We start from the raw sequence: 60,948 nt of genomic DNA on the forward strand, positions 1-60,948 counted from the left end.
CAGTGATGTCGTGTCCGTGTGTGTGTGTGTGTGTGTGATCGAAGAACGTATTCGGCATGCCTATAAACAGAAAAACAGTAAATTACGATACGAGAATAAGATGTGTTAAAAAATGAAACGAAAGAGTTCTTACCATCGAAGATTTCGGAAAATATTCATATGTCCACTTGGTCCTCTTCGTGGTAAAGTTGGGAAGGGAGAAGAATCTCCCTCCCAAATGTTCCTACAAAACACAAAGACAGTGAGAAAAGCAGAAGTTGATTCATTCATTACCTAAAGTGAAGATGATTACCTTTATCAGACAGTCTTTCTTCCCGAACAGTGTTATGAGAAGAGCGAAGGACCTGACCTAGCCTAGCCTAACCTAACCTACCCTAACCGGAAGCTCAATCCTCATAACAGCTGTTTGGGAAGAAAGGTAAGCCGAATGTCGATTCCGGTGAAGAAACGTGTCACGTCCCGGTGGTCACAATCGGGAGTCAAATCCGTTGTCGTCGACCGAGTGTCACGTTCGGGAGACAAGTCCGTGGGTCACGTCCGGGAAAAGGTGTCGAGTCCGGGTGAAAAGTGTCTAATCCGGTAAAGATTAAATAGAAAAAAAAATTAATTAAATTTAAGGTTTTAGTTTAAATGTTAGTACGACAAGAGGAAAAAAAAATTAAAAAACCTCTTGCCTTCTTATCCTACGTTAGTAAATTGAAACCGAAATCTTAAATTTAATGTTAGTACGACAAGAGGAAAAAAAATTAAAAAACCTCTTGCCTTCTTATACTACGTTAGTAAATTGAAACTAAAACCTTAAATTTAAATGATACTTCAGAAATAGCAGAGGAAAAAGTCGTTCACATCTCTTGCGAAGCGACGCTTTTTCCTTTGCATCCTTGCCCACACCGAACGAGAGGATCCCACTCGTTGGAAAAGGGAGGAATGATCGAGACATTCCTCCCCTCCCAGTGCGGCAAAGATGATGTCGTCAACATGGAGAATTTTCACTTTTCGGAACAAGTCCGAACAGCGAAATGCCTCCTCTCCGTTCAACGCGGAACAGAGAATGCTGTCGACATCTTCTATTCCTGAAGTCGTTCCGGTGAAGAAAGAACCCCTTCCGCAATTGATGGAAGAGAGTTCCTCTCCCCGCTCAAAGGGGGAAAAGTCCCTCTCTTCATCCATCGCGGAAGGAGAACGCCCTTCACACTTCTTCATCTTCTTCATCTTCTTAGGCCGCAGCCACCGCCAAAACCGCCAGTCCTTCATTCTGTAAAGAAAGAAACAAATATATATATATTAATGGGATTCGGATATACTTAACGCAGAAAAAGTTCACGACGAATCGGAATTCGGATAGCTCGCGTTAGATCCTAGCGGAAATTGCTAGAACGTTCCAACTGTATTTGCAGTAGAGACGACCGACCCGGAACGAAGAAACTCTCTTACATGTAATTTGTATTTGTACGACGGAAAATTAAAGACACGCCGCACGTAGCCATGCGGAAAAGGCACTCGAGCCCAAGTCGTAACAAGTGTTTCGTTATAGAGCAATTTACCCTAACGTGTATGTCGCATAAACGCAACGACGGCATTTAAAAGAGTTTCGTGCAAGAAATTGCCAACGAGTCGTCCAAAACACAAGACAAACGTACGAAGAAGCGAAACGTGCCCACAGCCGAACTCGCCATTCGGGACACGAACGTTTAAGTGGCACAAAGCATTGGCAGAGGGTTACGTAAGTGTGGAAGATCGACTGCACTCAGAAAAGACCACCTCGTGGAAAGACACAAAGAGCCTAAGGAAAAGAATTCTTTGTGTCCAGCCTGTATAGATAACTGTCAAGTGTATTAGTATTAGACGTGTTTGCAGACAATTTAATTCTGGCAAAATAAGCCATTGAAAAGCGTTGTAACTAATACATAAATTGCATGGAGAAGTCGGAGGTCAAAGGGCGAAATTTTTGACCTGTCGAAGGAACATCCCATGCTTCAGAATGCCGTCTCCGTCCATCAATGTTACCAGAGTATATTTCAGTTAAAATTACGACGGAATTCGTATTTAAAGTTAGTATTAAATAATTTTTAATTGAATTTCTATAAATAATCCTTATTCTTTGACAGTGTTTATAAAATATAAATGAATTAATTACGAAAATAAACCAATGAGCAAATACTTAATCCGTTTTCGGTGCTTCCGTCGCTTTCCAATGTGGCGGCTTGTTTAAAAGTCCTAATTCACAAGCGATGGCAGATTTAAACGCAAATACGCCGGCCGATGCCGTCTCCGTAAGTTGGATTAAACGAAACGAAAATAAAATCTTACAGCTAGCTAAATTCTAATTAAAATCTTACTTTGTGTACTGTCGGCGTCCAAAAGTCTTCTTAAAACCACTTCGGGTCGCAAAAAACACTGAGAAAAGGCAAAAAACACACCGAAAACAGGAGCAAAGAGCGCACACGTCCGTCCGGCAAGCGAAAAACGTGCAAAGTGACGCAAAATCGTGTTGCAACAATACGCGTTTCCATAGAAACATAGAAACGGCAATTGTTGCCGTTTCTATGGAGATTAGAAAGCGCTTAACGAATTCGAATGCGATTGACGTAATGGATTCTTTTTGAATTTTAAGGCTAAATATCTGCATTTTTTACGTTTCTATCCCCCGAATGACGACGGATTGAGATCGAGAGACTCCCTACCGCCCTCCGCTTTCCGTTTCCATTCTCCACAAGGGGTTAGAAGCAAGATTTTCTATAATCGAACGTCATCTTTACCTCGCCACCCCCCAAAACTAGAACAAATATCATTCCTCTCGTTCGTCCAGTATTCTCCGATTGACCGACAGCGCAATTTTTGCTAAATTTCGTAATATTTCGTTTATCCGACGCCATTTTAAAAGCGGTTACCTGACGTCATCGAACGTTGGTTATATGAAATATGCGTGTTATAGTTTAGTTACGTAAACGTTAATTAAAGTGACTTATATATTAAATAAGCGAATTTTATGAATTTATCTGCCCCAAAGAAAATATCGTGTACGTATTCTACACCAAGGAATCAAAATATTATAGTTGTTCTTGTACGGAAATGGGGTAAAGTGCCTACTGCTCGAAACGAACGATTTAATTTTCTTTTTATAGTCAAAAAACCCGGCAACGAGCTGCGCAACTTCCTCGGCTGTTGTGAGATATTATTTAGAAAATAACTTTTGTGTTTTAACCACGATATAATAAATAGAATCGTGTGTGGCGCCATCTGTTATGTGATTTTGTTATAAAAACAATTTCTGATCTTATTAATATTTTATAAAGTCCAGGAAATTTCTTAAGAGATAAATTCAATAAATATATACTTTTTACATGGATCAATTAATAATGGCTTTTTATTTTTTTCAAAGCCACATAAATTTATGGTTGTGGATTAATTTAATAAAACATTTTATATTTCATTTTAATTATTCAGCAATTATATAAATTATGTAACTGTTAATTAGAAAAAATAACTGACTGAAAGGTCAAAGAAGCAATAGCATATTTGCATAGTAAATGGTATGCTGTTTTATTTTGTCAATGTGCCGTATTGTTGGAGAATTTGCACAAAGTTGGTCAGGGAATCAGTATTGTAGCGTGGGTGTCAGCCGCCCGGGGCGGAGGAAAATTCGCCGCCCCCTTATTTAGGTATCTCAATTTAAAAGACTAAAACATACAGTAATTCTAAACAACTTTTCGGCAAAAACAATCATCAGTATTGTGTGTTGTACAGGTGTATTGTATTATTACTATATATTGTGAAATTTTGCCGTCCCTTAAAAGTGCCGCCCGGGGCGGGCCGTTCCTGCCGCCCCCACTACGCTACGCCACTGCAGGGAATGTCATGGAATTTAATACAAAAATTTGAGTAGGAACCCTGTATAAAGTTAATCCTGCTCATTTGATAAGGAGTTTAAGTTGGGAGGGAAAGACTGGGCTTTAAAATTCATGCGAAATCATAGTTTGTGTTTGAGAATTTCTCAGCAAACAAGTCTTGTAAGAATCATGGGTTTTAATATAGTGTGACTGGACGTATTTTCCGGTAATTTATCTGAGCTAATGGTGCTACAAATTTCCATCTGGCAGAATTTATAAAATATACGAGAATGGAATGTCAATTGTTCCGAATAAAGTTCTAAAAGTAATTCCTGTCACTGGCCGAAAAACCGTAGGAGAAACTTGGCCCGTTTCTGGTAAAACGGCTTTAGTACAGCTAGATAAGTTAACCAATGATGTAATCTGTCTCATTTAAAACGGATTATAATTGGCTTGCTTATCAAGCTATATTAAAGCAGCTTTATTATGCCACGCGCCCATTAGTTTAGCTGAAAGAAAGAAATTAGTTACGATTATCTGTTCCATAAGTGCCACATTACGGTACATATTTCAGGCATTTATTTTCAAAAGAAAAAGATAGAAACTAGAGCTGAAGAATGGCATTCCATCAGATTCTGTGCTTATTTCAGAAAGTAGATATGTTAACTCAGAACTTTTTCTTTGGAACGACACTTGCAGAACATGTCAGGGTGCCTATAAGCAGTCAAATTTTGTTGAAACTTGACAACCACAGTTCTCATTTGTCCTGGGATGCCGTTTTATTTGGTCGAGTAATGGCTTTCATATGTTATCAATTCCTCCTTATAGCAAACACAAAATTCAATCACTGGACCGTTGCTTTTTTAATGTGCTCAAGACTTACTATGCAAAAGTATGCAACTACTAGTAAGTAAGTATCACACAATTGCAGGTAGCAGAATTATTTTACACCACATACTGTAGGTGTGCTTCAGTGGACAAAGCTGCCAAGGCTTTTAAGATGTGTGGATGACTGTGGACACTGGAGTATTTACAGATGAGGATTTTGCACCTAGAGCAGTAACAGATAAGCACGTTGATAAAGGAACACAAACAATTGCAGTAGCAGATAGAGAGATCAATAAACAAAACTCATCATCTGGAGGAATAGATGCAGTTTCATCTATTTCTGGCATCCAATGATTTCAACCAGTATCCCTTGCGAAAATCAGGCCACTCCCAAGAAGGAATATGATGGATAGTGGTTAATGATAAATGAGAACGAGGGAATTATTCTCTAGAAAGTTGTGTAGAGTCAAGTGATATACATTCTTATTCTTCGTCTAAGTCAGAAGTACTCGATGATAATTCTGTTTTTCTTTATACTTTTACAGTAAAAATTCCTAATATGAAATGCTTTAATATGTCCATAGAGTTGGAAATATTGCTGGGTTAAAGAAATTCAAGATGAAACGTTGTTTTCTTTCTCGTTGTTTACGTTCGTGCATTTTTAATTTTTTTTTAAATTCTTTTCCACTGAGGAACTAAGCCCTATCATAGATTCGGCCAGGCCCACAATGAGGCGGTCAGGTGTTAAAGGATAGGATTCGGAACATCTGAAACAATCCACCCCAAAAAATTCCTGGTTTTTTGATCTACCGGATTTGTTCACGGGTCACCCAAATCAACAGGCTTACTCCTTAATCGCTAAGTGCCCACCAGTGTCCGAGTGGTGCCGAAAACTACTGAACACTGATAATGGTCGTGGGTTCGGTCTTACCAACGGGCTTGCCACGTGGAGTTTTCCGGGTTTTCTTCATGTTAATTCACAGTAATACCTAAATAGGGAACCAGTTTCCCATAAAAGAGTTCCCGGAAGGCATTCTCCCCGGCAGATCGCCCATGTGTGGCGTTTCCGTATAAGAATAAAACCAATCCTTAATCGTTCACCAATCCGCATGTTCGTACGTTTTTTGAAAGGTACTACCAAAGTTTATATGATAGCATTTTTAAAATTATAATTAGCAATAAAAAATTATGGACAATGCTTTCTTGTCTACATTGTCCATAATTTATTTTTTATTTTAGTAGTGTTCAAAGTTTTCTTTATCTTTTCTTCTTCTTCTTCTTCTTCTTCTTCTTCTCGCCTTTATCAGACAATCTATTTCATGTTTGTATACCAGTTAACCTAATATGAGTTCTTTCTCATGGAAATACAAAAATTCATTGACATAATCTGCATCGAGTTTCTGGAAGTCAGCGTCTTTTTCAAGATAATCTTTGCTCTTACAAAATCTTTGCTTTTGCATCAATCACTTCATTGAATTTTCAAACGTCTCTGACGAATTGAAGACAGACGTTTTCTTATAAAATTTGTTGTTCGTGGAGTGATTATTCCTTTTCAATCTTTTGTTCGATTGTTGCAACTTTTTCATTCTCTCTTCTTTCTCCATTAATTTCTTCTGTATATTTGTAACTTATTTTGAGCTCATTGCCATAACTTAAAATTCATTTTAAAAATTCTTTTATGGCAAAACCAGAATTAAATACGACACTTTAGAACGCAGAAATTACTTAGACGCATAACAGACCGAAGAGCCTCTCGTTGCTAGTTTTAGAATAAATTGGTGAATATGTACAGTACTTTTCATTAAAAGTATTTCTGGTTAAAAAAGTCGTTGTCCGAAAATTGGCATAACTTCAAAAGCAGTTATAGCAAAAAAAAAAAAAAAAAAACCATTAAATAAGCAGTTGTAAAGTGGGGGATAGGTGTACTATTTTAAACTATAATGCAGCAACGTGTAGCGATAGCTGCTCTTAACGTCATTTTCGCTACACTGTCACTACATAAACGCGGTCTATTATGTTACTCTACTGTTATATACCTATATTGTAAAAATTAATGAAAAATGTTATGAAAAATAATTATTTTTTTAAACTTTACCGTTTAAAAATCTAGCGCGTGAGTTTGCATACAAGAACTGAAGACAAGACAATTACAGAAGACAATATAACGAATTATTTAAAATTTTAATTTCTTAAACACTTTTATTCAAGAAAAAAGATGTAAATAATATATTTTAAATAATAAATTTTATTAAAGTATAATTTTAGTATATAAATTAAAATTATTTATGTATTTTTTAATATTCCATATTGTTGTAAATTTCGATCTGGCAACAGTTATCATCATTAAACTTGACATCCGTTTCTAGTCTCGTGCAATTTCGGAAATGGCTTCGATGGGAAAACAAGGTTCTGTTTGGCCAAAATGGCAAATAGCGTTAGCTGTCGGTACTCCTTTAGCTATTGGATTAGCGTATTGGTATTTAAGAAGTTGTAAATATTCTAAAAATGAAAAACCAAAAAATAAAGATAGTGAAAAGAAAAAGGAATCCAATGCTATTGGAGCAGAAGGGGACCAAGAGGGAACTGTCTCACAGGTTCACTTTGACTTTTATGCTAATAACGTTAATCAATTCTCTTCATATAATTTGAATTTATTCAAAATCGTTCGGCTGACGTCTTATAATTTCCATAATAATTTTAAAATAGTTTCTGATATAGAATTAATATTCACATCTTTGCACTTTGGTTCTATTGATTTTATGTAATGTGTATGTTTATGTACTGCATTATATATATATATAACAGTATACAATAATAGAATAGAATAATATATGATTCTATTGTATTTTGTTTATTTGATTCAAAACATCAATTAAAGATCTTCATATTACATAAAGTTTGGTTAGTCTATCTAGGTAGTCCCAATGTCCATGCTTCCAACTGTTCGTGCTCCTGACAGACTCCTCCCGGAGCCACTGAGTGTTTAATTTCACTAATTATTGATTCACGGTAATTCTTGAACAAAAGAAAAAAAAGGGAAACATCTACTAAAAATATAGTTAACCTAACCTAACCTAACCTAACCAAAGTGCCACCATTGGGACTACCTAGGTAGAATTTAACCGAAGTCTCAGTAATGTGTGAAATAATATAGAAGTAGCATCTTGTTATTTTATAAAAATGGTGGTGATTAAGGCTGTATATTTAAAAGTAACAGCTTGATTATAGTAGTACACAGATAGTACAAAGTGATAAACAGATAATAGTGAGGTTGCGTTGAAGTTTTCATCTCTAAAATGTGAATGTCGAGTGCTGATATTTTGTAAGCAATGTTTGACATTCACGTTTTAGAGATGAAAACTTTGGCCGCAACCTTGCTAATTGTAGTACAGTGAAGTGTTGAAATTCTGGACTAACTGGGAATGAATTTCATCCAGATTTCAATTTGTCTGGATTTTTAAATATATGTGTAAATTAGCATTTTATGTACTGTAATCTCTAAATACACTAATTCAAGTTTAAATGTTTTGAGTTCAAGCAAGTATTTTATAAGGAATCTAGGAATACTTAAGATTCAAAATGTAATTTACAGAATCATTATATTTAAAAAACAAAACACACTAATCATAATTTCAAAATTAAAAAATTTTGAATTTGAATGAATATTAGGACATCAACAGCATGAGACTGAAAGAACATCAACAACAAAGTTACCATTAAAAGGATTAATATCCATTTTTTTGACAGCCAAATCTGGATATTTGACATCTGGTTTTTCAGTGCTTCACTGTATTTGTCAAAGATCAAATGATGTGGCTTGAATTCAATAATCATCAACTTCTGAGAAAAAAATGAGTTATTTTTTCAATAAAAACAATAAATAGGATTTATTTTAATTGATTGTTTTATAATAAAATTAAATAAATACATTAATTTGTAACTTTTAAATATGAAAATGTAAGTAAAATTTATATTTATGGAGTGAGAAATATTAATTATATAACCTTTAATGAAAATTTCTTACTATAGGTTAAATTAAATATTTTCAAGTCTAAGGGACATTTCAGAGGTTTCAGATTGTTAAACTTAATATACTGAATCTTAGAAAATGAATCTTGAGGTTTTAAAACATTTAACTTATACAGTTGTAATTAATTTCCAGTAGAATATTCAATTGTTTTATTAAAGAAATGTTATATTTTATACAGTCTAATTTTAATTTGTTTTATTTTAATTTCCCACTGTTAAAGTTAGGGCAAAAATATTGTAATTGGTCAAAATTTGACCAATTACAATACTTCCCTTGGCATGTATGATGTATGTGCTGGCTTGTATTTTGCTTTATATGTCAGAATGCTATGGACTGAAAATTTTGAAATTTGGCAGGAATACTTCTATATATGGGTAGCTGAATTTCTTACTGCACTTTTAATGTAGGATTAAAAAAAAAGCATTGAAGTTTTTGACACATTTAATGGGGCATCAGGCATGAACAGTCAAAAGATGGGCCTTTTGATTGCCATGAAGATGGCTCATTAACCAGGTTGAAATCATTAGTGTTCCTTTTTAAAAATTCTGCAGTTAAAGGTGCATTAAGTAACTCAACTAAGTTACCACAGTGGCTAATATAGGGTTGAACTGAAAGTTCATTTGGTTTTTAGAGAGAAATAAAATACATTATTTTGGAATAAATAAAAAACTTTAATTCACAATGTATTCACCCATCTGTTTGATAATCTTATGCTATCTGATGGGCAGTTTTATAATTCCACCTGTGTAGAATTGGATGGGTTTCTGATTAAAGAAATTGTAAATGTGATTTTTGATACTTTCTAAATATTGAAAGTTTATACTATTTAAATTATTCTTCAATGAATGAAAAAGATGATAGTCTGAAGGAGCAATATCTGGAGAATATGCAGAGTGACTCAAAACATCCCAGTTAAAGTCTAGAAGTTTTTGGCATATGTTCAGTGATATGTGCAGCTTTATATTATCATGGCATACCACTTTTTGTTGATTTGCAAGTTCCAGACATTTTTGATGCACTGCAGCCTTCAGTTAATTTAGTTGGAGACAGTATTTATTGTGTTTTAAAAGTGAATCACAAACAGAAACATGCTCTATAAGGTTTTGTTCTCTTAACTGATGGGAACCCAAACATCATAATGGGAACTGTATTCAAGGTTAGCCAAATGTCTGACAACAGATTTTGGGATATTTTTAAGGTGTCGATTATCTCTCAATTTAGATTTTATCTATCATTTTAGATTAAAGCCACTGTGGCCTCTATCGTTGAGGGCTGTCCTGACCAAGGTGCATCTTCGAAAGAAAAATCTGTCCTAAATTTTGCATACCGTTTCTGGCATATTTAAGTAATTGCATTTTCCCCACATATCTTCTTTTGAGATTTTGTCATATTTTTCCATTTTTAGAAATAATAGAGCATGAGATGTGAAAAATGCACCATCTTATCCTCCATTTTAATGTTTTTTCCCCCCCTTTCTTTCTTAAAAGATAATGGAATTTTAAAAAATAACTGTAACTAGACATTAAATATACAAGTATATGTAATGTCCACCTAAACAAGTTAAAACTTGATAAGCACAACAGAGGCGACATAAATGAGCAATTATATAAATACCCAAACAAACTTTCATTTCAACTCTAATATATATGAAATATTGATGGCTAACAATCTTCAAAATATAATAGCAAGTGGAAAGATAGCAGAGTCAAACTTAATGAAAATTTATTTATTATATAATTTTTTTTAATAGCTTACCCATCCCCAAAAATAAGGCTTTTCTCTTTTTTTCTAACTTTTAGAAATTCTAATTTAAAATTATTGGACTTCCTTCCTAGTCTTAACCTCCTGTTTGAGTATTGGGAAAGTCATGCAAGAGCTTTTCTAGCTGTTTTTGTTGTTTAATTTGTTTTTAAGCAGTAAATAAATGGTTATTCATTCCTATAATATATCTATTTCTATTATCATTAATTCTAAAGTAAAATTTCCAAATGTATTTTTTAGAATTACATAATTTGTGTGTTAAACATAAACCAGCGTCTATAAACCCAATGTACAATACATATGTAGTACACCAACCACTACTGGATTATATCGGGCTATTATATTGCTATTATTTTTTAAATTAATTACTAAATAATTTATTACTCTAGGAAGGTGTTAGGTGCCATCTCTTATTAGATTTAATAATTTAATTATTTAGAAAATTCTGGAAGAAAAGAATCTGCCCAGAATGGGACTTGAACCTGCAACTGTTACTTACCACGTGGATGCGTTGCCAGTTATGCTACCCGAGCCTCCAGTTCGATCTTCTCTTCTAGATATATTTGAACATGAGATAACCATCTTGTGTTCAAATATATCTAGACAAATTTCTACAAATTTCAATTTTTATATTTGAGATTGAAAAATATAATTTTAATTGAAATTTTAAAAAATCTTTGCTTAGTTAAAATATTTTTAACTGGAGATAATTTATGATTTTTCAGTTATTATTATATGGTGAAGAATTGTGCAAATTTTAGATTTACATTTGGACATTTAAATTAGCTTAAATTTAAATTACATTTAAATTAAAGTACATGTAAATTAGCCATTATCCATTATGATATAAAATATATTATTTTTCATATGTAACAAAATAATCATTAAGTCTTTTTAGAAGTCTGAATATTATTTATTTAATATATTTTTATTTATTTATTTATTTAATATATTTCATCTTCAGACTATTTTCAATGTTTTAAAATTCCAGAAAGTTAAAAAGGAAATTTTTAGAATTTTTAATTTTTTAATAAAATTATTTTAATATCAGTAAAATAACAATATTAAATATTAATTGATTTTTCTTTTTTAAAATAATTTAATTTTGATAAGCTGCACAATTAGTGTTGTTAAAATATACAATATAACCATTATGAAGAGAACATTTGCATTTTTTGTTTATGCGGTATATTACAGTTAAATTAGAACAAAAGTTTCTAAATGCTTGAAACATTTGATTCATATTTATAATTCTAAATATATTAATTTAAGATTGTTATTTTTTTATTGTTTTATAGTTTTTTTGACAATGGCAAGATGCCAGAAAATGTTTGAATAAGCACATTGTTTACTTCTAAAAGTAAACAAAACAATGTTGTTTAAGACATTGGACCAGAGGTCCAGGTAGTGTAATTGGCAATGCATCAGCACAGTAAGTGGTGGGTTCTTGTCCCACTCTGGGCTGTTTTTCTTTTTTTTTTTTTTTTTTTTGTTCCAGTTTAATCTAAAATTATAGTTTTTTGTTTAAACAAAATGCTGATTCAAAACATTCTTAATTTTAATGAATGGTATGATTATCTTTTTAAGAATTATAAAGACATATTTTTTTATACATTATGCAGAATATAGTTTGAGCATAGTTTCCTATATTGGAATATTTACTATACAGAAACATTAAGTTGTTGTAATTAGCACAGTACTATATGTGACGTGTTTTCTGTTTGATATATTTACAGAAAATGTTTTATAATACCAAAATAAATTTTGGAACAGTTAATAAACCATTTCTAATATTAAAAATTTAATATTTATATATGATTTTAGTGCTACAATAATATTTAATAATATATTGCTTATAATTTGTTTATAATATATATTTTCTAAAAATATATTTTTGCTTGTTTGCTTCTTTACAAATTTTATCATTTATTATGGGCCATGACCTTTCCAGTTGTGTTTGACCTTGGAGGAAAAACTAGGTTTATAAATGTTTATAAGCTAATGCTTATGTTAAGTAAAATGAAATAACTAATAATATATTAATTATGGACTCTAGTTAAAATTTGATTCAGATTCATTCTTGATAAGAAGGTAATCCCAAAAGTAAGGTCTCCTATTTTTTTAAATACAAAGAAATATTTATACAAAAATAAAGTTCATATCATTTTAAAGTTTAGACATTTATCTATTTTTCTACATAATTACCAGTTTGATCGATGCATTTTTGTAGGTGCTGTAGCAGTTTTTGTATGCCCATTTTCACACTTCTCACTGCCACGTCGCGGGTCCCATCTTGTGCACACCTTCCAATATTGCAACTTTCCTGTTAAAATCCTATGAATTGTGCTTGGGAAAAGCCCATTAACCAAAATGCAGAGATCATCCAGAGTGATTCACTGATCTTCACGCATGGTTTGCTCAACTTTTGTGACTGTCTCATCTGAAATTGACGGTCTCCTGCTTCTTTCTTCATCGTGAATTTCAGTACGATCAGCTGCAAACTCTCTATGCCACTTGAAGATGTTTTTGGCATCTGTGCACGACTCGCCACACACTTCCATCAATTGGCAATGAATTTCAATTGGTTTAACACAACTTGGCGGTGAGCTGGTATGACATGGGCATAGAAAAATTGCCACAGCACATACAAAAATGCATCGACTGAAATGGCGATTATGTAGAAAAATAGATAAATGTTCAAGCTTTAAAATGATATGGACTTTATTTTTGTATAAATGTTTCTTTGTATCTAAAAAGTTAGGAGACCTTACTTTTGGGATTACCCTCGTATCTTTATCTCGTATTTATAATGAAATATTTGCATTTTTAGACATCTTGAAAAAATATTGTTTTTCCATAAATACATAAATAAATGTCATTCTCAAAATATCATATTCTAAATGTTTAAAGTACAAAGAAATATAATGAGGATATGAACATTATGGAGGAGATTCCTTAATTTTTTTTCTTTCGTTTCTTTATAAAATTTTAATAGCAATAATGTATTTTAAAGGCTGGATAAAATGTATGTGAAAACATTTGGGATGGGAGTTAATGAATGATGATATTTTTTATTTATAAAAGAAGTATGCACAGTAATCAATGAATTAAAGTAACAGTGACTGGTACTTGCAACTGGTCCAAAAAGTTTGTGGAAAAAAATAATGATAGAACAGTTATGATATAACAAGCATGGGAAAATGCTTAAATTGTAAATATTAATTGTCTGATATCTATGCTGTGTATGTAATTTATCTATACATTTCAGTATATGATAGTTTATATGATTTTCCCCCCTCCTGTTTATTGACCAATTAGTATTAATTTAAGGGTCTTCAAAAACTAATAATGACATTTTAACAGGTGTTGAAATTTTGCTCTGTTGTTTTGAACCAGAAATCAAGAGATACTCAGATTGACATTTCTGTCAAGCTGAAGATGCCATCATTTGTTGACTTAGAAAATAAACATTTGTTCTTCTATAAATTTCTCCTCAAAAAGATTACTATTACGGATGTGAGCTCTAACTTTATAATGATTTATTACTGAAAGTATTATTTAAATAATTAAAAATAGGGGAAAAAGTCTATTATCTGTTATAACTTGCTTACATAACTCAAACCATTTGTGTACTAAAGGGATGTAGTCTGCTTTTTCAAGCTCTCTCTCTTTTCATGCTTAGAGCATTATAATGTTAACACTTGGCCAATCTATAATTATATTGTGCTATGCTGAAATGTGTTCAAACAGCATAGCCAGTTTGGGTGATGCCCTTGATTTAATAGATTTTTTTTTTACAATAAAAAAATTATTGTGGTTATTTTTACCTGATCTGGATTTTAATGACTAGTTTTTGTTTTCCAAACTAAAAATTACTTTTACAGATAATGATTTGAATGTTCAGAACAAGTGGTCAATATCCAATAAGAAGCAGATTGGAAATATTTACTATCATAATTTTGTATAGATAAACCTTGGGTTATCTGTACAAAATTATGGTAGTAAATATTACCTTTTAAACACAGATAACCCATGTGGTGTGGGTTTTATGCTGATTTTAAATTTCAGTTATGAAATCAAACAACTTTACTTTTGTCTAAATGCATCTTTAGAAAATGTGAAAAATTCTTTATGCACTGCAGGCATATTCTGCTATTACAGTTTTTCTCAAAACTATTAAAGATATGTTAATTAATGTAAAATAAATTTCTACAGTACTAAATAATAATTATATAGTTTCCTGTGATGTTTTCTGAACAGTAATTGGGTGAATAAAATAATCCTGCACAGCTCTATTGAATAGTCTGATCATTACAATCCTTCAACTCGTTATCATATAAGGAAACGCATTTTTTGTATGAATTGGCTGCTGAAGGACAAAATATTTTTATCATATTGTTTCTGTTTTATTTATCAAATAATATAATTTAATAATAATTGTCAAAATAAACTCAAAAAAATTAATACAGGTTGATCGGATTTTTTTCAGCTTGCTTAGTTCCAAAGTTCTTCTGGATCAATAGTTTTGCTGGACCAGCCACAGCCATGTAACCATGATTGTTCAGTTATATATTCTGGATTACTGATTATGTGTTCTCTATGCTTCCAAAACACTGTAGGCTGAAAGAAAGATGAATTAAGAATACATTAAACACAGACTGATGTTTGTACTTAATATCACTGACATTTGGGGTTTTCTTTCATTTAATCCCAGCTTCTAAGTAAATTGAGCCAAAATCCACACAAAATAGATAGAAACTTCGCCAACAGCTGCAATATAGATGGTCTAAGTGAATACATGATGAGCACATTCATTGGATAATCTGGCTGTTGCGGAAATTTAAAATGAATGCCACCATGTAATTTCCAGATTAAAAGAGGTGCCAGACTGAAATTTAGTGGTCAGTCTGTAAATATTTATATTAATAGTTATGATCAAGTATTTTCATTTCTACTGTTTTTATGCTATATTATTATTTCTTACATCCTTTAATACATTTGAGTATATATTCTTTATTTAAATTTTTTATCAAGTCACATGTCTGAAGAACTTCAGACATGACTTGAGAAAAAATTTAATTAACAATATTTGCTCAAGTTTATTTTGTAGTCATGTCTGACATTTATTCAGATAAAATTTTCGGGTGTACTATAGATTACTCCCTATGGAATTTCAGGACTTTGATTATATATTTGAACTCAGGGGACTGAGACGAGTTCAACGGTACCCTATTTTTGGACCGGAGACGAAAAATAAAAAAGTTATCACACTTTTTAAGTTACCATACTTTTTTAATGCTCTCGTGCAGACGGCACCGTAGTTGCTAGTATTGCCATCTTGCGGTAAAGTCTGCAAACCGTGACGTCGGACTACGGTCATCTCCCGGAGCATTAAACATGCGATACGAGAGTGGAGAGAGCGACGCGACTTCCGATCATCGTGCGATCGCCACTTCGGTTAATGTTACTTATGGCAGCGAACATGGCGGCCCGACTGACCTCTCGTATGGGCGCCACCATGTGCTAAACTAGTGATCGATTCACGGTAGTTCTTGAACAAAGTAAAAAAAAGGGGGGAAACGTCTACTAAAGGCAATTTTAACGGCAAGCGACAGGACTCCCGATTGCGATAGCGAGGCCGACTTAGCGGAGAGCGACGCGACTCCCTATCATCGTGCGATCGCCGGAAAAAAGTATGATAACTTTTTTATTTTTAGTCTCCGGTCCAAAAGTAGAGTATCGTTGAACTCGTCTCGGTCCCCTGAGTTCAGATATATACCCAAACACACGAAATTCCATAGGGAGTAATCTATAGTATACCCAAAATTTCTGCTAAACAAATTATATATAAAATTTCTGATTTATTCTAAACATTACATTCTTCAAATATAGATTAGTTTTCATAAAATTTTAATTTATTTAAGTTTAGATTGTGAATGATTTTGATAATTTTATTCTATAATGACTCCTATATTTTTCTCATTGATCATTTATTTTGCATGATGATTTAAAAATGTAAGTACCTATTCTATTATATATATATATATATATATATAAAATAAATGTATTTAAAACTTATAATACATACCAGTAATCAAATAATGGATTTTTAGTCTAAAATTTAATTTAACATCCAGTTTGATTTAGCGATTTGAACTTAGTTTAGAAATGATTACTAAATTGCATATTGAATTTAATTAAATTTAATCAAAAAAAAATTCCTAAAGGATATTTTTTCAGTGATTTGTTTGATTCATGTATTCTCATATACTTGTTAATTCCAACTTGGGTAGTTTGAAGTCTCATCAGTTCCTAACTGTACTTTTGTCCCAGCCTGGGATATAGAGATTTATATGTTAAGGAATTCAGTTAGTTCAAAGTACAGCTACTTCATAATTTGAAGTTAGAATTCTGTCCAAACTGTGATGTGTGTTTGTTAACTCAGTCGTTTAGATCAGGTCACCAGACTATGGCCCACAAAGTTAGTTCATCTGGCCCGTTGCAGCACTGTGCCATAAATAAGATAAAATATAATTATTTATATGAAAATTTCAAGTTTGTAGATAAACTTACTATGCAGAAAAAATTAAAATAAGTGTAAGTAAAAATGCCAGAAGTGGTCCAATCTGAATTTTGCGTCTGACAGTAATATAATTTTTTAGGAAAATCAATGAAATAAAAAATTTGGCGACATTTTGCAACTTTGGATATCAGAGTGCTTTTTGTGTAAGTACCTACAATGAAGTTTCTAACAAAAGTGATTATGAGCTTTGTACTCTACACCACCACTTTTGGGCAACTTACTACTTTTTGGGCCACTTTAAAAATAATTTGGGCTACATTTCGAGGAATTCTGATTTACTTTTTAGAATATCTATCTGGCAGTCTGTGGGGTTCTTGCAGGATGTGTGCTGTTTACCTGCAGTTTATTTATATTATAATTATTAATAATTAATGAAAATATTATTCTATATAAGTAGCCATATTCTGTTTGCTTAATAAATTACATCAATTACCTGACAATTAGCATATTGTACAGAAATATGTAAATCTCGGATGATTCAAAATTCAATAACTTGAAGTTGTGAATATTTCATCCCTTGGATTTCGAACTAACAAGGATTTCCTGTAGTTGAGTAATTGAGCTTTCTTTTATGCTATTTCTAATTTCTTTATCGTATATATCTTTGAGGTGTTTTTTTCTAGTTTATTTTGACTGCTTTTTTTCTAACAATATCAATCAATAATCAAATATTTTAATACATTAGTAAATTGTTTATATTTGCTATGTAAATAAATAACCGCAAAAAGTGTTGTAAAAGACATTTTAAATTTTTCTTTAATTCTTTTGCAACACTAACATTTTTGAGATTGTTGTTCTCATCTTTAATTCTTTTAAACCTTCAGTTTTGTCAATCATTAATCAAACATCTTTCAAATCTGTTCTGTTTGAATGATGCTCAGTGGAATTTAAGATTTTTAAGATATCTGAAGATGAGAATAAATTTCAAGAATGTTATTGTTGCAGAAGACTTCTTAAAGTAATGAGTTCATTTATTTACTTTATTAAATTTAAAGAAAGAAGTTAGAGATTTGACGCATAAATTTTTTAACTTTTAGAAATAAATAATTTTATTTTTTATAATTAATAAAATGGAGTTAGTATTCACACAATCTGAGGTAAATTCTTTAGTTTTTTTTTTTTTTTTTTAATTTTCAATTGATAAATACATTTGGAATAAAAGAATTATCTTATACATATTAAAATATAGCATAATTAGTTAGTTTATTTTTGTAGACTTGTCCCTTACTACTTGATTATATGATTTATATTATATATTTTTTCTACTATTGTGAATGAAACAATAGTAGTAATTTTGATTTAATTTAATTCATTAATTTGTTTATAATTTAAAATATTTTATTACATTAAAATTTTAAAAGAATGCAAAAGAGTAAAAAATAACAGATGTTTGCTAATTGTTAATTATTTACAAGAATTGATGATGGCAAATTAATATAATAAACATTCCAAATTTTTGATAAGGGCTACATTTCAGTCAATGAAAGTTGGTGGAAACAGATGTGAAAATTAATGTCCAGGAGTATATTTTATTGAAATTAAAATACAGTAATTAAATAGGAATTTGAATATGTAAAACATAAAAAGATGCAATGAAAATCAATATTTAAGAATTTTATAATAATAATTTTTTAAAAATATATTTATTTTAAATTTATTTTGTGTACAAATTTATTATTTTAAAAGTTTGAATTACAGGTATTCTGTGCTTAATGCAGGATTTGATTAATACATGAAATTAATTGCGGCAATCCCTTTATATACATGGCAGAAGTTTTAATTAATGTGGCTTTACCAGCTGTATTTACTTAACATAGATACAGTATTTGATTAATTCAATCTTGATATACATGGTTACATCAAGGGATTAATTTAACCGCATTAAACAAGGGATACCTGTATTTCTGTTTGCAATTGAAAGTATTTGTGTTTATCTACAGCTGTGTTTATTTTTTTCTCATTTAGAAAATCAATATTGGACTTTGTATTAATTTGTTAATTATATATGATGCAAAATAAAATGAAATTTTATAATAATAATGTTTTAAAAAAATTAGCAATAATGTTTTCTCAATTTTAAGTACTTTAGCTGTATATCTAGTAAATTAACTTTTGAAAATAATAGTATGAGTACTTTTTAAATATAGGATCCATATGAAAAGGCTAAAAGTTACAAGAATAAAGGAAATAGATTTTTCAAGGATGGAAAATATGAAAAAGCAATAGAATGTTACACAGAAGCTATAGGGATTTGTCCTCCGTCAAAGATAAATGATATGGCAACTTTTTACCAAAATAGAGCAGCTGCTTCAGAAAATTTGGTAAGTTTTTCACTTGAATTATTTTAATTAATATTTTTCACTAATGAAAATGAAAGTTGTCTTTAAAACTCATTATTAATTAATAATGTGAGGACCAGAATCACTGATTTAATTCTTTTTAAACAAAACTCAATAACTAAGACTAAAAATTGAAAAGTTAAATCTTACAAAATGAAACTTTTACTCTAAAAAGAACTAATCACAGACAACCTCCAATCAAAAGGAAATATTGTCTTTAGAAATAGCTAATCAGAGTCTAATATGAAATCATCTGTGGATGACATATATCCTTAGCTAAGAACCATCAGATAACAGTTTGGAGCAAAAGAACACTTTAAGAGAAGCACAGAGGGCAATGATTAAGAGAAGTACAGAGGGAGTAAGAAGTAAAGAGCTTATAGAAGACTAGTGTAAATTGAGAAAAATGACACAGGATCCTACAAAAAGTGTAGATCTGAACTATTCTATTTACATGCCAAATGTAAATTTTGTAAACATACTCACATTGCATTGTAAGAAAATTCTGTTAATTCCAAATTTGTACAGTTGATTAAAAAGTATTAATATAACTAGCAATTATTTATTGTAACATTGTCACAATGTCAGGCCAAAATTTTTAATCATCTTCCAATTTAAAAAACTCGCATGATTTCTGGTCAAGACCAGAAGTTTCTATATAGTTTATTGAGGTCTCCAGCTCCTATCTGGTCTGCATTTTAGTGGTGCCCCTGTACATTACGCTTCTCCTGATAACAATGAAGTCATGCTTGTCATCTATCTAACTCCATATTAGAGATAATTTTGAATTGAAATTTACTTATTTTTACAAATAAGCAGAAAAGTCCTGAAGGACAATTGATATCTTTCCCAAGTTAACAAATATATAAACATCAATTTAAATATAACTAATAAAGGCAAAAGAATAACAATTTAATAAAATTAAAAATTGCATAATGCATTTTTACATTTTAATTAAAAAATAAGATAAATTTAGAAATAAAAATTATCAAAATTATTTAAATTTCAAGAAATATGGTAAAAAAAAAAGGACCTTTGAGATACATTCAAATGAAAAAATGGAATGAACTCACAAGATGAAGGTTTTAAGTTTTTTGAAGGAACATGTAAGAATAGCTGATCATAATAAATGAAACCATTAAAAATTTAAAGTAACTGATTGAATGGACCTAATCTAATCCTTGCAAAGATAGGATTCTGAGTGTATGGTAAATTGCATAATTTGTTAAAAGATAAATAAACATTTTCTAGAGCTCTAGCAATTTTATCCAAAAGAGAAGACATGACCGTAGATCAAATGGGTAATCCATAATCAATGCAACACTGAAAATTTGTAAAACAAAAATAGCTCTTAATGCACTTTTAGATAAGATAGGTTTATAAAATCTTCATAATATTTCATTTCTAATAGCCAAAGATTTAACTATTTTATCAATATGGTTTTTAAAAGTAAGTTTAGTATTAAAGGTTATTCCCAAATTGTGGAATGGCATAACATAATTAACAGGAGTGTATTCAATGTAAAAAAATTAGGTAAAGGAGGATTGCAAATTAAGGCAAAACACAACCACAGTTTTTTGTATATTAATCCTGAGATTAGTGGTATTAAATAGATTTTTTTAGTAAGCAAATATAAGACTATGGGCTTTTTAGATTGGAACATATCAATTAATGTTGTTGGCATAAGCTACAATGTGAAATTTAAGATGGCAAAGAAGATTGTTAATATATATTGAGAAAAAAGACCATTGAGAAAAGATCCTTGTTGAATACTACATAAAGGACTAAAATCAAGAAATTCAAAATTGCCTATTTTAATTTTACATTTTTTAACAAAAAGAACTTAAGTCATGAATGAATTGCTGAGTTGATATCATATTTGTGGAGCAAGTCAAAAAGAATATTTGGTAAAACAGAATCAAAGGCAATGCTAATGTCAATATATATAATATTGCTTACTCTCAAAGCTATTAATGATAAAAGACAGTCTGTATCAGATTTGTAGTTGTGGAATGCTGGCAAATACTAAAATGTTGAAAAGGCAAAAGTTTATTTTTCAACAAAAAATAAATTTTATGATATATATAGATTTCAAATATCTTTAACATGGCAGGAGAATGCTTAATAGGACAAAAAGTATTTTTACCTTTTTTAGGAATTGGACCAATTATCAAATAAGCCATTGATTTGAAACAAAGCTTGATTGAGCAAAATGAATAAAAAGTTTATAGAGAATTACTGCTGAAATAGATTTCAATGATCTGAAGAAAACTGTGGGAATTTAATCAAGACTAAATGTAGAAGTGTTAAGTAAATTAATAGCTTGAGAAACCACAGTAAACAAAAAGGATATTGAATATGAGTCCAAAATGATGGTAAGCAATTTAAAATCAGTGTTGGAAAGAGTTTTGACCAATTTTTGTTTAAAATCTAAATGTATATTGTATACCTGATTATCCTGGATAGATAAACTTGCAAGCATTTTTCTTTGAAAACTTAGGAATGAAACTCCAGAAAGTTTCAGGATTATATGCAAATGAATCAATTATTCTATTAAAGTAGTTTAAAAAAGACAAAGAATATTTTTTATAATAATGTTTTTGAACTCAATAAAAATTCCTTGCATTACTAGATTTCTTCCACTTACTCCATTATTTTCATTTTGGAGTAGATTTCATGACTTTTTAGATGACTAGAAAACCATTTATATGAGGAGACATCAATTTTATTGAAATTACATGACTTTCAGTAAAGAACAGAAGTTCATATATAGTTGGGGCCTCCAGCCCCAAGCTTTCCATATCTGGTCTCAGTTTTCATCTGTAACTTTGTTCTCAAGATTATTGGAAGACAGACACAACAGACGAAGAAGAAGAAGAAGAAGACACAACAGACGATGACAATAGGAATATATAGGTCTGCAATTTTTTTTTTTGGAATTATCATATATTATTATTTATGTAAATTATGAATCTGTTTTGAGATTGATTTTCAGAGAAACAATGTTCAGTTGCTTCCCTACTTTATGACCATTCAACTTATGAACATTCAAATTTATGAACAATTTGACCGTATGTCTAAAATTTAAATTTCACATGGATTATGAAGGTCTCTTGCTGTTCATGGGGGTGATATTGAAGTCTTTTTTTTGACCAGTAATAAATAAATAATGTGAACTTATTTCTATCATGTATTGTCACTTTTTTGTTTTTGCATGAATTCTGAGGTTCCATTACTCCTTGTGAGGTGTCATTGACTTTGGTAATATTGGAGTATGTGTTTTTTGCTATTGTTTGCAATTTTTATAAACTTTTATAATTAGTGCTTCAAAAATGAACTCAACATGTAATAATAAATTTAGCAGTGGAAATAAATGCAAGAAGAGTTGCTCTATTACCATGGAAACTAAACTGGACATTATAAAACTAAGAGCATTAGGTGAAAAAAACTGCATTTGAAACACCTGCTACTAAGCACTAGAGAGCAAGTAAATGAGCATAATGTATTCTATTAAGTACCTTGGAGGATCAAACATTAACAATAAGTTATTCTGTGTACAAATGATCTTTCTAAGTTAGTTTTTGACTTATGACAAAACCTCAGCTACATAACCTATTTGTAAGTAGGGGGAGTACTTCAATAACAAGAAATAAACATTAAAAGCAACAGTACTGTTTGTAATGACAGATGCATTTGATAGTCATTTTTAAATTTTCTGAGTATATCATCATAAACAATGATTTTAAAAAGTATTTTGAATGCATAATTTTATAAAATAATTTTTGAAAACTCTTCTAATATTTCAATATTCAAATTCTTATTTCTCAATTAAATAAGAAATGAATGAATTTTTATTAATTATTTCATAAGGATTTGGAAATTTGTTATTGAGAAATTTAACATTTGGAAATCGTTATATGCTTGAAATGTTTTCAAGCATATAACCGATTTCCAACTTTTTTTATTGCTTTGTTTCATGAAATATGAGCTGAATAAATAAAATTTTATTGAGTTATTACAACCAATAAAAATTATATAAACAAATGCTGGGATATAAACAAAAGAAGAATTTGTTATATGGTTAGGATTAGGCTAAAAACAAAGAAACTGTTTCATTGATTTAGTCAGTTTTTAAAAATTTTTAAAAAGTGGAAGAATAACCTGTACAAATTATGAATTGATTAATTGTAATTAATTAATTGAATTAATATTATACTATACTACATCAATAATAAACTATCCATTTTGTTTATTTTATGTAAGTAACTATTTTTTTATATCTAAACATTCAGTTCTCGTATATCTGTCAGCAGTCACTGCTATGACTTCTTGTCAAGTAAAAAAAGTCACTGACTGACTATATATATGCAGGAATCAAAGTTGCCAATTTTTGGGGCTTGATTTCTCCACCCCCAAACACCTGAAGTAATTGCTAATATCTTGTTTGAAAAATACTTGTTTTCTTAGGTAGTGTGCAAAATTTCAAGATTTTCTACAAAGTGGTTGCTGAAATACAAGCAATTGAAAAGTGCAAAAATTGCCAAAAAAAAGCTGTATTTTCTTCTTTTTCTTCAGCCAGCTCTGCAGATGTTTATAGAGAAAAAAACTACTGGGTCTAGAAAGCTCAAATTTTAAACTTAAGTCTGTCTTGTTATAAGTGAGGTGCTCACCAAACTTTCAGGTCGATAGGTCAAAGTTCACAGAGGTTTCCCATAGAGCTAATTCAGTTTTACAGCTTTATGCTTATAAAGATAAAATTACATGGAAACAAACGAATTTTATTCAAAATGTTACTCAGAATTAAAAAAAAAGCTAAAATAAATGCCAATTAAAACTTTTTATAAGGATTTTTTTAAACGGCATATTGAAAGCATTGATCAGCAACACATTCAGTCAGTACCAATGCAACTTACGTGTTGTAAAAAGAATAAAGCCAATAAAGTATATGATAAAATTACTAAAAGAACTGATGGTTTAAACTCCAGATTTGTAACTTTTTTAAAACTCAAGGAATGAAACTTTTTAGTTGTTAAAGAAAGAAAGAAACTTGTCCAAAATTTAACAATAAAATGTTAAATATTAAATTACCGTATATTTTTGCAGATAAGACGATAGTTGAATCATAAAAAAAGGCCCCCAAAACCTGGGGTCGTCTTATAGGACAGATACAAAAAAATTAGATTGAAATTTATATAAATTAAAACCATTATAAAAAATGGACAAACCATAATTATTTACTAGTAGAGAGTAGGGCATGTCCACAAAATAGAATAACCCATACGACATTTTTGTGAATAGTCAAGGTCATTACCCGAGTGCCTGAATGTTTGTAACTATAGCAAGGCAGAAAATAAAATTTGTTCATTCGAAAAATTACAAATAGGACATAATTCCGTATATGCTATACAGTATTATTATCCAGATGATGATCGCTGATCTAAATTCATAGGCCATTGATAGTTTGGGGATTGTCTTATAGGACAGATATCAGCTAAAACTATAAAACTTTGACGAAAATTTTTACCTCGTCTTATCTGAAGGTCATCTTATCTGCAGAAATATACGGTAGATTGTAAGAGTATCAGTTATAAATGATTTTATAAATGAATGCTGCTTTTTAAATTTTATGTTTAGAAGAAAGTGATTAATTTGCAGAAATGCTCTTGTTTTGTATATAAATTATGCAAGAATTAGCATATCTGATTATGACTCTCATGCTGATGTAACCTTAAAATTATCCAAAAATTACTAATTTATTGATATTTGTCAATAGTGATATGGAAAATAAATTATTTATATATATATATCAACATTCTGAAGCCTGATGTATTGATACTAAGCCAAATGATTGCCATAATTAATTGGGCTATTATTATGCTATAATTAATAGCTCAATTAATTTTGGCCATCATTTGGTTTAAATTCTTTTTGACCAAATCTATTGCTATTATCAAATTTTTGAAGTAGAATCTATTTTAAAAGCAAATAATTAAAGTATAATACTTTATGAATTATTATAGACTAAATTTCAAAAATTATTTTTTAATGTTATTTATACATTGTCATTGTATAATTTTAAAATGTATTAAATATTATATTAAAGTGTGTATGTTTAATATGTATACTTGTTTCTTTTTTTTCCAGAGAAATTATGATGAAGTCATAGAAGATTGTTCCAGAGCAATAGAATTAAATAAAACATATATTAAAGCATTGCTTCGGAGAGCTAAAGCTTATGAGGCAACAAACAAACATTGGGAGAGTTTTGAAGGTAAATTTATATTTATTAGCAATAAAGATTTTAATTATTTTTTTACTATTATCTTTTAGGGCTTATCATACATGAAGACTGATTTTTAGATTTTTGTTTTTATTAAACATTAAAATACAATACTTAACTAGTGTGATCAAAGAAATGCCAACATCAAAGAGGATTGGCACCTCTTTGATGCCTCGTCAGGACTGACACCATCATATCTCATTCAGCATGGGTGCTTTGACAGTGAATGGTTCTGGGTTTGCAAGTACGTCACACGAGTGATCAGATTCCGGATGGATTATGTAGCGACTGCGCAATGGAAGTAGTGCACTCAGACTCTAGGATTAACAACAAATAATCATTTAATAATCACAAAAAAAGTTACATGCTACATATATTGTAATATCAGATTAACTGACCTATGTAACAGGATGGTGGCGAGAGAGTTTACTTTGGATTGTGCATTGAAATAAATACCTGGTGGATTGTCCAGTTGTCGTGTTCTAACTACGAGAGTTTGTCTTCTGTAGTAGGGTGGTTGTGTGGACAGTTTGATGATTGGAACAGTTCAGAAGTAGATGATATCTTGTGATGGAGATTTGGCAATGTCCGTTAGTGGGCAAGGTGATATCTACGTCCAGGTATCTCGATAGGTGATATCTGTTGATGGAGGTGCAGAATAGGCAATGTATCCATTAATGTAATATAGGAGATCCTGAACTGACTAATAAGCTAGAGGTACTGGTGACAACGCTGTCATTCGGCCATCAGTTCTGATATATAAATGGTAACACCTGATCGAGAGGTCAACAGATCACGGAAAAGCATTGTTTTCGCTGTTGAGAAAATGTAACTCAAAATGTTCTCGGGTAGTAACAGATAGTCAACAATGTTAGTTGTCCAAATAGGTATGGTGAAATCAAAAAAAAAAAGTTTCATTAAAGTTCAGGGTCTCACACTAGTTTTACAATAAAATTCTTATTCAGATTTACATTCTATTAATAATTATGCATTTTGGCATTATGCTCTCATCAGTTTACATTTTTTACACTGTTCTATTATACAAACTAATATATTTAAAATTCTGGACATATTTAAAATAATCATGTCAGACATATTTAAAAAATTCAGTCATAAACTAGACATTACTTATGTACTAGATATTGCTAAAACACTAGTTCACCATCAAGAAATCATTAATATAATTCTTTGTTTTCATTTCACTGGATTTTCTCATTCCATCTTCGTATCATATTTAATGTGATCTTTTGCATGTCAGTTATCCATACCAATTAACATTTATTAAAACGTCTGTGCTATTAATTCAATTCTTGTATTTCCAAAAAAGAATGAATAAAACTACCCTTTCAGTAATTTACAGTAAAGTCACTTGAAGCAACTTTCAACCATTCATGAGAAAAATGAGTTTAAAATTTTCTGTGTTTCTTATTTATATTATATGAATACTACTATATGTTAATAGTGGTGTAACTAAATGGATAAGGTGTTTATATACAGGGTGGTTATAATTAAAGTTGCCGTACTCAATCTGTCTAGAGCCCGTTCTCGTGGATGTATTTTGATGAAACTTGGTATATATGTTATATGGACCATGGGGAAAAGAAAAATGCAAAAAAAATATCTAGTTTGAATTTTTACAACTAGGTGAAAAAATGGCGCATGAAAAACAAGAAATACAAAATGGAAACACACAAATGGTTTTTATTCACAACATTTGTTCAGTGTGCAAACCATTTGCATCAGTCATGTGTCTGATGCAAATGTTTGTATCTTACTATTTTAAAGTTTTTCTGTAAGTGCAATGAAATGAATTATTAGTGCAATGTATATTTTTAACGAAGAAAAATTTTTAATTTGTCATTATAACATTTATTTATCAAACATATGGAAAGTTTTTCCTTGTCTAGTCTTGAATTATTGGTCTAGCAATGGGAGCAGGTTGAGGATGTCATATGATATAAACCCATTTAGTGATTAATCACAATTATAATAAGTAAAATGTTTGTATTATGTGACACTTAACTTGTTTATGTTGCTACACCAACTTGCAAGGGAGATTTTTGTTATTGTATATTTTTTCTTTGTGTCTTTCTGAAAATATAATGTTATAATAACAAAATACTAATTTCTTTGTTAAAATTAGTAAAATACTTCTCACAATAATTTACTTAAATGCAGATTAGAAAAACTTTAAAAAGTAAGATTTAAACCTTCAGCACACAGTATAGTAGACAAACATCTTATCCACTTGGCTAAGCCATTGTTAACATGTCATCCATGTAACTTGGAAAATTTTAAACTCATTTTTCTTGTGAATGCTTGAAAGTTGCATTGATTAGTTTGCTGTGAATTGCCAGAAGGGTAGTACTATGATATATATCAAACTCATTGAAATAGGAGGGGGCTATCTCTGGTGTTCTCCCTGTCAATGGCATCAAAACAATTTTGAACTTATCCCAGTTCATTATTTTGGAAAATAGTATAATTATTTAATATTGGGCTGCAATTTTCAAAACTGTAGACTTATAAATTTCCACTTGCATTTCTCTGTTCTTCCTTAACCTTGAAAACAGAGTTACACGAAAGTCAAGACTAGATATGTAAAGCTTAGGTGCAGGAGGACCTGATTAACTATAAAAACCGGAAGTCACATTATTTCAGTTCGAAAATTTTCTCTTGAATGAAGTTAGATAGTCAGCATGACTCCATTGTTAACAAGAAAACTGTGAGCTTGTGATAAAAAATTGCAGCTTGGCATTGTTATGATGTCACAATAAATAATTGCTCACTATTTAAATTTTTACAGAAATTTTATTCATATGAAACCATTGTTTAAATGAGATTTTTAAATTAATGACATGTATTAAAGCTTATAGTTTTTATTTGAATTAAGGTTATAAAATTTAAACTTTTATAATCTTAATTCAAATAAAAACTTATAAATATTATATAATTTTTAGATTTGACAGCTGTTTGTATATTAGAAAATTTCCAAAATATGAACACACTTCAAACAACTGACAGAGTTTTGAAGACTTTAAGTAAAGCAAAAGCAAAAGAACTGGTGAATGTAAGTCATTTAAATTACTTGTTTATGACAGCATAGTAATAATATGAATTAATTATTTTAAGATGTTTTAAGTACAGTGACCTCTCAGTTGTATGACTCTAAAGGGACCAATGATAAAAGTTGTATAAGTAAGAGAGTTGTACAAAAGAGAAATTGATCAACTTGAATGAAAGAAATATAACTGTAACCCTTTCAGTATTGACTACCACAGTTAGGAGCATTATTTCTTTTAAATTCAAAATAGAAAGTTGGTTTGGCAATGTTGCTACCTATGTTACTCAAAAATTAATGTGCATATCCAAGTTTTACTGCAAAAGGTAGGTCTGCATGGCCAAAGTAGAGTACTGTATTTTTCTTTGTTAAAATCTCCATAGGGCAGAAACTGAAAGTACATGGATTTTGAAAAATTTCATTGGCCATCCAAAGGTTACTTTGACATAGTTAGAATACATGTCAGGGAAGGTCAGTTTTTCAAAATTTGAAAAATATGCATGTAAATAACCATGATCTGATGCCAAATTCATACCAAAGTTATTAGTCAATATATACCCAGCAACAGCTTTAGGAGAATGCAACAATAGTCTGAACATACATAACTATGATCACTAAGGGATTATGACATTACTACTTGTTTTATCTAAACCTATAGCCAGCAACCATTCTTTTTCTAAAAACAGATATTATGTTTAGTATGATAATTCTCTCTGCTTTCTTATCTTCCTTGGGCATCTGTTTTGACCTATGTCAAAGTGATCCCACTCTGTTCTTATGATTGACAATCATGATGGTAAAATAAAAGAAAATACATTACTCTAAAACATTTGTAGAGGTGTAGAACTGAGAGAGTTGTTAAAATGAGAGATTTTAGACATTATCTTCCATAGGCTTCAGCCAGGATCAGTGAAAAATATCTCACAATTAAGAGTGTCACATAAGTTAGAGGTCATTGTATTTCATCTAATGAAAAAATAATTGTATGATTGTAAAAACTTACTATTAATTTATGAAATAATATAAATCAATTATCTTAAGTTTTTTTTATTTTGTAAAACATTAGTGAGGTTGAGGCCAAAGTTTTAAATGCGAAAATGTGTACATTGGATGTTCAGTGCTGCTTTCCTGTGAGCCTATAAGTTTGACAATGGTGTTTAGAAAGTCAATGGAATCATGCTCGACATTTCAAATGCCATTGTCAAACTTCTGGACTTACAGGAAAGCAGTGCTGAACATCTGACGTACACGTTTTCATGTTTAAAACTTTAGCCTCAATCTCTCTATTAATGTATTTACATATAACAGACTTATTCTTTCTTGTTTCTTTAAATTATGAGAAAGAAAAAAGTTATTACAAAAATAATAAAACTGTATTATTAATCAATTATAAAACAATTAATTCGAAAAAAATATTGAGGTAAAAAATGTTTAAAAACTTATTAATATTGTTAAACTTATTAAAAAATGCAGCATTATACAAATTTGCATTTAGCAGGATTAACATTCTGACATAGCATGATTAATAAAACATTAACACCTTGATTCTTCGTTTGCAGTAATATATGTCATTGCAGTTTTAATCTAAAAACTTTAAAATATTTTTTTTTTTTTTAGTTATTTATTTATCATAATCCATTGTTAAAACTTTAAATTGTAGAGGGGAGAATTCATTTTATGTCATAGATTATTATTTTGATATTTAACAAAAATGAAGTAGAAGTTTCAATTGTTTAACTAAAATTAAATATTCAATTTCTTTTAACTTTGTTTAAGATTATTGGTTTCTAATATATGTGGTATGCAGTGTTTTTTTTTTAGGATGATTATTGTTATAAAAAAGATGGAAAAATTTTAGATCCAAAACAGCAGTTTACAATTGACTTATATCATTTTTATTAATTCTATAACTCACAATGAATTCATTTACCAATAAAAGCTTAAAATGACTCATATCACAATGCACAGATGTTTATTTTTGTAATTAAACATAATTTATTATGTTAGTATGATTTTTAGATCATAAAAACATGTCAGAAGCTCAGATTTTGAGAAAATACTGTTATTAAAATATGTAATTTATAATCTGCAGAACTTTTGCAACACAGTTCTTTGAACTTCATTCAATGTGTTAAGATTCTGTAATCACTATGGAATAGCATCACCTTTTTGCTTTGTAAGAGGCATTGAGACATGGAAGATAAAAACTTACGCACAAGTTTGTATCTTCCATGCTCCAATGCCTAAAATTTTTTCCCATTCTTCACTTTAATATGTACATAATTGTTCTAATGTATATGGACTGCATTGAGTCATCTTTCTTTTCAAAAATTGCCATAACTTTTCTATCAGATACAGGTCCAGGCTTGATCCTGAGCAGGAGAGTATGTATATATGATTAGACTGTAACCAAGCTTTGGTTTTTCTAGCATTGTGCAAATGGGTGCTGTTGTGCTTGAAAATACAGGCTTATCTTTTGAAAAGTTTGCATTTTGATTTACATAGATGTTGCTGAAGGATTAGAATTCAGGCTTCAGAGTTCACACCATTACAAAAATGCAAATCCCAGTTTCCTCTGCACTAATGTATCTCCAAATCATTAAAGACTGGCTTCTGGACTTGTCTTGAATAAGATGCAGGATTATTAGCTTCATCTTTAATGCAAGTGACTTTCTTGTCTACAATCCCATGGTTTACATGAAATATTGATTTATCTGATTTATGAAAGGTTTTCCCTTGGATTTATACAGCCTATATTTGCATTGTCACATATATCTCCACACTGCATTCAGATAATGAGATATTAACTTCTCCACTAAGTCAGCTGCAGAAACTTGCCTGCTTTAGGAAATATAATGTCAAAAGTTGACCATAGTATACCATATTTGTCTGAAACTGAGGTAATTTTCTTCCTAAAGCTTTTTCTGGACAAGTGTTTACCTTTTCTTGAAAATATTTTATGATTTCATGGACTGTAGACTGAGTTATCTGCATGTTCTGTACAATACTGTTGAAAGACTTCTGGATAATAATTTTCCATATTGGTTCTGGTACTGCCATACCTCTTGATTCGTTGCAATGTGTTGCCAGGTGGTTGCAAGATTTGCATATTATATTTTAGCAATGTATTCTGAACCAACGAAATCCAAGGTAGTAGGTTATTGGAATTAGGAATTTCAAAAGGAATTATTTATAACACTTGGTTTAATATATATGCAAGAGCTTATAAGTTTATGTAAATTTCTGAAAGTTTAAATGGTGAATGAAGTTTATTGCAAGCAGTTGTAATATCTATTGTAATAATGTTGATAGGATTTTTTTCCTGTTGGAATTTATCATTAGTTGATAGAAACAAATGTGTCTTAATATATAAAAATTATAAATTAGTTATACTAAAAAAATTAACTTTTAATTTGAATTAGTTTTGAATTCATTCATCATTAAATGTTAATCTATCACTTTTTATTTTCTTTTTCCAAGATGATATAAATAGTAATTTTTCATTTATTTTAAGAAGTGGTTATTTACTGCATATAATTTGATTACTTTAACAATGAGGGTTATATTAATTATACAAAGTAGTTATTAATTAATCTCAGGTTAGTTCGAGTTCTGCCAAATAAGATGTAATGATTTTTAAAATGTTTCTGATAAAAAATTCATATTCAAACTTAGAATTTGTGCAAAATAAAGATAAAATAATGGGATGAGTAAAAAATTGTAAATTTTTAAAATTATTTCTAATACATTGTTTTAAAAATATAATCAACATTAATAAAGTCATTATTCTGAAAATAATGAAGTATGAATAATTTGATTTATTCAATTTGAATTAAATTTAATTATTATTAAAATATGCAGAACTTAAATAAATATTGCTTATACCTTCTTGGGAATTTGAAAGATAAATATAAAATTTTTACATCTCATGAATTATTAAACAAATCAAGAATTAAATAAATTAAATTTTTTTAAAATATTAAAACAGAATTTGGCGTAGATTTCTGATAGTTGAATCAATAATTTAAAAAATAAATGAAGAAGGTATTAAAAAAAATTATCTTTATTTTTTAGACACAACCAAAAGAACTGCCTTCAAAACATTTTATCACTAATTATTTTATTTCCTTTTGTGATGATCCTGTATTAAAAGAAGTTTTGGAATATAAAAAGCAAGAAGGAAAAGATCCATCAAAATTAAGGTATTTCTTAAATTAATTATTTTAATGATTAAAAAAATTGAAGTTACACTACATCTTTTGTAAGGACTGCTGTTATTTTTAATTCAGTACCCTCTAGATCAGTGGTTCCTAATCTGTGGTCTGCGGAACACGGGTACTCCATGAAGCCACTTCAAGTGTTTCACGAAAAAACAAATATACAATTAAAAATTGTTGCAAAATAAAAATCAATACAGTATAAAATAATTTTTGTATAGGAATGTAATTAGCAAATGCCAATGTCGGCATCTACTAGACCGAGTGCACTTGATTTCAAAAAGGTTTGCCACCCCTGCTTTAAAGCTGATGTATTGTAAGTGTTCTGTGGAAAAAAATGTGAAAATTATTGTTCTCTAACTTCAAAAAGATTGAGAACCACTGCTCTAGATGCATAATTTATAGCATTCTATATTATTTTTGTAATATATTGCTAAAAGAGATTAGTCAAAATTTTGTTTTTATATATAAAGAGGAGGCCATTCAATCTGTCTGTCTGTTCAAAGTCTGAATCAATTTTCCCATTAGAAATAATGGAAAGTGAATTAATCTGTTTCCAGATCCTGAACAATACCCATTTTAATAAACTTAGAAAACAAATGATTTAAGATAAAAATATTACAATTAAATGCTCTAAATAATAAATTAAAATATGAAAACAATAAATAAAATACCTTAATACTGTGTAGTAAAATGAAAATTGCATTTACTGTACTTTTGTGAGGAGTGGTGATCTCTTGTTTCTTAGTGATAAAATTGCAGCTCTGAATCAGGTTGGAACCTTATCAGAGCTGTAGATCCTGCCAGTAGGAGTAAAAAAGTCAAAGGAACTTGGGGTGAGATATATTCCCCAAAATCTGCCTATTAACACTGTAAGGAACCAAGTCCGAGCGTTATTTTTATTTTACTTTTATTTTGCTTATTATTCTATTTTTGTTTGGGGCTTATGTTTTGTTAGGACGAAGGTTTCCTCACCATTCACCTTCAGTAATTAAAAAGAGAAGAAATAAAACCCAACTCACCGACGAAAGAAAAGCGCCATAAGACTCACGCACATTTTCGCTCCCCGAGCGGCAAAGAATAGGTCCGCACCGAGAAGAGGGGGGGGAGAACCTACAAGCACGAAATAAAACTCGCTAAACCTTAAGTAATAAAAACGTCCCGGAAAGAATTGTAAAAACAAATAATGTAAAAGGTTAGTGAGTAAACTGTCGGAAAAAGGGCTGCCAGACGATGAAAAACGTTATTGTTAACATTTAAGTATGTAAATGAGGGGAGTGACCGCATTCAGAATTGTGACGTCACCTCACACTATAAATCCCGAGTCTCAAGTGAAGACGGAGAGGTGAATTCTGATAGCAACGAGCTTGGTGAGCTTCGCAGCAGTAATAGAGAGGTGTCCGATAGGATCTCGAATAGTTCCAAGGTGATTTGAAGTGATTCGAATTTGGATCGACAGTCTGAGAAAGTCTTGAGAGTTGAGGAAATAGGTTCCGAGTATATTGAGGTGACGATTAGGATCTCTAGTTTATAAGAATTATTGTTATAAGTTAAGCTTTTGGTTTTGTCGGATTCCCAAGGGGAATAGAGTTAAGTTAGACATAGATTTGAATCGAGAATTGTCGGGTTGACTTTGTTGAATTTCTTAGAATAAATTATTGTTTGATTTTTACTAAATATTGTACATAGTTATTGCTAAACGACTAATTAAATCTTTGGTTTTTTTCTATTGACACATATTGTCTTTATTTAATTCGGTGCACGCTTAAAGTCCAGGCCTGGCACGCTAACGCGAATCCGAGTAAAGTACCCGGTAGGTTAACGGTTGTTTCCGACACGGTAGAGTCGATAAACGTTGTAAACTAAAATAGTACTTTACAACACACAATAAGCTTAATGGAATAGGCAACATGACTTTGTTCAGGTCTCAGAAATGGTATTTCTTGTATTTGAGCTTTTGGGCATCTCTAGTAAAGTGGAAAATACTTTATTTTTAGCATTGTTTTGAGAAATAGTTCTGGATTTTTTTTGCTTTAAAATTTTATTCTATTTACCACATAAAATTTCAGATATATCCCCCAAATTATTTTGTAACAGGTCTTGTGTACAGTATCAATTTCTTTTGATTTTTTTTTTTTGTTTTTATGGGCATGGTCTACCGCTCTGATAAGATATCAATCATTCATTTAGAGCTGCAATTTGTTCCCTTTAGCCATATTTGCTGCTTTTATTGCTTTCTTGTTCTTAAGAATGGTGTACACTGTTGACTGGCATCTTAACCATGACTGCCAGATCTGCCATATCATGCTTTGTAATAAGTTCCCTGTTTATCTCAATCATTGATACTACGACCTTCCTTGATAGTTGAAACCGAAGAATTTTCTGATAAAAATGATGCAAATTGATTTGTCTAGGACATTAATGTGATAAAGATAAAAGCGTGTTATTTTTAGCGATGACTTATAACTGCAGTATACAAAAGCAAAATCAATACAAAGTGGCTTATGCCACTTTGTATTGATTTTGCTTTTGTATACTGCAGTTATAAGTCATCGCTAAAAATAACACGCTTTTATCTTTATCACATTAATGTCCTAGACAAATCAATTTGCATCATTTTTATCAGAAAATTCTTCGGTTTCAATTATATTTTCATGTAGTCTCAGGCCTCGGAGTCGCTCACTTTTCTCACTTTTCAGGTCATTTTCTCACTTTTCTCACTTTTTTGGTCATTTTCACGTGCTTAATTAAGATGTGGGGCAAACCAAAAATAATTTTAAAGCCAAACGAATTGCCGAATTATCGGACTATCAGAATAGAATTTTTTAGAAGAAAATACGCGGCCCTGAGCAGACTCAAAATTGCAACTGCCCGCTCAGTGTCGTTAGGTTATAGAAAACAAAAATTTATTTAACGTATTTAAAAAAATCTTTTATGCACTTAAAAAATCCCTCTCATTACAAATTCAGAAGCCAGTGTTGAGTAAAGTTATGTACTCATGCCATATTTTCATTATTCGCCAAAATCTACCTTATCCGAATTGCATTTCCTTCTACAGAGTTTAAAAATAAGTATTCTAAGCATCCCTGCAGTTTTGGCTGTTTTCTAAGAAAATCACTAAAGTCCTTTTGCAGGGGAAAGCACATTACGCAGAGGGATTAATCTCTCAAGCTGACAACACTGCTGCCGCTTTTAAATTCAAAATATATAATTATTAAAATTAACACGAGATAGTAGCGTAACCTCCTACCACTAAAAAAGATTTCGTTTCTGACCATTTAGTTATCCTGGTTATAGCCCAATAATTTGGCAGATTATTTGGTTTTAATTAACAATCGGGTTATGGAGTTGTCGTTTACAAAAATATTTTTTTACTTGATTTATCTTTAAATAATTTCATAAACTTGAGTTTAATAAAATTACTTTAATGATTTCATAGCATATTGTTAACGTTAAATCACATCTACATCTTCCCATAAATGTATGTTTAAATTGACTACAAGTATAATTATTCCATATAGTAAGTGTTATTTTCATAAAATGTGTGATTACTTTGCTTGTGAAATATCCATTTTTTAATCTTCTCTTATGCCGATTATAATTGTGCATTAATTGAGAGACTAAAAAAGTAAACGAAAATGTAAATTCATATTTACATATAAAATTTACCAAATAAATTAAAATATTCGAAGTGTTGTAAAAAGTACAACACGTAATTGCTTGTGAGAAAGATTTTCACAGGCTTCCCAAAGGTTAACAACTTTGCAACGATGTTGGTTTTTATTCATCTGCAGGAAAAAGTTTTTTGTTATTTATGAAATCATTAATAAAATATTATTTTACTTATATTATTTGGAGTATATTTATTTCAGATTTATTATTTTATTTGGAAATCAATATTTACACATCTCGAAGCATTAAAAAATAAACAGTTTCTGATAATGATAAATATCCGAGAATAGCCAAATTAGTGAAATCAGCATCGAAAATCCCGTTCCCATGAATGAGAGGATCAATTTTATGCCGGGCACTTTCTCCTGATAGAGCATCAGTGTTGGAAAGAATGCTTAATTCACTTTTGATTGTTAAGGAGGGACTAAACATGTATGACCAAAGCCCACACCTTGTACCTATTGCAAAGGACGACTGAAATTAGCTTCCTCGGTGCATAGAAATTATCAAGAACGATTGGAAAATGAAAAGAAGTTAAAAGAATAAGAGAAACGGAAAAAAGAGCACAGAAATGTTTTGAAGAACAACAAAAGAAAGCTGTTCGTAACATGAAGATTATGGAACGGCAACTGAGTTTAAACCAGAAAAATGTAGAAGAAAATGAAATACATGCGACAGTCTAAGTTTTGTTAGAAGCAGCAAACAAAAAAACTGGAGAAGGCTATTAACAGCAAGAACATGAATGAAGTACAAGCAGCACGTGTGATGCTTATTAGTGTTAAGTGTTCAAAAGCAAGAGGAAGCGAAATAGAAGGAAGTTGATAACATGCAGAATAATCTTAATAAAAGAACATCATCTTTCATGACTGATTATTTACAGAAGCCAAAGACTTTTCAAGTATTCATGGTTTACTGGAAATACAGAAGCCACTGGTTATCGGGAAACAGAAAAAAAAAACGCGATATAACCGAGTAATAAAAATTCTGGGCTTTTACTAAACAGATTATACATGCTATGGAATCTCTGTTCTTTCATCAGCAAGTGTTTCTGATATAAAATAAGCTTAGTTTTTCAATCCTGAATTTTATTCGTAGGTTATATCGAATTAATTGACGTTTACGTAAACATCGAAACCATGAACGCCCATTTAGCATTGTTTCTTTAACAATGACATTGAAAGACAAATACTGTCGATATAAAAACAAAACATCAATTGCGATTTTATTATACAGTACTATATAAATCGCTTATTAGAAATTCGTGTAGTTTATATTTTTCAATAAAAATTATAAATGCTGTAATTGAAAATTTAAAAAAAATGAATATTGAATATATAATAGAACATCAAAACTTATAAAATTACAGAGTAAAAATTCTCTAAAAAGCAAAATGAAGTTACTACTGTATAAAAATTTTAGAAGTTTTCGTTCAGAATTAGAGAGATCTTTTCCTTACACGTTATGCGGTGAATTCGAAATTTCACACCTTTATGTGAATTGACGCAATACCGTTAATTCACATAAATGTATGAAATTTCGAATTCACAGAAACTTGTAAATGAGGAGACTGTACTTAAAACTAATAAATAAACAACTTTTATATCAAAAGGAAACAAATGACAATCGATCTATCCACCTGTTCTGCATATTTAGCTCTTTCTCGTATTTCGTTGCAAATAGAAATTCAGTGGTAATTGGTAATTTAAAATTAATTGACTCAAATGCTTTTAAAATTTAGGGGACCAAAAAAACGCGATATAACGAGTGGCTACTATATTACAGTATATACAGAAATTTTTAAAATGTGTTTAACCATAACAGAATAAAAAGAAATAACAATTTTTACTGCTGTTTTGCTGAGTTTTCCTTCTGTGTTTTCACTTTGTTTTGTCACTATTGCACTCACTTTTTATTCACTTTTTCTGTATTTCAACTCACTTTTCTCACTTTTTCAAAGGGGAAATAGCACTCCTAGGCCTGAGTCTGTAAAATATAACTCTCAATCTGTTTCCTTACATAAGCAAAAAACATCATAATATTCTAAACTACAAAGTTTTTTAGTTTCCCAAAAGTTGACTTTTTTGATTTGTACCCCTTTATTTTCTGACCCTCCATATATCATTAGGCAAGTGCCAGCTGGTTGTATCTCAATTTTGAACAATTTTACAGAAAAGCCAAAAGAAACCGTATAAAAAATTTAATTTTTGTTATATTGACTCAATTTTTTTCAATGCTAACTTCTCTTTGAAGGAGGTTTTCATTGAAAATCTTGTATTTGTAACTTTATTCACTTGTCAGTTAGAAGAAAAGTGACATATGACCTTATGGTATGGGCCTGATGATATATAAACAAATATTTAAAAAAAAGCACTGAAAACAGGAGTGTAAAGCAAGAGATGCTTTCATAGAGAGAGAGACAACTTGAATGCACAACAGATAGCATTTATCAGTGAGTGAATTTTTTTGCTATACATGCAGTTTGAGTTTAGAAGTATCATTTGAACTCCAAGTTGAATTTTTTTTAAATTTAGAATTCAAACTCTGGAGCATTTGAAGTATGAGGTATCATTGTATTTGGAAATTTTATATAAATATAAAAATCATTATTTGAATATATACAAAAAATAAGAATGAATTATTAAATTTTTACTTTTATAGGGGCTATGAACTAGTAATACATTTATTGGCTGAAGAACAATATGAAGAAGTTATTCCAGCTTGCACTGATGAAATTGAAAGAAATGGTGAAAGATTAGCGGAAGCGCTTCTTGTACGAGGTACTTTTAATTTATTGAAGTGTGATATGGAAGCAACCAAAAGTGATTTGACAAGACTGGTAGAAATGAAAGAAGCAAATGTTAAGGTAATTTAATAAACTTAAACTATTGTTAAGATACAAATATATTTTGAGTTTACCTGTATAAATAAAACATAAACATCTTTAAGAAATTTAAAAGATCATTATAAGAATTTTGTTGATATTTTATTTTTTTAATTTTTTTCTAAAGAGAATTTATTCAGACTTAAGAAAAAAAAAACAAAACAAAAATTTTTAATTAAATTATTATTTCAGCAACCTAATAGTGCTGTTTTTTCCCAAACTTATCACAACTACTTCTGTATGTTATAACACTTTTTTAAAATTCTTTTTAAGTACCTGAAGAGGGATGATATGAGTTTAAAGAGTATATCATAGCAATTAAAAATAATAATTACATGTCAGCAGTAACTTGCTACTGTAATAGCCAAGGATATAAAATTCAAAAAAAAACATACATTAAAAATAATTTAAAAGGAGTCTGATGCATTTAAAAAGAAAATTATTGAACATTTTGAAATAAAATTCAGAAATAAAAATTAATAATAATGATGGTATGCAATTATATTCCACTTGGTATCAATTTTTAGCCAATGGGGGAGCCTACAATAATGTTTAAGTACCCTGTAAAAGTTCTTCACTTTGTTTTATTTATATTTTAAATGTGTACTTATCTTATGGTATGTCTCTTGTTGCTTTTAATAACATATTTGAAGATTTGAATGTGCCAAATGCGTATTTAATAATTTGGTTTGTATACCAAATATAAGTTCATCCTACTGTTTCCATTTTAATGTCTTAGTTTGTGTTATTAAAATCCAGAATTTATTTGTACCTTTGTTTTGTACAGTTTAATAGTATGACAACTGAAGAGGGATGATATGAGTTCAAAATGCATTTTGTTAAAGGTACTTAAAAAGAATAAAAAAAGAGTGTTATAACATACAGAAGTTGTGATAAGTTTGGGAAAAAACAGCACTATTAGGTTGCTGAAATAATAATTTAATACAAACCTAAGCAAGAAGCAAAACGAAGAAAAATTTTTAATTTTAAATGCTACTGCACTTAACTGTTATTTTTAAAACAGTAGTTTTATTTACTATGGAACAAAGCACACTTTATATATTTATTTATACTATAATGTATATTCTAAAAACATTTATAAAACTTTAAATTTTCACTTTTAAAAGCAATGAACATTCTTGAAGCACATTTGTGGATTGCATTTCTGTTATAAGAAACTTTAGTAGAACAACATAAAAGTTTTATAATTTATATTATTATAAACATTTTTGGGGATAAACATAGTGAAATAAAATATATGTTTGGTATTTTTTAATGCATCCAGTTTGAATTAACATAAATATATTTAGATAAAATTGTACTACTGTTTTCTAATACAATTTTTTTTTTTTTTTTTTTTTATTTCAAAATTACATTAATTTATAAGAATTTTACAATTCTTGTAAATTGAAAATAGCTGTTGAAGAGTTAAGATAATTTGTTCAGGAATGAGTTTGATTTGAAAGGAAAGAAATGAACAGTAAAAGCAAAACCAAAAATAAATATAATAAAAATTACATCTAAATTTATTTCTTTTTAGTTTTGATAAGTATGCATAATTAGATGTAATTTCAAAATTTGATGATTATATATTTAATTGGAAATCTTTTTCCAAATTGATCACTATAAATATTGAAACTCTGTGTTCATTTAAAAGTATGTTTTATTCTTTGTGTTGTTTTGAGATATAAAAGTTCTGTTTAACAAAAATAAAATAAAATTTTATTGAAACAAAAGTATTTGATAAAACTAATGAATTTTGATATTAAATGTAATATCTGATACTTTGTTTCAAGTTATTTGTCCAGTAGTAATAGTAAAATGGTACAGTAGAGCATCGTTTATCCGAATCAGTTGGGGACTGGGGTTGTTCGGATAACTGATTTTTCAGATAACCGATTATGTACGAAAAAAATATATTAACCTATCTGATGTTGAAAGTTTTCTCTGTTGCGTGTCACTTCGTGTTGAATTTTTGTTGATTTTAAGCCTAACAAAAATTTTTATAATAATAATTGAGGCTATTATATCATTAAAAATTGTTTCTTTATTTTGTACAAACAAAATAAATATATTGAAAAATATAAAAACAAAAAAATTACACTTTAGAAGTTAATCTAGTATCAAAAACGTTCGATTCAGCACGACACAGTCCGACCGGAATGCTTTCGGTTGACCGACTTTCAGATAAATGACGCTTTACTGTATTTGTGAAATTCTTGAAAAATATATTTAAAATGAATTGTGTATTTAAGTTCTCTCTCTTAGCCCAGTTATGGTTAACAGTTTAAAATCTGGCTATTCTGTGCTTTAAGATGGCTCTAAATGTGTTTTAACTTTTTATTATATTATATTATTTATATTCATTTACTTTTAGATTTCTTTATGTGAATTAAAGAAATCAAATCTAATTTTTTGCTATCTACATCTTTTCATTTAATGATGTCTAGTACAGTAGAGCGTCGATAAGTGGAATGGCCGGAAAGTGGAACGATTTTCAGTTGGACTGTGTCGTGCTGAATCGAATGTTTTTGATACTGAATTTACTTCTAAAGTATAATTTTCATGTTTTTTATATTCTTCAATATATTTATTTTGTTTGTACAAAATGCAGAAATAATTTTTAACGATACGATAGCCTCGATGATTATTATAAAAATTTTCGTTAGGCTTAAAATCGACGAAAATTCAACACGAAGCGACACGCAATGGAGAAAAATTCAACAGGAAGCGATATGCAACGGAGAAAAATTTGAACATCGGACAGGTTAATGTATTTTTTCGTACAAAGTCGGAAACTGGAACAAATCATTAACTGGAAGGACCCCAGTCCCCAATTGGTTCCACTTATCGACGCTCTACTGTAGTATATATATTCTATATTTTTGAATGCAAATTGTTTTATGTATCATTTTGTAAAATGTTTATTCTAAATAAATCCAAATTATTTAGAACAAGTCGAAAGGCCCGATGCAGGCATTGTGGCATACTAAATTACAAATAAAAATAATAATGTATTGAATATTATACTGTAAAAATATAAAATAAATATAAAATAATTTATATTGTTAATGTAAATAGTGGCCGTTTTTGGCATACCATGACAGAAAGAAAGAGACTGGCTTTTTTTCAGCTTTATATAGTAGATCTTTAAAATTTCATGAAATTCATGGAAATTCTGAGCATTTCATGTTTTTTTTTTTTTTGTTTGTTTGTTTGTTATAGAATGAAACACTATTTTGGCATATTTTTCATGTGATACGGAAATGATTAATAATAGCAATTTTTAGTTAAATTTAATAATTATTAACTAACTTTCAGATAATTATTTTATCTGAAAGTTTAAATTATTTGATGACAATAAAAATATTATATAATCAGAAGTAAAGGCAAATTGATTACATAAGATTATAAAAGTTTTTCAAATGTTAAGCTTTCATAGTAATACATAGATTTTTATTATATATAGTTGCGTGTTAATGCACTTATTAAAATTGGTGCCTTGAAAGTTCAGTATGAACAAATGGAAAATGCTCTGAAAGATTTTGATGAAGCAATCAAATTGGATCCCAGTAATGCTGATGTTTATCTTCATCGTGGTCAGGTAAGAAATTAAATAAATAAAAACCAATTTATAATTTTATACTATACTCTGTACAAATTAATTTATATTTATGAATCAATTAATAAAATAACAATTTAAATTTCAAATTCATTGTCAGTTTGAATAATTGAAATATTACATTTCCGGCTGTTTTATATATGTATATAATACAAGAAAGTATTGTAATCATCTTAAATTTGACTTGGAATTTTTTGCAAATCTTGACATTTTGAGATTTCCTGAACCCCAGAAAGTCAAAAAAGGATGGAAATTGTATGTGCATGTGTGTGTGCATTGGCATCTATTTCATTTAATATCTCAGGATGGAGTAAAGATAAAGAAAAATTTTACTTGACACTCTTCTGTCATAAAAAAACATTTATCCAAGTCAAATAAAAAAACTGTCATTTGACTGATTTCCAAGTGTGAAAATGATTGAGAAAGATAATAGAAAATAGGCAGGTCTGTTTACTTTCACAATGGAGGTATGAAAGGGGAGTTATTACTTTCGTGGAAGAGAGTGAATGACATATTTATAAGCTGACGTTGACAGAAGTGTTTTTCTGCAATTAAAAACAAGATTGGTCAAGCCGATCTGATAGCATGATCCACAAAAGTGAATTAAATATTAATTTTGTTTAAAATAAATTTTATAAATTCTTGGAATCAAGTAGTAGTTCAGAAGAATTTTTCACTGAATATACAAGTAAGGGATGTAGATTATAGATTCCAGAGGAACTGGGTAGTTTTTACTATAGCTTACAGCAGGAATAGTCAACCTTTTTATACCTACTTTTTGTTGAGTAAAATTTTCCAACTGCCCACTGGTTTTGCAGTAAGTTAATTTAGTGCAACTGCAAAGTATTCTTATTTTTGAGTGGTGGTTTAGTAAAAATATGTAGTTAAATTTATCTTTTTATTTATATTTTGCATATGTTTATAATACACAGAAATTTTTTTTGCCAGTGTGTCAAGTGTTTTTTTTTTTTTTTTTACATCAAACTGAAAAACGTAGCAAAATCTGGCAATGCCAACTCCACCATGAAACGTGCTCAACTCGAATGATGGCCACTGTTACAGTACAACGTGCTCTATCAGTAAGTCATAGATGAGTGGTAATAAAGGAAAGTAGCTTTGGCATAGGACAAAACCCCTACCGACCACCACGAAAGCTCAAATTGCTCACTAGTGGGTGGTAGGGACCAGGTTGACTACCACTGGTTTACAGTGACTGTAAATGAAAATGTTCAGTTTCGTTTTGCATATGCGTGTGGACATGAGCAGTAAATGGATTGAATGGATCAAAATCTCAAATATAATGTCTGACTGACACACACAAAAGTCCTAACATAAGCACTTCACTACTATGGTGGAGTGTGCTAAAAAGATCAAGTAATTTTACTTGCCTTGCAGGGCCATCAAAGCAAGGCACCAAGCAATTTTATGACAAAGAACCAGGCTTTACTTTGTTGTCTTTTCTCTATGCAAGTTGACTGGAAAATTTTTCTGTTAATTGAGTCATGATGGTGAAAAGGAAAGAACTGAGAGTTGACATTGAAGGAGATGGTTGATCTTTTATTTGTTTTTAGAAAACAGTAGCCAAAGAATGATGACAGAACATTTTGGTATAAGCAAGATGATAGTAAGCAATATCCAAAAACATAAGGATGAGTACTTGGAGAGAGAGATGATAAAGCAGAGATTTACGATTAAAATAGAGAAAAACTTTGCTCGATGAAGTCAATGAAGTTGCATTACACTGGTTCAAACAAATGAGGGTAGTTAATACTCAAATGTCTGGGCCAATGATCCAAGAAATTGCTGAAAAGTTTGCAAAGGAGCTCAGGGTATTAGATTTCCAAGCATCAAGTGATTGGCTCATGAAATTTAAACTACAACATGAGGACTCCCAGAAAGTGTTTTGTAGTGAATCTAATGAAGTTTCAGTAGAAGTTGTTGAAGAGTTCATTGAAAGATTTCCAGACTTCACCTGTGACTGCAAAGATGTGAACATTTTTAATGCTGACAAGCATGGACTTTTTCTTTCAAGGTGATGCTCGACAGGAACCTTGTTATGAAGGGTGACAAATGTAAGAGTGGAAAACTTTCTAAAGGATGTTTCACAGTTCTACTGTGTATTAGCATAACCAGAGAGAAGCTAAAACTTTTGGTGATTGGTAAATTCATACTTTACCTAAGGTACTGAATGTCAACCAATAAACAAATACCTAATGTGGTATTTGTTTATTTATTGGTGGTTCCAATTTTTTAAACTAGTATGTTCTATTTCTCATTCTAATTTGGTTGTATATTCAGATCTGTTTAGGATTGAAAATGTTAGTTGCTAATAAAAACACTTTACAGCTGGTGATATAAAGGTTTTGTGGATGTTTTGTGGAATGCAACAAATAAGCTATATAGTATCCTTAGTAGAAATTTCAAATAAACTGTTTTTTTTTTATATGCAGTAAACAGCAATGAAAGTTTTGTAAACAATAACATAGTGTGTAAATTTTATATTAAAATATTACTATATGAAAACAACAACAACAATGAAAAGAAACTAGATTTTAAATTGAACCTATTGTAATGAACTGATAAGATCATAAGATATTGAAAATTTGTAAGAAGAAACACTAAACCACACAATCATAGTAGAACACAACACTGAAACAAATGAAAAGACAGATGGACAACAGTGGGAATTTATAGGTCTACAGTTTTTTTTAAATTGCAGCCAAAGACACTAGGAATGAAGTTTTTAGTAGTGCAACTTTTCAATTTTCATAAACATGCTTCAAAGAAATTTAATATCAAGATTTTTAATTTGGATACTAAATAAGAATTGTTATAGCAAAAATTTATATATGGGGAGTTCAGATATTGGATAAGGTTGGTTGTTTCTTATAGGGACTACTATCAAATATAATTTTAATATTACAATGTTCTGTTCTGAACAGGCTTTATCAGGAATAATAAAATTAAAATCTCTTTTTAAATTAATGTATAAGTTGTGAATGTATTATTATTTTTATTTGTTAGATTATGCTTTTGACTGACAATATGGAACAAACTTTATCGGACATGGAAAAAAGTGTTGCTGCAAATCCAGATTTTCCATCTGCTAGAGTACAGAAATGTTATGTTCAGTATAGAAATGCATTAAATCATCATGATGAGAAAAAAGTTCAAGCTGTATTAGAGGAATTTGAACAAATTCTTGAACAAATGTCAACATCTACAGAATGCCTTTTATTATATGCTCAGGTAAATAGTGTATTATTTAAGCTGTAGCTAAAGTTAATTTTAAAAATATTAGCATAAATATATAATGATTTCTGTATATAGTAGTTATTTAATATTTTTCAAATGCAGTTGTTTTTGATTGAACAAGGAGCTTTTATCTTGAAAGCAGTTCTAAAGTTGTATTTATGATAGTAAAAATTTAGTTCTATTTAGATCTGTAATATCCAATTACCTATTACTAATGATAAATTGCTAAGTAAATTTCAGTTATTATATTAATACAATTTTGTTTTAATTTTATATAATAATAATAATAAAATACTATTAAATTTTTTTAACACAACAAAAATTTTTGTCTAATTCTCAAATGTGTGTAGTAAATTGGATTTTAATCTAATTCAGATTAAAATCCAATTTACTTAAACTGTTTTCTAGAGTGCATTATTAGAATTATTATAAAATGTAATAATCATAACCTTAATTATATAAATTGATCTTAATTATAATTAAAATTTAACTACAAGATAAAATTAATTTGTATAGGACTATTAGTGTTCAGATAACATAATTGATCTGTGCATTGAATGAAATAGTTGAGTTAGTATTAAATCTTACTCTAAACTTTTCTAAATTTAAATTATTTTAAATTTTCTAACCATTAAACTTATCGTCAGACAGTAATGTATTAATTTTGTAATGTTAAAATATTTTAATAATTAAGTAATTTAATAGCTACAAAGAAGCTGAGCAGTAAATATTAGCATATAACTTTAGAAAAATAGTAAAATTTAGTACTCCTTCTGCCCTGAAATAGTTATTTTTGCAAGCTTATGATTTTTGGCAGTTTCTATTCAACTTGATTTTTAGTTGAATCAATATTCTTCCTATGTTTTTGATTCAAACCAATCCAAAAAGCTACTTGGTTTTTCATTTATTTGTAAAATATGTTTATAGATGACGACAGAGATTTTTAAAAATGCACTTGCCTGCTATCATTGCAAAATGACTTGAAAAATTACAAGGATGGATGAAAATTTGGAGCCAAATAAATAAAATTAAAAAAAAAACCGAGTAATAATGCTCAATGCTGTTTTATAACTATTACAGTCAGAACTGTTGAAGAGAGCTGGAATTTTTTCCTAGGGCCAGAGAAAATTTAGGGCCCTAGTTGTTCTTATCTCTAAAATTAATATTATTTTTACTAACTAAAAATAAAATCATTAAGACTGCCATTTATTAATAAAGAAACATTCTATGTATTTCATTTGTTTAAAAAAAAAGATCAAAAGGGACCTGCTTTTTACAGCCCTTGCTACAGTGCTTTAAAAAATGAAAAAGTGGAACTTTGTACTACACTTACTGCATTAAAAGAATTAAAACTTAGTTTTTGAACAATTTTCCTATTATGGAAACAAGTAATATGTTCAAAAGAATAATGCTGTAATGACTACAAAATTGTTCATATCAACAAAGAAAAAAATGAGATATGAGAATATTTGATTAATTAATATCAAATGTAATGTTGAAGGTAGATTAAAAGCTTAAAATTGTATTAATGTTAATTAAAATGTTTAATTATTGTGTTAATTTAATTTTTATGCATATTAAATAAATAGAAGTTACTGTTTCCATTGAAATTTTTATTGTTTTTAATATTTTCTATAAATATGACTATTTTAAGATAGAGAGAGTAGTAAGTAACTTATATTCAATAAAATATAAAATGATGTAAATTTTTTAATATTGTAGTGAAATTAATTCATAAATATGTATAATTACATTAAATGATTATCTCACTTAATATTAAATTTACTTAAAAATTTATACTTACAATAAAATTTCTTTTGAAAATCTTATTAAAAAGTTCTACTAAATAGGTATAACAGATAAGATTTTTGTTTTTGGACTACAGTGGAACCTCACACAATGAGTATTTTGCATAATGAGCAAAACAAATTGTAAAAGTTTTCCTCACTTAATGAGCGATATTTCACATAACGAGTGATGAGGAGAGGGGAAGTCCCAAATTGTGCGCATGCGGCATGTTTCATCAGTCTGTTTAGCACTCCTTCCGCTAGCATCTTAGTGTCGCTTGTGATCACATTTTCTTCCAAACTTGTGTTCATACATATTACTTATAAACATCAACAACCAAAGCCCATTATGTAATAAACATGTCAAACGATATGCCAAATTCTTGGGTCATTAAATTTAATGACTGATTCCAAATTAAATTTTAGAGGTGTCTGAATTAAAAATTAACTATTTATAATTATTAAATTTAATATGAGATGGAAACATAACTGCCTACCTCTAGTCAAATTAATTAATTTCTAATATTTAATTATAGCCTTTACATAACCTAAGAATTTGGCATATTGTTTGGAGTGTTTATCAAACATATTAGCTGTGATTTTTTTTTTTTTTTTTTTTTTTTTTCTGCAAATCAAATTCTCATTTCAGGATGGTTCATTCCATGCTAGAAGAAAAGATGATGATGATTCACACTCCTTAACAGTGTATATTGTACAATTTTTTTTGAATAAACATTATACATAAAACATGTGAGCATTTTTTCGGCCTGGAATGCATTATCGTATTTTACATTAATTTCTATGGGAAAAATTGTTTCACTTAATGAGTGTTTTGCATTATGAATAAGACTCTGGAACGAATTATGCTCGTTAAGCAAGGTTCCACTGTATTTAAATAATCTAACATAAATATATTTATAACAAATATTTAATTAAAAATTTGCAAACATTTTATATTATTACATTTATTAAAAATGCAGGTATTATGTGAAAGGGAAGAATATGAAAAGGCCAATGAACTTTTCAAAAAAGTTGAAGAATTAAGTCCATTTGATCCAAATGCATATGTACATAAAGGGTATGATGATATTAAATGTTTATTTTTAATAAAAGTTGACTATTTTAAAATTTAATCTTTAGAATTACAATTAGGGACAACATTTACAATTACAGTCATTAATTTTTATATTAGATTTCTAACTTAATACATGAAAATCATTTGATTTTGTATTTTGAAACATGCATTATTTGCTTATGAGAGCATGCTCTTGAGTGTGTAAGCTTGTTTTGGCTTATAAGAATACTGTACTGCTATATCAATGTAAATGTGCTGATACAGTAACTATTCAAAGACATTTGTGGTAACAGTTTTAAAAGTAAAAACCAAAATTAAGAAATGCTTCTGATACTATGAAGTTTATTTTAAAAAATAGTGAAGTTTTTAGGTACTTTGAGGAATATAGTGTTGATTTGCCTCATCTATAAGAACATGCTTTTATATGCATGAAAATATATGGTATTATGTACTCTAAAAGCTCAACATAAAAAGGCATTAAGGAATATTTTGTTGTGAGTGCTTTTGATGCTGATATGATGTCTTCAGACGCAAATATGAATCGAATGTTTTTCTGAACAAATTTTAAATTACAAACAAGAGTGACATTAACCGAATAGAATATAAAAACTTTTGGAACAAAAAGTTTTTAAAGACTTTTTTAAAAATCGCATAACGAGTTATCCAAGATGGTGTTACAGCATCACCACATTCTGCTTTGGGACTGTGTTGCTTAGAAGCTATGGTGAAAGGGTCTGGTGCTCATTTGGGAGTCCCTTTTCACCACGTTATTGTTCCTTTGCAACTCTCCCACCCTTGAATTACCTGGAATTTGGATCGGCTTGTATAAGCTATTAAATAATTCTAATTAACTGCATTTCTCTACCATCCCCACACTTTCCACCTTCTCTGTGTATTTAAGCACATGCGCATAGATGTTGTGCGATTTTTAAAAATAAGTCTTTAAAAAGTTTTTATATTCTATTCAGTTAATGCTGTTCCTGTATGTAATTTAAAATTTGTTTGGAAAAAACATTCAATTCATATTTGTGCCTGAAGATGTTCAATTTCTTAATTTTACAATTAAGTTTTATTTTTGGATTTTAGTTCATAATGAATTGGAATTGTAAGTCATTTAACTGTTTTTAAGTGTAATTATTTTTACATAATCTTTGAATATTCTATATTATAGATATTATAGCAGTTTCCAACTTGTGTTCTACAAATTTGGGATTCCACAATAAAATTACTTTTGAGCTTTTAATTGATAGTTTAAAGAAATATATATATATATATGAAAAATTTATATAAATAAGGTTTCTAAAATAATTATTTCATAGGAATAGCAACTTCTGCACATACTCTGCACAGCTAACATTTATGGAAAATAAAATCCATTCTTGTGTTTTCAAAGACTAAAAAAAATTGCTCATTCCTGTTAGAGAAACTGTTGCTCAGGGGATAGCAATGTTCAAATTCTTGAGTGATTGTTTAGCAATTCCTAAAAAATCAAATGCAATAGAGTCTCTCATTAATTGAGCTCCTGCCAAATCTGCTTATGAAATCATTTGTGAAAACTAATCTTTCACATTAGTTACTACTTTGAATTAATATTATTTGCTTTTACATTATTAATGTTTTTTTTCTGTAAGTTAAATAAATTACTTTTGAATTTTTATATATTGTTTTATTTATAATCCACGAAAATTGTAACGGCTTTGAAAGGGTTTTGTGATTAAAGTAAGTTGGAAGTTGCTGCTATGTTATATTTCATTACAAATAAAACATTCATAAATTATAATAAAAGATGCCATCAAAAATAGTAGGAAAAGAACAATAGTTGTATTGTGAAAGTGGATATAATAAATTGTAATACATTTCATTCAAAATAATTATTTATTATCACATACTTTTTGTCAATATCCATATCATAAATGGAAGCCATTTTTGAACATCTGTTGACCAGCTTAGTACAATATACACAAATTCTTATAGTGATGCAAAATGACACACCTTTATTTGCTCTTTTAACGTCAGGAAGAGAGATAAATTGGCTGGAGCCAGATCACGGCTGAGGGTGATTCATCAGAATACATAAATTCCATTTTTGGCCAGATACTGTTGGACTTTGATGTGTAACAAACACATGATGCTTCCTGTTATCTTGGATCGAACTGCACCAGCTATAACACTGTTCAGTGTTATAGCTGGTGCAGTTCGATCCAAGAGGCTCTTGTGCCAATAAAACAAACTAAAGCATATTAAAAGTTATAATATACTTTGTTATATATCACAAAATGTAAAATAGCAAAAATTTTTAACCTGTCAAGACACATTTATTTTTTATTGTTTATTGTTTGTTTATAAATACTATCATTTTATCTATTTGACAACAATATCAAAATGGTAAATTTATATTATATTAATATTCATTTATATCCAAATTTAACATTATCAATTTTCATGGGTAAATTAAAAAAATAAAATTTATAAAAAATATAAGTTTTTATTTTATTAAGTTTTATTTAATATGGTATTTTGTTTCTAATATATTGTTTTTATGTTTAGAATTTTAGTACTTCAGTGGAAGCAAGACATAAATGAGGCAATTTCTTTATTAAATAAAGCTATAGAATTAGATTCAAAATGCCAATTTGCATATGAAACACTTGGGTCAATTGAAGTTCAAAGGTAAGCAAATTTTTTAAGATAGATTTGATAAATAATATATAATTATTGGGTTTTTTATTATGCTTTATTTAGTTGAATGTATGAAAACTGTTTGTGTGGAAATAATAAACACTAAATTAATTTAAAAAAAAAAAAACATTTTTACATTGCTGTTATGAAAATATCCTTTCCATTTTGAGTAGTAATTTAAAAATTTCTTGTTATGCCATTTGTTTTTTTAGCCAATAAAAACTTTGATATGTAATTAATATTAAAAATTAGGCTTTGTTTTTTTTCTGCATCTGTTGTAATTATTATGGTTGTTATCTTATTCTATGAAGTTAGTTTAATGAAATTAAAAGTTACACAATTATTTGTTCTCATATTAAGAAATAGTTTTCCTCGTTCATAATTCTTGCATTTTGTAGTAAAGAACTCATTTGAGATGCTTAGATTTCTTTTACTAAGTTCAAAATACACATTTATCATGGTAATTACTTCACTGCTCTTTACTGGAAAATGTTGCAACTATAAGCATAAATATGGGGCATTTGATAGTTGGTGCCCAAAATATTGGTTTTTTTTTTCCAACTAAATGTGTTTTATAACTAAACTTATTACTTTTTGAGCCATCTTTATAAGTAAAGAATAGTAGTATATACAAAGTTGAATGATGTATAAGGTTTTGTACAAAATATAAAATTTTCATTATATATTGATGGTAATTTGGTTACAATTTGTATCTGTTAAAGTAAAGCATTTTAACCATAAGATATTTGAGGGGTGAAAAAGTAGGTATGTAGTTTTTATTATGGAAAAATAGCAGATGATTACAAAGATTTGATTATTAGATAGCTTTGTTAAGTCACAATATGGATGACAGAAATTGCATTTAAGCACAATATATTTAAGTGCTGAAAGTGCTGGCCTTCAGTATTCACACATTCACACATCCCTGTAATCTAATTTTTAACTCAAGTACACTAAATGGCTGGATGACTGAATTGTTAAAGTGGCAGCCTACTGCTTGCAAGCTCCAAATTTGAATTCAGACAGGTTGAAAAACCCCAGGAATTTTTGAGGGTGATTCATCAAGATATGCTTGGTCCTGTCCCTCACTGCCAACCTCCCCATTGTGGATCTGGTTGAATGGGCTTGCTAGAAAGGTAAAGCCCTCTTAGCACCCATAGGGCAGAAAGAGATTTAAAAAATTCAAACACACTTTTGCACAGTTTTTTATTATTATAAATTTCTTGGCATGCTTTTCTTATGAATCAAATCATAGTGCGTAGTTTTTGTGAAAATACTTTCTTTGATAACACACCAAAAGAAGTCCATTGGTGGTGAGGACAGAGTGATCATGATGGCCATTCAACTGACTTCTTCAACCTATCACAAATAATGAATGAGAAATAATAACAGATATAAAAGAAATAATAAAGAACCCTACTTCAAATGTTAATAATTTGGTTTCATCTTAAGCATTATTGTTGGTTTGTTTCAAATATGTAATGGTGCTCTATTTACTTGGTAGCTTATTATCTACATAATAAGCATTAGGACATACACTTCACTTTATATTTACACAAAAGAAAAATAGCTATAAAACTTTATCATAAGTATTAAAATTGATATGAAATGGGAACATTTATTACTCATTATTAGTACTTTTTCCTGAAAATAATTTAATTCATTTGGTAGTTTCAATCAAAAAAGATTCCATTCATAAATGTTACTTCTAATTCAAAATTTTAAATTTTATTCTTCCAAACAATAAGCTTCATTTAAATCTGTTAAACATTAATTCCTGAAGCAAGATTTAAATCTTTGACCTGATTGAACAGGAATAATGTTTTAACACACAGTTTTTATGTTGATACTAATGAAGATTACTTGCTACAGATGCTGGTTAGAAATTTTAAAAGTTACATTGAAATACACTTATCTCTTGATTTTGTCATCTGGGCCATCAAAATTCAGTAATAAAATTTAATATTTTTGTACCAACACACAAACAAAAAAGTAGTTACTGTTTTAAATTTTATAAATGAAATTTTTAAAAATAATTTGACACATTACTATATAATAGAGTGCAAACAGATATTATAGACATGGTGGTCAAAAAACATATTTTAATGATAAGACTATATCAAACAAAAAAAATTAGATTAAAAAGAAAATATTTACACTGGAAGAAACTAATTTTTTTCTGCTGTTGACTGATGAAATTGTGAGTATTCTTGATTAGAGATTAAGAATCAACAACATGTCTGAAAAATTGGCTAGACCTTCTGTAGATATTGGAGCACTATTACCATCTTCATTTATTTCACCATTATATTCTTCGTCCATTTCTTGAAAGTCGAGTAATATCAGAAGTAATTTTAATAATTTCTTCTTCATTTAAGGAATGTGTTGTTGGACAGCCTTGGCCACAGGAAACACACATTCATTCAACTACATTGGTATTGGTAGCATCAACAATATTCATGTCGCTGAAATATTTTAATAAGTTTTGCAGGTCTTGTTCACTTGCATTTTTAATATTTCTTGGTTCTTCATTTGCTGTTATTTCAGCATTAATCATGGGAGGAAGGCATTGTGATTTATCCAGAACCATTTAATCATATCTGGATTCAGTTCTTTCCAAACTTTATTCAACATGTACTGTACACTACATCTTTTAGATTAATGTTTGGCATTTGATCATGCATCAACTGTATCTATGGCATGAATAAGCAGCATTTTCCTGTATCTGCATTTTATAAAATGAATTATATATATAAATCTAGTAGTTGCAAAAAACTAGTAGTGTTTGGATTTGGAGGCAAATAAACATACAGTTTGATTCATTTTAATTCCAAGATGATTTTTCTTTTAGATCTTAAAAGTTGTTTCCCATTTGTTTATGAAATATTTTTGAATTTATCCATGAATTGTACTGAACAGTATAACTCAATGGAAAAACATTTCAAGTTTGTTTTTTGAAGATCCAATAACCAGAGACTTTCTGGCTTTTTTTTTTCCTCCTTCAGTAATAATGCAGAATAAAGCAGTAATTGTCTGTTTTGAAGTTTGTTTCCGCTGCTCGGTAATTTTTTTCTATAGCATTTGCTTTGGTAATGCTTTGTAAACAATTCTGGCTTCTTCTGCATAAAAATATCATATTAATTAATTGTTCTGTTACTGATTTTTTTGGATTATTTCAAAAAAACCTAAAGCTATTAGCTTTTTTTCAGTAACATATTATACAAGGAATAGTTATTAGGCTTTGGAGGAATGGAGAAATTCATTTCGGGTCTTATTAACAAGCGCGCCTTTACACACAGAGGACGGAACCAGAGCTCAATTGGTACTACTACGCAGCGAATCCTGTTAAATTGTGGCTCCTCATTTAATTAACAAGCACTAAACCTACTAATCAAAATACAGCAGAATATTACTTTCATATATTTAACATATATGCTCGTAATATATACAAATAAAACAGGGTTTTATTACTCTAGTGATTTTTGTTAATTTTATGTATTAAGTGACAAAATCGAGTTGCAAAAGTCTTAACAAAAGACGGTCACATTTATGAGTGTGACAAAAACGAGAGATAAGTGTATAGCTAAAAATATAGCTATATTTATAAAAATTGGTTTTTAATTGAATTTTAATTGTATTTAAAAACTTTTTTAACTTACAGGGGGAATATGTCTCGAGGAATTGAACTCTACCAAAAAGCAATAAACTTGGCCCACAACGAGATAGAACTTGCTCATCTTGTTTCCCTGCACGATGCCGCTAAGGCGCAGTTAAGGGTTGCCGAACGTCTCAATATACCAGTAGGTGTCTTTCCGACGGCCAATACCGAATATCATATCGGTTCAGAGTTACGAAAAGACTGATAGACACACCACATTCACATTTGCTCTTCGTAGAGAACTACAGATTTGGGAATTGATAATTAACATCACAAGGAGAAGTCTCTTACATTAATATTTGTGTTTTGACAATGTTTCAATTTGTCAACACATAAATGAGAATAAGCAATCGTGTACTTAATTTTCTCGTTTAGAAAAATGGTCACCAATACCATTTTATATACCATAAATTGGTGGAGAACATAAAATTTAAATTAAACGAGATCGATATAATACGTTACAGTTATTTTTTTATGATTATCAAACACTTATTGTGATATCGAGATATTTTAAAAATTTAAATATTTATTGTGACATTTGGAATATTTCTGTGTACAGGTTTCGAATGGGCGAATGGGATCTTGATGAGATGCCTTCGAGGAACACGATGCTTTATACAGATGTAAAGTTCCAGATGTTGGAAAGAAATAACTTTGCAAACCATAGTCTATAAAATTTATCATTTTGTATATTATTTCTGTTCATTTGTCATAGAACGATATGCCTTAGAAATGAAGATATTTTAAATAAATTTGTTGTTACAGTCGCTACTTTTTTGACATTGAATTACGAATTTTTTTGTTTTTCCGTTTAAAAATCTTGAGATGCAGCTCCATTTTTAAACTGTAAAAAGATAATTGTAGTTACGTTGCATAAATTATGCAACAAATCTTATATTTCTATTTGCAATCAAGTATTACTGTACGTGAACACATTTTTTTCAGATGCCAAAATGTTAGGAATCATTGGTACAGAGATGTAATAATAAAAAAAGAAATTAATTCGAAGGTTGTCCCGAATTTCTTACATAGCATAATTTAGTTATTCACATTGTGATACGTATTTATTCGTTTTATTGTAGGAATGATAATATTCGATATTTGACAATTTGAGTAGAATTGCTTAATTGAAAATACAGTGAACACAATTCAAATAAAACTTTCAATGAAATTTCAAGTATATAAACGACATTTAGAGTAGCAAAAACAATAAAGAAAATTTTAAGTATTTAAAAAATAAGACACGAAGTCTAATTTACATTCACAGTGGGTGGTTTTAGCACAGGCAAGCATCTAATTAGATCCCTAATAATGCACTTTTAGGGATAACAGAACTATGCGAGCATCTTGCATATTTTTATCATACAATCACGGGCAAATGTGAAACATTTTCGGTTCATTAGTCAACAATTGCTACAGGCAGTCGATGATAAAGAGCAATGAATTTCTATGGGAAGATAGTGTTCTACAAGTCCATGTTACGCATTTCGAATGTGTTTTTAGGAAGTTTGGAAGATTCTGGAGTGATCTGTTGAACAAATTTCTACTAAATGAACACGACAGTTTCTAAATAATCGTACAGTAGAGGATAAACAATAACAAAAGTGAATGGAAGCTTTTTCTGAACTATCAACAAAGTAATTATGAACGTAATATACGAGTTATTTTTCATTACTAAATTTTTCGTGCTTTGGCTGTGGTCCGGGACCCGCTGTGCGCCTTTCAAAATTGCTCTTGGCGTGCTGCAACTTTTCGCGAAAATTTTTACGGGAATTTCTACATTTCTAGCAGGAAGCATTCGAAATTTTATTCAAAATACACTCAATGAGCTCATTTAAAATATGTTATACGCAAAAATCAGTACAGCAAGCATGAGCATCCGTAGAGGGAGAAAACGGGGTACTTGTCCCCTGGATTGAATAAAAAATTCTTGTTTACGTTGTAAATTTATATATATAGTGTTGTTTTTGTATCGATGCGATACTGTATTGTGTAATCTACTTGTGAAAAAAGCCCAAAAATAAAATTTGTCTTAAAGCTTTGCCTCCCTGGAAAATTTTCTGCGGACAACCATGACGAGGTGTTGTCCCTCTGCGGGTAATTCACATCTGCCTGCTCTCCAGTATTATTAGGTTCTTCCCATTTGTCCTGTCTCAATGGATTCTTTCAATTTTGCATTCTTAAGGCCGACCGACTTCAACTGGCGAGTCTTTGGATTAACGTTGACGGTAGTGGCGGCCCGGCTTGTGGCAATCGCCTTGTATTAAAGTGGAGAATATCCTTTCTTAAATTCCCTGATAATATATTAAATGAATAATATAATTAACATACATTTATATTGAAAAACTGTGTGTATATATAACATTCAACAATTCAGCTTCCTCCCGAGCTTCAAGCGAATAAAACTCGGACCTAATAACAGGTGGATATTCAAGTTTACTCTTCTTTTTATTGGTAGGTTTATCGAGAAATACATCGATTGACACCAAGTAACGAATTAGATGGTCAGAGTCGCGTTTTGGTCTCGTCATGGAGTAACGGTAAAATAAAAACAGATTGACGTTGTAGTCACTATTGATAAAACTAATTTATTTTAAAAACTTTTCTGGTCTTTTTTAGTATTGAAAAGTAGGATTATTTTACTAATACATACATGTTTATTACAGATTCTAAAAAATGAAATAGTTCGAAACAATGATTTTTTTACTATGTACAGTACAGTAATACCCCGAACTTACGCGATAGGTGGACCGAGCGATAACCGCGTAAGTCGGGGTATAATTTCGCATATAAATACATACAAATTATTTTTAATTGGGGTCGGAGACTAAAGAAAACAATAATTTAGAAAAAAATGTTTAATAAAATCTTAGATAATACATATGTATAACAAATAATTATTAAAATCGTAAACCGAAGTTATTTTGATGTAGAAGGCTTCATAAAATCTAACAAATTCGTCTGACGGCTCAAAGTTTTTTTTCCCTCCCGCAAAATTTCCTCGTAGCATGCTAATAATTCTTTTATTTCTCGTTTTGTGGAAGAAATGAGCTCTTCGTTGGAGTCTATATTTTCTAAAATTTGTAACCTCTTTTCATTTTTGTATCGAAGTCTTTAATAATGTTAACTTTACATTCCAAAGATAAAGTTTTTCTTTTTTGTTTGATGTAGAAGAATCAGTTCTACTTCGTTTGGATGACATAGACGTTTGTTATATCTACGGAGGCTCAAATCTCCGTAGATATAACAAACACGGAAATAAATAATACAAAATAAATTGCGTCGATTCCGCACGACACGTCCGAACATGTAAACTGAACAATAGTGTGGGGGGGAGTGAGTAATCAAGACTTGCGTGGCGCTCAAACAAAAGACGAATCGACGAGATTTAAAAATCGCGTAACTCCGGGTTCGCGTAAGTCGAGGTATTACTGTACTTTATTTTTGACTTTCCATCCTGTGGGTACCAAGAGGGCCTCTTTTAACAAGCCCATTATGGGTTCGGCCAGGCCTACAATGAGGCGGCCGGGTGGTGAGGAACGGGGCTCGACATATCCGGACGGACCACCCCGAAAAATTCCTGGGGATTTATCGACCCGTCCGGATTCGAACCCAGGGCCGGCCATCGGGGGGGGTGCGGCGGATGCTACGCACCGGGGCCCCGCGATTGAGGGGGCCCCAACATTATCAAGAATGCAGTATTTTTAGTAATTTTTCTGAAGTAATTAATGTATTAGCAAGAACAAAATCACGCTTTAAATAAACATGCATTAATATATGTTCGTGTTTGTAAATTTTTTTTATTTTAGAAAAACATTTGGGCCCAAATAGTTTCTTGCACCCGGGCCCCTTTATCGAGAAGGCCGGCCCTGTTCGAACCCAGGTCCTCCAGAGCGGTAGGCTGCCACCTTGACCGTTCGGCCATCCGGCCATCAATTTTTTAAAAAATAGGTACTGTAGTGTAAGTGTTTAAATTTATTAATGTTAACAAAACGCAAAGAGTCGTAATTAACTCGTAATTAGCAAAAATGTAGGAATTCAGAGTAGAGGATGCTCAATGGATTGTTCTAGCGGTTAAAATAAATCGCTAGAGCGGCCGACATGTTTGTCCCATAGAAAACATTGTGTTTGTCAATCTGCCACTCCCGAATCATGCACCTTTTTCAAATCTCTCTTCAGAGCCATCATCTACATGTTAAGCGCTTTAATTTGATACTTGAACCTCAGTCGTTCTCTCAAACGAAGCTGGACAGTGTTTGAAACTTACAAAATTAATATAGCCAATAGATACATCAAAAAGAATTTGAGTTGATATTTTTTATAGTATTAGGGAAGTGAGTTTTATCAATAACCATCTCTATTAAAATGAAAAATTATTGATGTAACTTGCTTCTCCAATGTCTTCTTTACGGATCTTAAAAATAAGAAACTTCTAAATTATAGCATATGTCGTAGGTATTTAATAAATTTAAACGTAGATCTTTAATATAACTATCTCAAAATAATCGGACGTATTTACGCTGTACGATGTAGCATTATTTTTTTGTAGTTTGATATCGATACAATTCGATAAGTCTGGAAATTAATTTAAATGAAAATTACTGCATTAACTCCCAACTAGTGATGTAACGAATAGTATATTCGGCCAGGAGCGTGACCGAATACCGAATATTCGGCCAGAAGCGTGGCCGAATGGCCGAATATTCGGCCAAACTATTCGGCTTGATTAACGCACATATAAAAATTAGCGCGCAAACCTCATTATGCAAGGATCGCGCACCCTGCTCTCTATTGGCCCGATGTCACCGATTTTTTCTTCCGGTAGGTCTAAATTATTTAAATGTATTAATTAAATTATAATTATTAAAGTTAATATGAGATTGAGCCTAACGTCTACCTCTAGTGCCAAATTGGTTTATAATTTATGTAATAGCTGTAAATAACCCGATATGATTCGGCAGTTGTTGGTATTTAGATGTAAGTTATAACTTATAAGTTATTTTATTTGCAATCGATCTTTTTAACTCTTTAATTAAGCAGTAAAATTTTATTTTTACTACGTATTTGTAGACTGAATAGTACCCTAAGGATATATACTTTAGTGGGGACATATGGTCTAGTTTCTCCCCAGATGTGAAACAGTTTAAGTATATTATTGGGGGGTTTCTATTTGTGAAGTTTTGTGATATTTTGTTGCTATTGTTTTTGTCAATATTTTTAAAATTAACATGATTTCAAATGTTATCTTTTGCATATAATGAGAAATGCCCATTCTTTGCTTTATATATAAAATAAATTATCTAGTAGTTACTCATCTTCTAGAAATAAATAATTATTTCATTAAATACGATAAGTTTCAATAAAACGTTTCGTTAATCATTTTAAAATAT

The 60,948-nt window shown here is 29.8% G+C and overlaps 1 protein-coding gene across 2 annotated transcripts; it reads left to right on the forward strand.

The window, feature by feature from the left end:
• Positions 1–6,994: 6,994 nt before the first annotated feature.
• Tom70 (translocase of outer membrane 70) lies at positions 6,995–56,566 on the forward strand. 2 transcript variants are annotated; one of them, XM_067275567.1, is made up of 12 exons: positions 6,995–7,252; positions 19,180–19,353; positions 25,516–25,642; positions 28,612–28,721; positions 32,787–32,914; positions 39,260–39,464; positions 42,952–43,086; positions 46,129–46,353; positions 49,127–49,224; positions 51,769–51,891; positions 55,562–55,700; positions 56,118–56,566. In XM_067275567.1, exons 1-12 carry the CDS (start codon positions 7,043–7,045, stop codon positions 56,142–56,144), a joined length of 1,701 nt encoding a protein of 566 aa, XP_067131668.1. In that variant the 5' UTR covers positions 6,995–7,042; the 3' UTR covers positions 56,145–56,566. The 2 variants fall into 2 exon arrangements, with proteins under 2 accessions (XP_067131668.1, XP_067131667.1); XM_067275566.1 differs by having other exon boundaries at positions 55,562–56,566.
• Positions 56,567–60,948: the final 4,382 nt, after the last annotated feature.

This window comes from Centruroides vittatus, unplaced genomic scaffold (assembly GCF_030686945.1).
Source record: "Centruroides vittatus isolate TY-2023 unplaced genomic scaffold, ASM3068694v2 contig_628, whole genome shotgun sequence".
Taxonomy (NCBI): domain Eukaryota; kingdom Metazoa; phylum Arthropoda; class Arachnida; order Scorpiones; family Buthidae; genus Centruroides; species Centruroides vittatus.

Excerpts from the sequence above, each read along its gene's own strand:
- Tom70 (XM_067275566.1), top strand. The coding sequence starts at position 7,043 with ATGGCTTCGATGGGAAAACAAGGTTCTGTTTGGCCAAAATGGCAAATA. Across the intron at positions 19,354-25,515 it reads CAGCTGCTTCAGAAAATTTG|AGAAATTATGATGAAGTCAT; the intron begins GTAAGTTTTTCA and ends TTTTTTTTCCAG. Across the intron at positions 43,087-46,128 it reads TTTATCTTCATCGTGGTCAG|ATTATGCTTTTGACTGACAA; the intron begins GTAAGAAATTAA and ends TTTATTTGTTAG.